This window comes from Calypte anna, chromosome 5, assembly GCF_003957555.1.
Source record: "Calypte anna isolate BGI_N300 chromosome 5, bCalAnn1_v1.p, whole genome shotgun sequence".
Classification (NCBI taxonomy): domain Eukaryota; kingdom Metazoa; phylum Chordata; class Aves; order Apodiformes; family Trochilidae; genus Calypte; species Calypte anna.
In genome coordinates this window covers 15,345,805-15,407,041 of record NC_044250.1, presented here as the reverse complement: position 1 = coordinate 15,407,041, position 61,237 = coordinate 15,345,805, and the positions used below count along the sequence as shown (strand labels likewise).

The following is a 61,237-nucleotide window of genomic DNA, read 5'->3' as shown; positions in this document are numbered from 1 at the left end:
CATTCCAGCTTTCCATCCTTATCCTCATCTGAACTCTCTGTCAGTGTCTGGGGTTTTCTTCCCTAATTGCTCTTTCTCCTGAGCTTCACAGCCCTTCCCCATTCCTGTCAGTGACACTGTTCTGTGGCCTGCACTGGGATGCCATTTGAGAGTTCCTGGGGAATCTGTTAGGTTTGGCTGTTACTCTTGCACTATATTTGATTTTAGATCCTCTTCATAGCTCCAGTGTCATCTTCTCCTGATTCAGTTTGTCTGGCAGACATTCTGCCAGTCTACTTTGAAACAAAGCTGAATGGAATTCATCAGGGAAAATGTGCTGTGGGGAAAAGGACCATCAGCAGGAATCTCAATTCCCAGATCTGGTGCCATGAGGTCTGTCAGCTCTGAATTCCAGCCAAAATGGCAGTGCTGCAAGAACAGACTTTACCTTCCAGTAGTGCCCTGCAGCTGACAATGGAATTAATGGGGCACGGACAGTGGGAAAGGGGTAACGTGAACTCATGTTTCATGTCCTGCACAATGCCCTTGCCTGCCAGTGCAGCATTTTCCTAAAAGCAAGGGCAGCAGCAAATCTTCACCTGGCAGACTCCTGCACCTGCAGTGCTGTAAGCCACTGCCATCTGCATTTCATGGCTGCAGAGGGAGCAGCTGAAAGCAGCAGCAGGCCAGCCTCAGGGCATTTGAATGTCTGAATGCTGGAAACTGGGGAAGCAGTGAGCAGGGCATTTGTCCAGGACCACCTCCCAAATAAAAGGGCTCTCACCCCTTGTAGTGAATGCATGGGCAGATCTGACCCCAGCGTTTGTAAAGGACTCAAACCCAAGCTCACTTCAAACTCTGTCTGTGTCCACTGGCTGCTGGCAATCCCTCTGCCATTAGTGTATTCCCAAAGGGTCATGGAGAAGCTGGAATGGGGGGAACATTTGTTCCCTGTGTTTGGTTTTCTGGGATTGGGTGAGGGCCTTCCTCTGTGTCAGAGGCAGTTCTCCCACAGCAGAGATCAGGTGAAGAGTTGCTAGGTCATCTTGTGCCAACAAAAATAAGTAAACCTCTTAAAGATACCCCAAAATTACTGCCATCAAACATCTGTGACAGGATATCTTAAGAGCTGTCATGTAGTGGAGTGTAGATCAGTTCGTGACTGAGCCTGCTGGATTTTTTATGGGTATGTGATAGGGTAATAAAGAACTCTGAGAGAAGCAAGAGACCTTTTTGCAGCAGTATAGTTTGGGAGGTGAAGGAATATATTAGTCTACATTTTGGTGGGACTTGGGCACTCCTTTATGCTTTTTGAGAAACTACAATCTCTGTGTGGATAAAGAATAAATTAAATTCCCTTATATGAGTGGTACAATTAAATCCCATTTGTGCAGCAGAGGTGAGAATTTTGCACTTTGTGGATGAAAGTCATTCCTGGTTTGTTGAAGCAGTTGATCTCTTGCCTTTTTTTGTAAGACACTTTGCATAAACTTCTTATAGGACAGTGCTCTCCTGCCAAATTTTGTTTTCTAAATAAACCAGAGATCTTAGAGTATTTTTTACTCTAACATTTAGAAGGCTTCATCAAGCTGGAAGAGATGACAAACACTTTTTTCATGAGCTAGGGGACTGTGCTGATGTGCAAGACAGAAAAAGTTCTGAAAGGCAGCAGTGATTGCTTTACTAATCAGATCTTTTGAAAAGAAGAAGGCTGTTGTTACCAAAAGAAAAAAAGCAACACTGAAGGGGTGTGGGGACCTCTGTTAAAGAAAGGAAATAAGGAAAGGCCATCTTTCTGTCTCCACATAAATCAAGGAAGAACTGGGTACCTCTTGTTTGAAGACAGGAGGTTTGCTGGGTGCTAATGAACCACTGAAAGAAAACTGAATGAAGCTCCACCTTTCAGGGACTCAGCCATCAATATTTTGTTCCCATGCCAAATTCCTGGACTATAAAACTCTGCCTATAAGCCAAGAAAAAACCACTTCCCTGGAAGGATTTTCAAGTTACCGTTTCATGGCAAGATGGACATAAAACAGGGGAGGTCATTTTGGATCTTCTGCTTAATTTGGAGTTGTTGCAAAGGCAAAGAACCAGTTCAGATCGGTAAGAAAAAAACTATCTAATTCTCAGATTATTTGCTCACATATTGCTCTGCATATAGGTGAAAAATAGGGTTGCCAAATGGAAACATGTACATATTGATGTAAGAGCTGTAGGCATGCCGGATACTGTTTAGCATTGTACATTTTCATCCTTAGTGTTCACCATTTAAGTATGTTAATTTTTTTTCCTTCCAATGCTAAGTGGTTTATTCAATGTTTTCTGTCTTAAGTGACTGATCTTAAAAAGGAGACTCTCTGGATGCAGTTTGCATCGTAAAAAAAAAGGTGGCACCATTTTCAACACATTTCACATGTATTCTTTATAGAAGAAATATGTTACCATAATGCTTTCTAGGCTTGGTTGATCAGTATGAAATAGTGCATTAGGACTAAGCAAGTTTTTTGTGGTTTGCTGCATCCTTGCCTCCTGATTTGGTTTTGGATGTCTCAGGCTTCCCCCAGCTGCTCAGTACACAAACAGCTGATGTGACAGCTATTGCTGCCATAGTAATCTCACAGCTCCCCTTCCAAGAGCAGCCAGACTTTCTCATTTCCCCTCATTGTGATGTAGAAAAGTGCTTCATTACCTACTGCACTTTAGTGCTGCAAACACCCACAGTCCTTTTAAAAAGCTGTTTCTTTCAGGACTTCCTGGCACTTGTGTCTGTTGCTCATTTCTAACATTAAGATCTGAATTTTTCAGTGTCCCCCTGCTGATTGCTTGGTAGGAATATTTAATAATATTTTAGAGTACACTGAGTACATTGGTGTCTCAGTGATTTGAAATGTGTTGCTATGTTAATTCTCCTGAATGTGCTTGTCAGGGCTTAACACTGGCCTGGCAATTAAACCGAGTACCAGACGCTCTTTATGAATCTCTCTCTCCTCCTTGATAAAGAAAGGAGAGAGAATAAGGGAGAGAGACTTATGGGTTGGAAACTAAACTACACAGCTTTAATGAAACAGGAATGATAAATAGGAAAAATGACTAAATCTATACAAATATACAGGAAAACTGATCCCAGGTTCCTCTCCCTGTCCCCCAATAACTCTCCCATCCCCACTGAGGCTGCAGGGCAGCCCTGGGACAGTCCAGGCTGGAATCCTGGGGTCAGCAGCAGTTGGGAGCTGGAGGCAGGAACACACAGATATGGGCTGGCACGGATCAGGAGCACAGGCAGAGGAAGGGATGGAATCCTCCCAGGATGCCGGGTGAAGGAAGGGAAGCAGGAAATCTGGCTCAGCCCTCGTGATGCCTCAAATTTATACTGAGTGTGACGTATAGGGGATGGACTCTGTTTGGTCAGTTCTGGCATCTATCTTGTCTGTTCCTCCCCAAAGGAGGGCTCAGGTGGGACCTCTTTATCCTCCTGGAGGGTAAAAGTTTTCCTCAGAGCTGAGCAGTGTCCTTGGCTCTGCACACCAGGCTCTAGCAGTAACTATAAACATCAAGTGTTATCAGTTCTAGAAGCAGACACTGTCTGAGAAACTTGCTGTTAATTTCAGCAAGTGCAACTACTTAAAGAGACTCAGCTAAAAGCAAAAGTACAAGACAGAAAATCACCTTTATCCTGGCCCAAACCAGGACAGTGCTACATGAAAAACACAAAAATTTGCCTGTTTTAATTTGTCATATTTTCAGATGGGCCCAGGAGAAATATAAAAATAATTCTGCAGCAAGCATAAAGTTAAATTCCAGTTGATTTAGATTGGCTTTGTGCAGCTCAGTGGTATGGAAACTGCTTTCTGAAGTGATGTCTTAGATGCAGTTAATGGATCAGGGTCTTTGGTAGAGGTCCAGCTCAGAGGTCCACAGCATAAATTTTTGGTTGAGATGAAAACCCAGTAGTTGTGAGCTGAGTCCTGAGGCTGATGGCAGCTGCTGAGAGCAGTGGCTGCCTTTTTGCTGTGATATCTACTGGAAATGGCCCAATTCAGGACTTTGGACCAAAGTCTGGGTTACAAAGCAGGATTTTAAAGTAGAAATGAGATTTAGGCAGCCAGGATGGAATTCCCTTCCCTTCACTTCAGATACCTACAGTGTAAATGCTGGGGGGTTGCAGCTACATTTGCACACCTCAGTCACCTTTATAGGCAGTGGGGAGAAACATGCAGTCTTGGACCATTTTCTTCTGAGGTAGCCATGTAAGGCAGGGAAGCCATCTCACAGCGCTTCTCATGGTTAACTGTAAAGGAGTTTGGACTCATCTGCTCACACTGAAGGTATCTCTGGCATGGACTTCAAAATTTCAGTGAGATGAAACTCCTTCTGACAAGTTAGTGTCTTCCCAGGGGTAAAATTTTTGGCTTTGAAAAATCTCTTATATTTTGGGGGGAAAAAAAAAAAAGAAAAAAGAAAAAAGAAAAAGGAAGGGAAAAATAAAATTCAGTGTGGTGTGAATGTCTAAGCTCCCATCCTCTGACTCTTTTTAGTCCGGGTCTCTACTGTCAGTAGGAGTGAATGTGCCACCTGGGGCAATTTCCACTTCCATACCTTTGACCATGTGAAGTTCACTTTTCCTGGCACCTGCACATACAACTTTGCTTCACACTGCAATGACAGCTACCAGGACTTCAGCATCCAGATCAGGCGCAGTGACAGGAACAGCTCCCTCATCTACTTCACTGTCACCATAGATGGAGTCACCTTGGAGGTGAAGGAGACAGGCATCACAGTCAATGGGAACAAGTGAGTATAAACCATGGGATTGTTTCCCTATGGTGCAGTAGTTTCACTGCTGTGTGCTCTCTCTAGGAAGTGGTGCTGTTCTGCAGAAGTGCAAATGTCTGTGCATGATATTCACAGTACTTGGAACAGGGTATCCTCTTCAAAGAGTCCAGCCCAGAGTGGTGGATGAGCCCAGAAGTCTGTGAGCATCTCCCATCCATCAACACCAACATGTTAAGCAAAAGGCAGTGTGTATGTTACAAAACCAGAAGGTTTTGTATCCAAGCCAACATCCTTGATGTTGGTTTGATTTGGAGGGATGGATGGAAGGAGAAAGGCAACTCATTTTAATTTTGTATAAAATACATATTTGTGTTTTTTTCTCAAGACATTATTCTGTGGTATTAACCCTGCTTTTTTATGTAGTTGCTCAGGACCAGATGGTCCTTTAGGAAAAAGTTTCCTGCTTTCAGACAGTTCAGTCTAGAAAATCATACAGCTTTGTTTGGGATCTTCTTACAAAAATGCCAGAGGCTTGAAAAGGCAGAATCCACACCTTTAGTTCCAGTCTGAAATGAACCAGAAAACAAACTGCTTCCAAAAGGATAAAAATAATGCATAGGTTAAAAGTTATATGCAACAGTAGCTGAAAGTTGGGCAGAGTTTAAAGGGCAGTCTTCATGAGAAGTGCTCCCAGCTCCCAGGTATGAAGGGCCAAGGCAAGCTTTAGTTCTGGGAAGGACCTTCACAATCTTGTTGGAGAGAAAACTGGAAGCATTTGGGCTGTCTTCTCTTGACAGCCTTCCAGAAACAACCAAATCTAGAGTAACATCACTCAGTATCTTTGAAATCAAAAGGGTAACAAAACTCCTATCTTTTAGCCCTTTCCTGATTTTCTGAGTTTTACAGGCTCTGGAAAATGAGTGGTAGTTGCCTTAGAAAAACTGAAAATGAGGCTGAGCCACACCAGTACTTAAGTAGCAGAAAAGACTTTTTTTCCAAACCTCTGTGAATCCCAGATGTTAAGAAAAACTTGGAGGGATGATGAGAACCTGCAGTATCCTCATTTGGAGAGTAATTTTCCCAGTGTTGTGATCTTGCTCATTGTAACCTTTTGGTTATATGTAAACAATCAGAGCTGCATTAATATAAGTGAAGTGGTTAATGTAGTGTTGGCACACCCATGACCAAAAAGCATTGTGTTGGGGATTAAGGTTGGTAGAAGGTCACAGTGAGCAAGGTGAGCACACCTTAATTGTAATGCATTGTGTGGGTGAAGGATGACCTTGAAAAATGTGTCCCTGTGGCTGATCTGCTTCTTTCAGCTCTAGTTTTTATTTACTGTATGTCTGAGAGGATTTCATCAGCGTTTTTTCAATGCAGTCTGTTTTGTTTGCTCCAATCTCCAGGATCCCCATGCCCTTCAGCTTGAAGAGCATCCTGATTGAGGACACCTGTGCTTACTTCCAAGTCTCTTCCAAGCTGGGCCTGACTCTCAAGTGGAACTGGGCTGACACTCTGCTAGTATGAACAGCCAGTTAGTTGTTTTTCTCTTGGTGAACTTCATCAGTGACAGAAAGCAGAGCTGGGTGCAGCACCATGTTGATATAAAAGCTCCTGAGGGGAGGTGTCCCTGTATCCAGTATCCCTGTATCCATGAGCTGTTTCCATGTGGCAGGGGCATGGAGTCACAACCCCCAGGCATTCCCAGCTGATTTTATGTGACAAAAGGTGCCACTGTTAACTCTGGAGATCACACCTCTGTAGCTATCTGCTGCCTCCATGGGGCACCAGCAGCAGCACAGTGAATTCCTTGAGCTCTGAATTAGTAATTGCCCTCTGTCTTGATGCACATCTTGAGTGACACCTTGGCCTCTCATTCCAAAGCCTTGCTCTGTGAGAGTTCCCATCTGTACATCCACACCAAAAAGTTCTCTTCTGCAACAGTGTATTTACACAGCTGGGTTAGAACATTACCCTCCACAATCACCACAGATTAAATTGATGAAAGTTGTATGTCAGGCTTTGCAGTTCTGAGAGAGGGCAAAAGATGAACAGAGAGATAAAAAAATCAGGAAGCAGTCCAGTGGTATTCAAATTTACTTCTCCTGTACTAATTAATACCTGGACTATGGCAAACACCAGCAACAGGGGGGACAAAATTTCAGGGTGACACACTGGTAGGAAAAGAACTGCCTTGTTTGGTGGACCTGAGTGACTCTGGTACTACCTCCAAGCATCTAGGAGCAATTAGATGCAATAATTCTATCTAGCATGAATTAATGTGCTAACCTGGCTCTGTATTGCTCCCAAATAGGGGCAGAATAAGTTCTGGACAGACCCACCCCTAGGAGGGATATGAAATCTTCCATTTAGCCTGCAGAGTAGAAAAAGCCTTAGATAGGGCTGAGAGCTGGGCAGAATCTGCTTGAGAGCACCCAACACCTGAGCACAGTTATATGGACTGACCAGAATGGAGCTGTGGTACCTTGCAAGAGGCACCACATATCTGTGTCCCAGTGTCTCTATAACTGGAGACACTGGTCCAGGTATTAACCCAGTATTCAGCAGTTTTCATTTAGCTCTCTAGTGGTTGAAATCATGGAATGGTTGGGTTGGAAGGGACCTTAAAGTTCATCCAGTTCCAACCCTCCTACATGGGCAGGGACACCTCCCACTGGATCAGGTTGCTCAAAGCCCCATCCAACTTTCCTTGGACACTTCCAGGGATGTGTTAGGAATGACAGTTGCTAGGGGATTATCTTCCTGTTCCTATTCAGCCTGTCTGCAGGTAAGTTTTACAGCAGGTTTGTAATGTAAAAGGAGAGCAGCAAAAATGCTCAGGACTGGTTTGCAGCACTGTGCTTTTTTATTGTCAACATTTTGCAACATTATGCTGCTGTGGGCAAAAGCCTTTAAACTCTGGATCTCCTCTTTTCTTTTGTAGCTGGACCTGGAAGAAACATATAAAGAGAAAATATGTGGTCTGTGTGGGAACTATGATGGCAATGAGAAGAATGATTTGATTATGGATGGTAGGCCATGAACACAGAATTTTCCACTTAGAACTGTTAACCTGTGACACAAAACTTGATACCTGTTCCCACCTAGCAGTGTTTCAGATTTCCTAACAGACACTCTTAAAAACACATGAACATTTTCACATCCAGGAGATGTATTTTAGGAGGTTCTGGGATTATTTGTGTTCCTCTGCCTTTTGCAAATATGCAAGAGTTCTAAACATCTTTGACCCAAATTAATTGCCTGGCTATCATGCAGCAGAATTGTTAGATTTCTCATTAAAAGTAGCAAACTTAAAGAAACTTTTAGTCTCAAACAAGGCATGAGTGCATATTCTGTCTTCCATTTTCATCATTTTACAGTTAGGTATCCAGGGTTACTGTTTTGTGCCTCTGTAATGAAATGAAAGCATCATCACTGAGCAGAGAGATTTCCCTGAGGATCTTTGCCAAACTGAGCACTACACCTTGGTGTCATCCACTGACACCTTCAGGTATTGCACTGAACTGGAAAGAGGAGAGCAGAGCAAACAACTGAGGCTTCAGTCCTGCACCAAGTTGTATAAGCAGAAAGAAATCTGCACCCTGAGGCATGAGCTGTAGGACTGGAGCCAAAATTACCCACCTAAACTTCTTAAGTCACCAGGGAAGTATTGTCATTTACCTCACCCCTTGAGAAAGAATCCTGATCTTTTATTAAAAATATCACTTTAGTGGTAGATGTGTAGCTCATTTTCATATTCCTTATTAAACTTTTGGAATGCATCTTAGCCATAGTGCTGCATTTACTTCACCATTGCAGTAGAGAAAAACTAAAGCTGGCTCCAACTTTCTGAAGAAATGCTTTCCAGGTGAGAAGCATTGCTATAAAGACCTCAGACTCTTATGCATCTGGTTCCACAGATAACAGGCTCCCAGGGACCAGGTGGGATGCCTTCAAGTCCCTTCTTTCTGCTCTGAATACATCCCTCTACCTGGGCTAACAGGCAGCAGTCAGTCTGCCTGCCCAGGCTAACATCTACTAAAGGTCCAAAATATCTTTTCACTTTCAGACTCTTTTTCCCTTGAGAAAAAGTTATCAGGAAAATAAATAAAAAAAAATCCCATTTCTGCACGGAGCAACTCTTCTTGGAACTTTTTTATACTTAATGTCAGTTGAGATCCTTGGCAAATCACCTGGCTCCCAGAGCTCAAGGCTTTAGAGTGGTTTCTGTTTCCAGAAAAGTTAATAGCAAAGAAACTGAAAAGAACTCTTTTGTGGGAGTGATTCTCTCAGGGCTGCACTTAGTTAAGGTCCTGTTCCAGAACAGAAGAACAGGTATGATCAGAAATTTGTCTACTGAGTCTTAAAGAAATAATCAGAGAGCAGCAATTTATACAATAATTTGCTAGTAGTAGCAAGTTATTAGACTCTCCCTCAAAATATATAAATTTCACATTTTTCCAGAAAAATTTCCCACATCCAGGATCAGGTTTCTAAGCAGCACTGTGGGAAAATGCACTCCTGTAGCTCCTGTGATGGTTACATACATGTGTTGCATGCCTGACATTGTCCTGCTCCCTCTTCCCATCTTCTCTAGCCTGTGGAAAGCAAGGGATTTCCAGATGATTCCAAACAATCCCCCGAGGCTCTAGTTTAAGTTCTGATGTTTGGTCATGGCACATCAGATACAGAACTCTGTCAGCTTAAATGCAACCATAGCAAACATCTTTGGAAGTGATAAAGTGCAAAAGCAACATCAGGAGTCTCATGTAATTATAATGCAAGTGTGCCAAATTCCTGGATCTAGCTCAACAGGAATTATATTAGGCTGTCATCTATAATATGATAACATTTATTCTAGTAAAATTTGGGCAATTGGTGAAGATCATACCAACCCAAGAGCCTAAAGATGAAGTTAATCTTTATAGCCCACCTAAATAGCCCACCTTTCTAGCCCATCTAAATAATTGCAGGCTATTACTCAGATTTGTGTGGGGATTTTTCAGGATATAAAATGCATCCGAGGCAGTTTGGGAACTTCCACAAAGTAGAGGATCCATCAGGGAAGTGTGCTGATGTGACTCCAGGTGGCCAGACAGGAAGACATCCTAGGAGGGAAGATGATAGATGCAGTAAATATGTAAGTATGTGTGGCCAAGAAGTGGCTGTGTTGAAACAAGTGTTAATTGCACATGTTAATTACAGAGCATCCACTGAGCTTAATTTTTCAGGTGTTTAGCCATGAATCTGAGCCACATGTTGATCTTACAGCTGAAAGAATATCCTATTATAGTGTTACAGGTAGTGGGAAGATGCACAGCTGGATGACAGCTTCTGTTCCAAGGAAAAGTGTCTCATGACAGAAAATGAAGAGTGGATGGTTTCCTGGTGTCCCTTCCAACCTGAATTATCCTGACTGTAATCAAAAATGGGATGCACATCCCTAAACCTGAAAGCTGATAAAGTATCAAATATTGCTTTTCTTTTCCTTCCTTTCTTTTCTACAGAAAAAAAAATGCAAAAAACTGATGTCCCGTTTTGGAAACTGCCCCAAAGTTGTTGCATTTGATGACTACGTGGAGACCTGCACTGAGGATATGTGCCACTGTGCACTTAATTCCTCTCACTCTGACCTGAGCTCCAGCTGCATATGCAGCACTTTAAACCAGTACTCCAGAGACTGTGTCCTCAGGAAGGGAGACCCTGGGGAGTGGAGAACCAAAGAACTTTGCTGTGAGTAACTGCTGCTCTGGACATGTTTTTCAGGTTAGATATTTATGCATGTGTTCTGATCCCAGCAGAGCAAAACTAGGAGCTCTGGTAATTACTGTGGGTCAGTCTGTGAAAGCACTTTGACAGAAGCATTGTTAATGGAAAAGCTTCTAAAAATTTAACTTACACTTCTAATTTCAGGAGGAAAATTATTTTAATATTGTCCCCCTTCTCCTTATGGCTAAAATATCTCTGGATCTTCTTGAACTTTACCATGCAGGGTGAACTCATGAACAGCCTTGCTTTAAATGTTGGCATCTAGTCAGAAGAAGGCCCTGTGAAATCTGATGTGTTTATCCTTAGAATATCCTTAGAATATCCTGTGTTGCCACTCTCAGCAGTGGAAGCTACTGAGCAGGAAATCACTCTAAATCCAGGAGGAAGGCTACAAGTAGTTCTCCCAGACTGCTGATGTGGATTGAGATAGAAAATAAATGCCAGAATGAGAGATGCTTTAGACAAAGATAAACTATTATGACTCCATAAATGGTTTGGGTATCCTTTGCTTGGATCATGACTTCAGCCAGCCTGGACCAAGTAAAATAATGTGCTATAACTCTTATTTTTCATCAGTTGTCTCCCAAAGATGAAGTAAAAGGCCATAAAAAGTTCCTTTAGAAGTTAAGGAAACCCGTGACACATCTGGATAGAAAGCTATGAGGGAAAGGTGGCAGAAGGAGTTGGGTAGTGATAGAATGGTTTGAGAGCTCCTACAAATCCATCAGTAGCACATCCTCTTTTCATTTGGTCCTGCAGATCAGGAATGCCCAAACAACATGGAGTACATGGAATGTGGAAACTCCTGTGCTGACACGTGTGCTGACCCAGAGAGGAGCAAGATTTGTAAAGCCCCATGCACAGATGGCTGTTTCTGCCCTCCAGGTAAGGCAGTTCACTTCTGTGGGCTCACACACATCAAGGGACAAAGATGGAGGTTGTTCCTTTTCACTTAGTGTCTTTTTCTTAAACATTTTGCCCTCACCTGAATTAATAAATTGTTTCTTCTAGGATAATTTAACAGATTTCTTCTTGGAAGAACCAGAAATCTAAATATTAGATCCTGTCACAAGAAGAGAGAATGGAGAAATTTCTAAGGATTAGACAGAAAACAGAAAAAAAAAATGGTACAGATTTGGAAAGATGAGAGGTGTTCTCTAGACAGTAAGAATGCCAGTGAAGGTGTTGTGGTGAGATGCCTCTGTTATGTGGCTGGATCTTGCTGTAGCTTAAATGATGTGATATAAATGCACATGAAGTAGAGGCTAAGATGAGGGTCTGATTTCAGTCAGAGTTACTATTAGAAAAGGATGAAAACTGGCTGACATCCTTGCAATCTGGGACTTGATAATTCTGCTCACAGTGACAAATTGCAGTTACATTTTCTTTAGGTTTTGCATTGCATTCATTTGAGCTCTGGTAAAAATGATTTCCATCCATTAACACCTGAAAGTGCCTGGTGTGGTGTTTTCCTTAAAACACATCCTATTTGCTTACAGAAATGCAATAATTCAAAGTTTTTTCCTTACTCTAATCTTCCCTGATGGTGTTTCCCAGACTCATCAAAGGAATATTAATCAGCCAATGTGTCTGAACAGGAACTATCCTTGATGACCTCGGTGGCAAAAAATGCATCCCCAGAGACAGCTGCCCCTGTATGTTTCAAGGCAAAGTCTACTCATCTGGAGGGACTTACTCCACCCCTTGCCAAAACTGGTACTGTTGTGAACCTGATTGCACAAACAAGGCAAAGACATTCATTCCAGAGTGTTGCTGAGTTGCATTCTGCTCTTTCCTCCTTTTCTTTTTTTTTTTTTTTCCTCTTCTTAACATTTATCTTTATATTATAATGCAAAACCTGGGTCTAAATTTCAACGGTGCAGGAAAACTGAGAGGTAGTCCTCACCCTCACACAGTCACCACCCTGTCTTGGAATTTTTAGAGGAAACTCAAGGTTTCAGAATGCAGAAAAATGAGAAACTTCACTGGTGATTTCAGAGGCATTGGCTATACCGTGGTAGTGAGTTACTTTTCCAACCACCTCCAGATCTAAAAAATGCTGCTTCAGGACCTGGATCTCAAAAATCCTGATCCTTGAGAATGATTTTATTTAGAAAAAACCCTATTGCTTGAACCCATCTCCACTCTGCACTCATGAAGGGTGGTAAGACTGTAGGTACATTATTCCCTAAACAGTTTTATTTCTTACTCTGATATCCATTTAGTGAGCAAACAGTTGTTTATTGTTATTTGAGCTTCTGTGACACAGCATCATTTCTTAACTCTAGGCACAACCTTTGCTTTAAGGTGTAATTAACATGCTGTGGTGCATGCTGGAGTAGGTCAGATGTTCTGAAAACCCCTTTGGATTGGATATTTTCTGCATTTTGAGGAAACACTCCTCAAAAGCTGCAATTTTGACAAACTGGAATTTGGTGGTTCCCAAATAGCCACATCCTCACTTACTCCTCACAGAACCTGAGCTAACATGGTTGGGCTGTTCTCTTGTGTGCACAGTTCTAAGAATTACAACTGTTCAGGATCTCAGGTTCTCCACAATAAGCTGCTCAAGTGTTGCATCAGCAATTTGCTGAGCCATGGTATGAAATGTTCACACAAAAAAGCACACACAGGATTGTCACAGTTGGAAAAGACCTCTTAAGATCACCAGCCATCAACCCAGAAAAAAAAATATTAAAAAAATCACTATGCTGCTAGAGCATGTTCTGAAGTGCCTCATCTACACAGTTTTTTGATGCCTCCAGGAATGGGGATTCCACCACCTCCCTGGGCAGCCTGTTCCAGCTCCTGACTTCTTTTTCAGTAAAGAATTTCTTCCTAATACCTAGTCTAAGCCTCCCCTGGTCCAAGTGGTATTGCAAGATCCTTCTTGAAGAGGTTCTTCCTTTATAAAGTCAAGTAAACAACTTAGACCCTGAAAAACATTTCTGGCTTGACCAACTGACTAGTTCAAAGCCCAGTGCAGTTAACTCTCACTGAGAGGCATTTAACCTTCATATTTTAAGAGCCTAATATAAAATCTTCCTCCCGTGGCAATTTAATAACCAGCTGACTTACAAGCTAAAAAGAGGCTACCATCTGTGCAGACTCAGAGATGTTATGTCACTTTTGCTCTTTTAAAGCTCTCTTTATTCTAACTGTTTCATTTTTTGTTTGTTTGTTTTGCACAGCACTTGCAAGGGAGGCCACTGGAACTGTGTCTCTCTACCCTGTTCTGGAAGTTGCAATATAGATGGAGGATTCCATATAACAACATTTGATAACAAGAGGTTCAATTTTCATGGCAACTGCCATTATGTCTTAGCTAAGGTATGAACAACCTCCCATCTCACTCCAATCTCCTGAGCATCAGGAGACACTAAGCTGTGCTGGAGCTTTGGGTGACTTGACTAAATGTAATTAAATGGCACCAGATCACCAAAGCACTTCAACACATTCTCAGACATAAATTTTCCCCCTAGATTTTCACATTCTCAATGGATTGTGAGTCAACTGCTTGGTCCTTAGCATCAAAGTTTTGCAGCTTAAAACATAGTTAAGCATACAGAGTTTTTTACTGAATAATTTACTGAATACTTTATTCTTACTGAATAAAAGTAGTGCATCCAGCATTTCTCCTGAAGCTGTCTTCATGTATGACTGTCAAAAAGAATGTGATAAGCAAAACTTCTGGCAAAAAGACTGAATTCCATGTGACTGTCTGCAAAGAAGAATTCCACAGTCTGACAGCAAGGCAGCAGAGTACAGAGCAAGGGCAGTGACCATGATGGATTTTGGCAATGAACAGCAGCAGCTTGCAGCTAGGAACTGAATGCTCCCTTGCTTTCATTATTCCATTTTGTCCTTCCAGAGACACTTTTTTTCCCTTCATGTAACATGTGAACAATGTCTGTACACCCATTTTTCATGTTTTCCCAGAATACTGATGACACATTTGTGGTGATTGGAGAGATGATCCAGTGTGGGACATCAAGGACAATGACTTGCTTAAAGAATGTATTGGTCACACTAGGAAGAACTGTAAGTAACTTGCTTTAATTAGTAATACAAAATATCTCATTGTTATGTAGGTTCAAAGTTAGGATTTCTCTAACACTGTGGACTTAATTTGGTGTGTGGCAGTCCTAAGGCTGCAAGATGAATACCAGCAGATGATGTGGTGCCTGTGTTTATTGATTTTGTGCTACAAGAGTTTCATTTCCTTTCCTGTTCTTTCGGATTTTGGTTTTTCCATTTTCTTTAGCTAGCTAAAAATTATCTTACAAGATATAGCAGGAGTCTTTCCCTCTCTTGTTCACAACTTTAGACTTTTCTCTTGTTTCTTTTTGAAAGATGGAGATTTCTACAAAGCAAGATCCCCTTCTTTTTACAGCAGTTCTGAGTCCTGAGGTTTTTTCCTACTGCAATGAGTGAAGCAGTAGAATTTTTCAAGTGAAGGCCTGGGTCTTCTCCTGCTGAAGACTATGCCATGACTGAATCTGAATCCAGTGGAAGCTGAGTTAGGGCTGGTATTTATGCACTCCTGAAGTTATACAGATTCACTCTGACTACTTGGTGTTTAACTGGTGCAGTCCCAGTCTGGTTAGGAAATCCAACATCCTGACCTCCTTCTATAGTCACTGAAGGAATACTGACTGTTCCTTCTATAGTCACTGAAGGAAGATGGGGATCTCCAAAGGACAGGTCAGCCCATCTAAGGTGAGAGGGGTGTTTCCTGAGGGACCTTCTCTGTCCATTGATACTGAGGGACTTTGAGTCAGCTCTCATTTTGCATGTTGCATTTCCCATGATCCAAATCTATATGTCACATCTCACATGCAGTTCTCACAAAGGTAACTGACCTCTTGGATACGTGAAAGCACTCAGTTACTAGGTTGTTGCTTATACAAAGAGTTTTTCATTTTTTCTTATGGTCTAGAGATCTTATCCATGCTCTGAGCATCCAGACACTGAGTTATGTGACCCCAGAGGGGGGTGTGTTTGAAGACACTACTTCTTAGTGCTTAATGAAGCTTCTCAGATGGTTGTTGTCTGTCTCACATCATATGCATTCACTACTGTGAGCTTTTTCTGTTTTTCCTTTCCCCTGCAGACTATAAAAATATGTTCCTGTGGTAATGTCTATATGAACAATTTCATTGTGAAGCTGCCTGTAAACAAAGGTAAATGTCTTCCTTCACATCTTCTCTAGACTAGGTGGGGGTTGGTCTCTTTTCCCAGGCAGCTCTCAGTAAGACAGGAGGGCATGAGCTTAAGAATTTTTTCCTAATATCCAACCTAAACCTCCCCTGGCAGAGCTCCAGGGGAGGTTTAGGTTGGATATTAGGAAAAAATTCTTGCAGAGAGGGTGATGAGGCATTGGAATGGGCTGCCCAGGGAGGGGGTGGATTCTCCATCCCTGAAGGTTTTTAAAATGAGGCTGAATTTTAAAATGGGCTGGGAACCATGGTGGTAGAGGTCCTTTCCAACCTGGATGATTCTGTGATTCTGTGACTACCCCACATCTATTGACAGATAATTTTCTGCTTTCTCTGAAAGGAAGAATCCTTCTCATTGTTAGGTCATTTGGGTCTGGGACTCTCTTGGATTTCCTGTGTTACCCTGGACGCACTGATAAATGGTAATTCCTTTTTATTCAGCTTCGTAAGGATCTGAAGCTACTTTTTTTTTTTTCCTTTTAGATGGCATCACCATTTTCAGACCCTCTACATTTTTCATCAAAATTCTGAGTTCAACTGGAGTAAGGATTCAAGCACAACTGAAGCCTGTGATGCAGCTCTCCATCACAGTTGATCACTCTTACCAGAATCGTACATCTGGTAGGATACATCCTGTCTGTTGAGTTTTCTCTGAAACTGAGTGATATCTGTTTGTCTGTTACTTCAACTGAACAAGTTATATGACTTTATATTGAGTTTGTTATATTAGCAGCCTTGGTTAAGTCTGTACCTTTCCTGAAACAAGATGTTGGCTAAACTCTTCAGTTTGCTGAAGAAAATGAGATAACCTCTGTGATGCTCAGTGTGGGCAGATCTTTTGGAGTAATTGTAAAATCAGACCTTCATCCAAAACTTGTCAGAGACAGACTGTGTTCTTGGTTCTGTCACCAGTCTCCTGTTCTTGGTTTTGTCTCCTGTTCTTGGTTTTGTCACCAATCTCCTGTTTACATCATTTAATCTTTTTGTTCTCCTGTTCCCTATCTGTGTAATGGGATTACACCCTGTCTCTCTGACCCCTTTTGGTTTGCTTTTTACAACTCATTTTGCTTATAAAACTTTGGGGAAGGCCCTTCTTTGTCTGCCAGTGTTCAGTGAAACACATTTTAAAAGCTTCCAATCCCTGCACTATCACTAAAAGCTACTGTAATGCAGAAAAATAGTAATTAGATGCTAAAGACAGGGTCCTAGCTGACTTGTCTGAACATCAGGAAATCTCTGAAAGAATATGTGCTTCTCTGAGGTGAGGACCATTGTAGAGCAGAGAGCCCTTCCTTTTCCCTCTTAATACAGCGATTTTTTTTTTTATTTTATTTTTTTTAAATGAGGTCTTTGTGGCAATTTCAATAACATCCAGACTGATGACTTCAGAACAGTCACTGGAGCTGTGGAAGATTCAGCTTCTGCTTTTGGTAACTCATGGAAAACCAGAGCCAGCTGTTTTGATGTTGATGACAGCTTTGAAGATCCTTGTTCAAACAGTGTGGATAAAGGTACCAGGCTTTTCATCCTTGGATTATCAGTGCTAAGTAATTCTCAGGACAGATAACAAAAAAAAAATCTTTAGAAATATTATAAGCACCAAAAGGAGCCATTGAGACTCCTGCTAGAGAGAAGGATTTTGGAGGTCTTTAGAGTGATAGCTTTGCTTTTAAAACAGAAAGACTGCACTGCTGGAGAAAGAGCCAACATCTTTGCTGATGACCTGGGAAGCACACAGGGTACCAATGAGATCAGTTCAGGTTTAAGGCTTGGTTGTCAATATTTGGGCAAGATCTGAATCCAGTCTAGGTTGTTAGAGCTGTGCTGAAGTTAAAAGCAGTAAGGTATCACCAGCATTGACTTCAGGGAGCATGGTACTGTACCAGATGTCCTGTCTGCTTTCTCACTATAACTGGGTTAGGATGTGTAGGATTCAGGCTGTACTCTCCTGGGTGCTGCCACATGTAAGCTTCAGCTTATAACCACACTGATTATTATTATTATTATTATTATTATTATTAACCACACAACATCCTGGATGTTATTGCTTGGCTAAGAAGAATTGCCTGACTATAAAATATTAGGAAAGTTTGAAAATACAAAGAAAATGGAGAGTTCTTACAGATGTTCTGCAAATCCAGCAGCAGTAATATTAATATTTGGAAGGTGGAACCTTTCTTTTAGGAGCTTTGCTTGTCACCCATCCAGTTATACATGTTATCTTGATACCTTGATGCCCCATATTTCCTTCTGGCATTATCTGAACACTTCAGGACAGTCAGGTTCTGTGTGGTACCTGATAAGAATACTGATATAAGTTGTAATGTGCTGTATGTGATTATGGACAATATTTTTCCCCACTTCAGAAAAATTTGCCCAGCACTGGTGTGCTCTTCTGTCCAATACAAGTGGTGTGTTTTCTGCCTGCCATTCTGTTGTAGACCCTTCTGTCTACACTAAGGTAAGGCACTGGTTTAAGTGAGTGGTTTCATCTAGTTCAGAGACTTATCTGCCATTTAGAAAAAAAAAAAAAAAAAAAGCAAGAAAAGATGGGCCTCTGTGTCTGCAGCCCTGAAAATATTCAGTGGCTGCCATCACTGACAGCTCTGTTCCATGATCCAGAAGCAAAATAAGAAAAAATAGGTTTGCTCTTTTTGAAAACTGTTCACTCTTTGAAAAGCCAAGTCAGTGCTTCTCTATTTAATGGAACTGAGAGTTTTTCAGCCCCATGAATCTCCTCTGAACTGTTCCAAAAATATGTGTATAAGGGGAGAATATATATTTACAACATTTTAATCCCATTTATTACTGTGGAATCTTATTCATCTCCTCATACTTAGAATTCAAGAAAGTGCCCATAAGTACTCTTGGTGTACAACTCCACAGTGCTGCTGTGTAAGCTAGGTGAGCTAAAGACTTGCCATATTCCTTGCAAAGGAATTTCTGCAGAAATTGAGAAGAGTCACAGGGAGGGTGTATGTGATACCAATTACTGAAAATACCTGAGCTTGGAATTTTGCCAAAAATTTGGTGTGTCTTCAGGTCCCAGTAAAACTATGGCTTCTGCTTTAGCTGTCCCAAGTTTCCCTTAGAAAATTCATCTTGTGTTAAATCATGTTAACTATAAGTAAAATAGGAATTTGCAATTTCAATTAAGGAAAAGTAATAACCTGTTTCTTGTGCAAATATCTGGTATTCCTGCTAGTCTCACCAGATCTTAAAACAGGATGGAATGCTTCATGGAAGCATTTTCCATAAGCAGGATAAGTCAGTACCTATGCAGGCTGACCCTGCTGCTCTTGAGTGACTGGCTGACCACACAACTAAAAAAACTTGTGCTTTAAATCCCCTTTATCCTCACCTAATGGGTTATTTAGATGTAATTACAGATGAATCCCTACTAAACAGCCTGCTCTTATGCACCTGTCATTTCATTGGGTGTAGCTTATCTACACACCAGGTAGGATCAGAAGTACCAGTCATAGCTCTGCAGTACTTTAAGTAAGTTCTGCATAATTTTAGGTGACACATTTTGACATGCCCTAGATTGTGCATCTTCTTGGGAGGCTGGTAGAGATGTTTCTTTGTGCTTTCATTAGCTATAGGTGCCCTTGGCATTCTTATTATTCATCTACTCATGAGTGGTAGACATAATGTCACTGCATTTACATGACTGGAACTGATTTCCTATTCCTGAGGCTTGCATCGTGTTTAGCAAACATTTTCTCTTAGAAATATTACAAATGAAGCTTCATTGGTAATAATACTTCTCAAATATTTAAACAATATATTGGTTGGCTGCTATTCAAATTGCTCAATGTTTGTTTCTGTGTTTCTTCTGTGGGTTGTCTGTAATACCCATGTCCTTTTCTGTCCTCTAGAGATGTCTGTATGACACCTGTAATGCTGAGAAGAGTGAAGTTGCTCTGTGTAGTGTGCTCTCTACTTACTCCAGAGACTGTGCTGCAGCAGGCATGTCCCTGAAGGGCTGGAGGCAGGGCATCTGTGGTAAGCATTATAAAATACCTCCAGCAGGGATGTGGGCAACAGTCTGTGGCAATCAGTGCCTTTGGGGATTAGTCACCGAGGTAATGAGGCTTTGAGAAAGAGAATAAGCATATATTCCATAAAAAACATCTGCCTGGCAAAATAGCTTCATGCCCACTTCATGCTCCAAGGAAGCATTTTCCTTGCAGAAAATGTGAGGTGAATTTAGTGCTCAGAGAAGCAAAAGGGAGTTTCAGTTGGGTTAGGTTTGAACACGGGGGCCTCCCCAGGTATTTTCATTCCTGTACGTTTTTTGCAGTTCATCTCAGCCACCTTGTCTCAGACATTGTCCATAGCATCCCTCTCTTTTACTGCATTTATCCACCTTACAGTGAAATAGTAAGAATTATGAATAAATATATTTATATTAATAAACATATATAAAAATATATTGGTGATGTCTGAGAATATGGAAGTATTTACAGAATCACAGAACTATCAGAGTTGGAAAGCATCTCTGGAGATGATCTGGTCCAACTCTCCCACTCAGCAGGATCCCCTGGCACTAATTAGTCAGGGCTGCATCCAGCTGGGTTTTGGATCTCTCCAGGGAAGGGGACTCCACACCCTCACTCAGCAGCTGTGCCAGTGCCTTGGCACCCTCAGAGTAAAGAGGTTTTTTCTTATGTTTAAGTGGAGCTTCCCACTCTGCCCATTGCCCCAGGCACGTTCAGCTCAGAACTATCTAAAAATGAATGAAAATTTCCTGGACAACCCCCTCCCTGCTGCTACATTCTGGGTTTGGAGTCCCTCTATGTACGTATTTTAATCTGGCACTGCCAGAATTTAGTAGGACCTATGAGGTCCTGTTTCTCATGAGCTCTGATTGCACAGAAAAGACCATACATCCATTTTATTTCTCTTGCAAAGATCCCTCTGCAGAGTGTCCTGAGACTATGGTTTATAACTACAGTGTGAGACACTGCAACCAGTCCTGCCGCTCGCTGGACGAGCCTGATCCGCTCTGCAGAGTGCAGATGGCTCCTCTGGAGGGCTGTGCCTGCCCTGAAGGGACCTACCTCAATGATGAGGAGAAATGTGTCACCCCAGAGGACTGTCCCTGCTACTACAAAGGCAAAATTGTTCAGCCTGGCAACTCTTTCCAAGAGGACAAGCTGATGTGGTAAGCTGCTCTGATGGCTGCAAAGGCTGCAGCCTGGGGGACATCAGAGCTCAGTGGGGAATTCATATGATAGAAACAGAGAATGGGTTGGAAGGGACCTTAAAGCTCCTCCAGTCCCAACACCCTGCATGGACAGGGACACCTCCCACAGCCCAGGGTGCTCCAAGCCCCATCCAACCTGAGCTGAGACACTGCCAGGGATGGGGCAGCCACATCTTCCCTGGGCAACCTGGGACAGGGGCTCAGCACCCTCAAATTCAAGAATTTCTTCCCATGTCCAACCTCCATCTCCCCTCTTCCAATTTTAACCCATTTCCCTTCTCCTCTCCCTACCCTCCATGTCCAAAGCCCTCCCCCAGCTTTCTTGGAGCCCCTTCAGATATTGGGAGGTTGCTCTGAGCTCCTCTGGGAGCCTCCTCTTCTCCAGGCTGAACAACCCCAATCCCTCAGCCTGGCTTCCCAGGGAGGTGCTCAGCCCTCTGAGCATTTCAGTGGCTCCTCTGGACACCTTCCAGGAGCTCTGTGTCCTTCTGATACTGGGGACTCCAGAGTCCTTCTAGGTGCCTGCTCTAATCTTTGAAAAATGTCATTTTACCATAAGGAATAATAACAAATTTCTGCTAGATTGCACCAAAGCAAATATTCCCCTGGTAGGAAGTGCAGCCACAGGTCCTACATTCCTGCTAGAAAACAAGAACCTGAAAACACTTTGAGCAGAATATTGTTTGCAATCTATCTGTATGTGAAGTTCATTGTTGTATAGGAAGTGTGGGAGCAAGCTTTCTAAAAGACAGGGCCCTTGGGGGAACTTCTGGCTTGGAAATGAAAAAGCCAAGTAAAAACCACCCTCCAACACACCATCCTGCAGACTCTGTGAAGACTGTGTAAAACTGAAAATGGAAGAAACCCCCAAAATCTCAGTTCTCAAACTGAGTTGGGGAAAATGCTAAAAATAACATAATTTGTATCTGCAGTGTCATTTTCTCATTTTCAACCAGTTCAAGGCAATCATACAAAAAAAAACACAGGGGAAGGCTGATTTATTTGAACAATTTATTTGTATCTTTAGATGTCTATCATAATCTCTCTCTCCCCCCATATTTTTAATGAGGATTCTAAACTAATAAATGCAGATTCATTTAATAATTTAAGAAGTCTCTTATTTAAGAAAATATTATTCATATCTCACAGGGTGAAAAATAAATGCTTAGGAAAAACTTGGTTTGGGAAAGCACACGGGAAACCAGTGGAGATGAAGAAAGGGTATTTAAAAGCTGGGTGTCTTAATCTTCCTTTTGGGCAGGTCTGTGAACCTGAGAGCTGTACCAAATATTCCTTTTGGTACCAGTTTTTTATTTCTATGACTAGTGAAGTTTGCAGTGCCTTTCCCCTCCAGTAAGAGAGAAATGTGCAGAGTGCTGATGTGTTTCATTTTATTCAATCTTTTTAGCAAATGCATTCAAGGAAGATTAGACTGCATTGGAGAAACTGTCCTGGTAAAAGGTGAGATTTTTTTAAATAATGGCCTTATGGAGTCAACTGGTATTTATAATAATTTTCTTTGCTGTCTCTCACTTTCTATAACATTTTAGTATTTTGTACATTTTTGCCTTTTCCCTCAAATGTTCTGGTTATTTATTATAGTTGTCTTTGTAAAAATGCTACTTGCTCAGTTCTTTAAAATATGGAGATATTTCCCAAAGCTTAGAAGTTACCTGCCTCCTTCTAACCCAGTGTTGGTGGGCAGACCCAAAAGCTAACAGAAATTGTAAATGTGACCCACATGCTCTGAAATGCTCCACTTTGTTTTACAATTTATGACAGCATCCTTATTGTCATCACTAAATTATCTTCATCAAATGTGTTCTTCCCCCTGTAGATTGCCCAGCTCCTATGTATTACTTCAACTGCAGCTCTGCAGGTCCTGGAGCAATTGGATCAGAGTGTCAGAAAAGCTGTAAGACACAGGACATGCACTGTGTAAGGACTTCACCCCCTAGCAGGAGTGTGGGACATGGTTCTGCCTTTGTGCTTCTCCTTAACACATGCTGGTGATAACAGATTAGGCTGTTCACAGACCAACTGCTTTACTGGTAACATAACTGTGATGCTTTTAGTTACAGCACTGCTACTTACAGCATTTTAAAGAAATTCCAAAAGCTTGACATCCATCCCCCTGCTTGTTCCCTCTACTTTTTGTGCATCAACAAGTTCCCTTATGTTGTCTCTTTACATATGCAGTATGTCACAGAGTGTGTTTCTGGCTGCATGTGTCCAGATGGGCTGGTGCTGGATGGCAGTGGGGGATGTATCCCCAAAGATCAGTGCCCATGTGTCCATGGGGGACGTTTCTATAAACCTGGAGAAACCATCAGTGTGGACTGCAACACCTGGTAAGTGTTTCCAGGAGTGTTTCCTTGGTTTGTGCCAGAGGTTATTCAGACTCTCAGTGCATGGTGTGGCCGTGGAGCAGGAGGTATTGTGATGCCCTCCTCTTCATTACTGCATCTGTGTCAGGGTTTAACACTGGCCCAGCAATTAAACTAAATAACAGCTGCTCTGTCTCTATTAATCTCTCTCTCCTCCCTGATAAAGAAAGGAGAGAGTATAAGAGAGAGAGACTGATGGGTTGGAAACTAAACTGCACAACTTTAATGAAACAGGAATGATAAATAGGAAAAATGACTAAATCTATACAAATATACAGGAAAATGGATCCCAGGTTCCTCCCCCTCTCCCCCAATAACTCTCCCATCCCCACTGAGGCTGCAGGGCAGCCCTGGGACAGTCCAGGCTGGAATCCTGGGGTCAGCAGCAGTTGGGAGCTGGAGGCAGGAACACAGAGATTCAGGCTGGGATGGATCAGGAGCACAGGCAGAGGAAGGGATGGAATCCTCCCAGGATGCTGAAGGAAACAGGGAAGGGGTGAAGGAAGGGAAGCAGGAAAGGCAGGAAGGGCAGGAAGCTGGAAGCTGGCTTGAGCCTGGTGATCCCTGAGATTTCTCCTGAGTCTGAGGTGTATGGGATGGAATCCTCTGTTTGGTCAGTTCTGGCATCTCTCTTGTCCCTTCCTCCCCAAAGGAGGCTGCAGGTGGGACCTCTTTATTCCTCCTGGAGGGTAAAATGTTCCTCAGAGCTGAGCAGTGTCCTTGGCTCTGCACACCAGGCTCTGGCTGGAACTCTAAGCATGGAGTGGGATCAGTCCTAGAAGCAGACACTGTCTGAGAAACTTGCTGTGAATTTCAGCAAGTGCAGCTGCTTACAAGAGACTGAGCTGAAAGCAAAAGGACAAGACAGAAAATCCCCTTTATCCTGGCCCAAACCAGGACAATCTGTCACGCTTCTAGTAAATACAAAAGGGAGAGCATTTCCTCTCTGCAACATGATGTACAAGCTTTGGGGAGAACAAGAATCTTCTGTCAAATAATTTCCATTCTTTTCTGCAAACTTACTTCACACCAGCTTTAGAAGTACCAGCCTCAGCCCAGCTGCTCTGTAGCTGCAGTGAGGAATGCATTCTGTGTTTCTTGGGCTCAGCCAAACCCTAGAAAAGGGCTGAGCTTAGAGGAGACACCACAATCACCTTGCAGTGACGTGCAGGCACTTCTGGGGACATAGTTCTCAAGTAAAGGCATGCTCTAGTTGCTCCAGTTGCTGGTGTAACTCTGCCATAACCAGTGTTATCACTGGTATGGTGAGTAAAATGCTTTGAGTCCTTACCCATTATTTAGTGAGGATTAACTGGATAGTCCTGAATGATGATGCAGAGAAAATAAGACCCAGAAGCACTTGGTCTGATCACCACTGGTACAAGCAATCAAATCTACCATGTGAAGCAAACCCTGACACGCAGCTCTTGGTATCACAGAGACAATTAAGAGGTTTTATTTTAGGGAGGGCTTTGTTTTCTTATGAGAACTTTGCACACATGGGAAAAAAGTCCCAGTGTCTGTGCCAAGGGTGTAACAACTAAAATTTTCTGCCTATGGCCCTGCTGATCTGGAGGTAAAGTTTGTCAGGGGGAGACTGGGATAGTAGTGGTTCCATACCACTGTAGTCAGGAACAGAACTGACCTCCTGGTGCCTCACAGGCTAATATACAGAACAAGAAATACTCAGTTCTTCACCTTTAATTTACCTGCCAAATCCCCACCTCCTGCCAATATTTAAGGATTTTAAATATATCTGAAGGAAAAAAGAGTAAAAATGGACTAAGTTCAAATCTGCCTTGGTGCTAAACATGACCTTTCTGATTTTCTGTGATTAGTAAAGCATCTCATGCTGTGGTCTCAGAACAGCCTGGGGGTAAGAGGGTAAGGCTGGAAGGGGGAGAGATTATTGCTTCCTCTGAAGTATTGCAAAAGGCAAACTTTGAATTACTCTACCCCTGTTTGGGACTAAGGAGAAACCATGATTCATACACAGATTGTGATTCTTTGCATTTCCCCTCCCAGCACCTGTAACAAAAGGCAGTGGAACTGCACAGACAATCCCTGCAAGGGGACCTGCACTGTGTATGGAAATGGGCACTACATGAGCTTTGATGGGGAGAAGTTTGATTTCCTGGGAGACTGTGACTATATCCTAGCTCAGGTATAATTTGTTTTTTTCACTTTCATTTGCTTTTCACAGCTTACATTGTAGTGCATAGTCTGAGTAATTAAAGAGATAACCCCAGCAAAACAGTTGACCCTGATGAGCAGAGCCTATGCCCCCATTGTACCTACAAGTAGAGTGAGATGTTCCACATAATAACAAAGCAACTGGCTCTCAGAAGTGGCACTTGAGGGCACTGTGTGATCCCACACGATTAACTCTTTTCCTCGTGTAATTAAGCATCTGCAAGGGAAAGTAACTGGTGCTGTGTTGAGAAGCTCAGTGTTTCAGCCATCCAAGACTGACAGTATTTTTGTTGTGTCAGAAACCAGCAGAGTTGTGCAATAATTGCATGTAATGAGACAGTGCTCAGTGAGACATTTTGTCATCCCCAAATTACAGTTGGTTTTGCTAATTTAAAGGAAAAAAAAAGATCTTTTTGGCACTTTGTGACTGGTGTTACTAAAAGCTCAATATTTTCCTTTTTCCTTTTTTCTTCAAAACTCCTGTCCAAGTATGAACCTGCACCAGGACAGCTGCCATCAGAATCTTCTAAAATGCCCAGAGTTTTGGTGAATAAAAAAGTGACAATAGAGCAGAAGTCAGATTTAGAGCTCCCAGAAATGTTAAAAGACTGGTCTGCTTGCCTGAAAAGATCTAATACAATGTCATTTCTTTTTCTAAGGATTTTTGCCCCAATAACATGGACGCTGGAACTTTCCGCATTGTAATTCAGAACAATGCCTGTGGGAAGTCACTTTCCATCTGCTCCCTAAAGATCACACTGATTTTTGAGGTTTGTCTCAAATTGATTATGACTGAGGAGCTATAGTCAGGATTTTGCAGCAGCTGGTGTTGTATTCCCTGATATTCCAACTCCGTTGTTTCTAGAGAAACTGCCAGAAAGCAGTGGCAGACAAGTGGTAGAAGTTTAAATATTTGGTGTTAGCAGGGCTGGAGACTTCTGCAGCTGAGGCAATGAGTGCAAAGAGCCCACAGCACTCAGGTGGAAGTGTGTCCCTGTGTATCTGCATCTCTGACATGAGTGGGGTAGGAGTTTTAGGAAAGTTTTTAGAGAAGTGTTTTCTGTCCTATGGTTTGAGCACAGGGCAGCTGGAACCACAGGGAGAAGCGTTTCTTCCCTCCAGTCAGGATTAGCATTTCCCCAAACTGTACACAAAGAAATTTAATCCACAGTGGGTGGTGAGGGGGTGGTGGAATAAAGCAGAGTGACAGTGGGAGGTCCTGCATGCCCAATGGGCTGTGCACCCAGCAAAACAGATTTCATCTAGAATGAGGACAATTCCTCTGGCTGTGATGTAAGTCTCAGGGAGGGTCTGGCAATAGACCAAGATGTAATGTAAACACCAGGAAAAAATGAGATAAAGGACAAGAGGCAGAATAGCAATGCTGTTGCATTAAGTGTTCTATTCTGTTTCCTTCCATGCAATGCATCTGCTCCTTGCAGAGCAGTGAAATCAGGCTCTTGGAAGGAAGGATTCAGGAGATAGCCACTGATCCAGGAGCTAAGAAGAATTACAAAGTGGATCTCAGAGGAGGTTATATTGTGATTGAAACAAACCAAGGGATGAACTTCATGTGGGACCAGAAGACCACTGTTGTTGTGCATGTGGCACCAGCTTTCCAGGTAGGTATGGGATGGACTGAGAGACCTCAAAGTTACATATACAAAGTTCTATAAGTGGAGCACCCAGTTTGAAAACCAGGGCTTGGAAAAGACTTCAGTTCAGTGGACAAGAAGAAGGAAGCAGTCCCTTATCTTGTGTTTTATTTCACTGTTCAGTCAGTGTGAAATGCTCCCAAATACCTGGAAGTAAAGTCAGACACTTGGCAGTACTGGAGACCTAACAGAGTGACCCTGTCACTTGAACTCCAGCTTTTTAAAGCTGTATTTTGATAACTGTTAAGAACCCTGCAGCTATTTTACCTTGGCCTCTTCTATAGCTTCATTGTGTAAAAGTGGCCTCAGAATAACCAACCCTTTGTCTGTGCTTACCCAAATCACCCAGGGAAAAGTCTGTGGCCTGTGTGGAGACTTTGACGGGCGCTCAAGGAATGACTTCACTACCAGAGGGCAGTCTGTGGAGATGAGCATCCAGGAGTTTGGGAACAGCTGGAAGATAACAAGCACCTGCTCAAATATAAACATGACAGACCTCTGTGCTGATCAGCCTTTCAAGTCTGTGCTGGGACAGAAGCACTGTAGCATCATTAAGAGCAGTATCTTTGAAGCTTGTCACAGTAAGGTAATCCTATCCTCTCACCCTCAGGAGTTTCACACTGGGTGTTTGTTTCTGGCACACAGAACACTTGTGCACAGTTTTTTATTATTAAAGGCTACTGCAAAGCATCCTTGAGTGCAAGGGCTGCCTCTCTCAAAACCTCACTTCACAGCTATGTCTGAGGAATTCTCTTGCACAGGATTGAGGAAACAGCATTGCCTGTTTTGAGCAACTGAAGACAAAGAGGATAATAGCTGGGCCCCAGGAGTAAAAAGTTAGGTATTGGTTTGTAAAAGCTAGAGGTAAGTTAGGGTTAGAACTGTTTGTATTGGGATCTTTGGGAAAGTTTATTGAAGTTACCTAAAGAGATTCATAGTTTGGTTTCTTTTAGACACAATTTGAATTAATCTAAACAGAAAGAAGAGCACTAATTCTTAAAGAGAATGTTTATAAAAAACTTAAGGGCAACTTAATAAGCCATTTAAAAAGCAAATTTGGCCTCATTTCCTTTGTGGGCACAGTTTGAAACACAATAGACATGAAATTCACTGGAAATAGGATTTCCTTCTATACCTGCTTAAACATTATGGTTCAGCTAGAAAGTGCACATACTATGTACTTGTGCTAACCCAAAACAAGGTAATTCAGTTCTGCAGAAATCACAAAGATATTTTGACTGCAAATGCACACAGGACAATCAGAAAATGTAGAGTGCAGTTTTAACCAGGCAGGTGTAAATAGAAAACTACCTGCTGCAAAATATCATAACTCTTTCACGACAACCCCAATGTGTCCCTGGTTCTGCCAAAGCAACTGCCAGTGGATGGCAGAAATTCAGAGCCCTTTCTCTCATTACAGCCCAGTGCAGCAGGTAGAGATGTGGTAACAGCTGTTGGTATTTTCTCAGGTGAACCCAATACCCTATTACGAATCCTGTATTTCTGACTTCTGTGGCTGTGACAGTGTGGGGGACTGTGAGTGCTTTTGTACCTCAGTTGCTGCGTATTCCAGGAGCTGCAGCAGAGCTGGTGTCTGCATTGACTGGAGAACTCCTGCCATTTGTCGTGAGTATTGCACTGAAAATGCACTCAGCAAGCCAGTGCTCCATCCCCTCCCTGCCCTCTGGCACATGGGAGGTGAAGAAGAGCAGAATTCTGTCCTTGCTGGACATGCTTAACTTCGTGAGCTTTTCTTTACAAGAGGTCTGAGACTTGGAGGATATTTTATTCTTCTCTTTCAGCTGTGTTCTGTGATTATTACAATCCACCTGACAAACATGAGTGGTTCTATAAACCCTGTGGAGTCCCTTGTCTGAAGACCTGCAGGAACCCACAAGGGAAATGTGGGAACCTGCTGTACAGTTTAGAAGGTAATTCTTGCTTTCTTTTGATGCAGTTTGTGGGAGTTGAAGCTCTTAGTGTGGTTTTAAATGTCTTGAGCACCAAGGTTGCTAAAAGTTTATCCCATTTGCCCCAGAAACTCATTGACCATGCCTTGCCTGGGCTGGTTCTCCATGCCATTCATAGCATAATTTGCCTGTTGGCTTTAAATCTGGGGAGAGATAAGAAGTCATTCAGTCTAAATAGCTACCTGTTGAGAAATACATTTGATTAAGAATTAGGGAGAGAAGGAGAAACAGAACCTGGAAAAATAATTGGTTGAATAAAGAATATTCATACAGGGATCACATTCATTTCGAGACCAAATCTGCATCTAATAGAGGTATTTATGTGTTTTTTCTGGCTCTCTGCAAAGCAGACTAAGAATGCTGTGTTTACTTTAACTTTCCAGGCTGTTACCTGGAGTGCAGTCCTGACAAGCCATATTTTGATGAGGACAGCAGGGAGTGTGTCTCCCTCCCCAACTGCACTTCCTGGTAGGTCAGTTGATAGTGGGAGAGGTAGAACAGGACTGTGAGGGACAAGGCAGTCAATATTTGGTTTATGTTAGTAGCCAGCATCATTAAATCCTCCTGTGTAAAAGCAGAAACCATAACAGACATTGTTATTCCACATGCTGGTTCAATATAAACCAAATCTCCTTTTCTCTTTATCTTCAGTGATCCTGAAGAGAAACTGTGTACTGAAGACTCCAGAGGTAACTTTCCATCACTTCCACTGTTCACTGAGTGATGTCAGGACAGAAACAACCCAACATCACAGGTTGCTGCAGGTGTATTGATCACAGGACTCCAGCTAGCTAGCTCAGTGGGGGGATGCAGAGCAGTACAGATAAGCAGAACTTTGATAAGCAAAACACATCCTTTGGCCTGAAGAACCATCTAAGGAATAACCATAGGGAGGAAGGAGAAAGGCATGAAATGTGGTATTCATCTCATCCAGGTAAATACCTCTTCTCCACCTTTACACCTACTTGGTAGTCAGAGCAAACAGGCAGAAAGGAGCCTGAAACAGACAACCCATGGGACCTCTTTTAACAAGCACTTTTAGAGCAGAGAATATCTTGTGGAGGGCCTACTGGCTGTCCACTTCCACAGCTAGCTTAGGAGAGACCCAGCTGTGTGCCTAAAAGACACACTTTCTTAAGGTTTGGTATCAGTTCACTCCCATATCTGGGAGAAAACACATCCAAAATTGCAGAGTGACCCAGTAGACAGGACTTTCCTTCAGTTTTGCAGATTTTCTTACTCTGATAGATATGTTCCCTTGGGTTCCTGAATGTACATTGTCCAGAAACTGGAGAGCCTCTTGTATATTGAAATGAAATTGTTTGCCACTGGATGTTCCTCATTAGTGGATGGAAATGGCTGTGAACACCTTCTGAGCCTTCAGTTTTGTGTCATTCAGCAAGGCAGTCATCTCAGTCGTTTGCCCTGCAAGTGGGAGTGCACTTGTGCTCCATGTTGGGTGAGTAGAGTGCCAGTTCTGATGCTTCCACCAGCCAGGAATTCCTCTGTGCAAGATGACTTCAGGAAACACCTGCAGCAAAAAAAAAAATAAAAATCCAACCCACTTTAAATAATGAGGTAGACTTGCAGTGCAACTTCTCAAGTAGAAATTGAGAAAGTTTTTCAGCCAGGTAATTCATGTTTGATGATATGAGGTACAGAAGGGTAAATCCAGGGTTTGGCTTTCTTTTCATTTGTGTTTCTATTGAGAAGTGTTCCCTTTTCACAAGGCATTTGCTCTTTTGGTGCCTTAGATTGCCTTTGCTGCTACAATGGCAAGACCTATGCCTTAAATGAAACTGTATACAGCCAAGTGGATGGGACTGAGTGTGGTGATGCAGTCTGTGGCCCTAATGGAGAGATCATTAAAACATTCTTCCCTTGCACAACGCCATCCACACCAGCACAAGGTACTCAATTTGTGAGAGGTTTGGTTATGAAAGTCTTTACTGGTAATAAAATTCCTCCAGACTGGAAAAAGACTCCTACTGCATGTCTAGGATAATACAGAATTCAAAGCAGTGAAAGGCTTAGGGATGAAGGGTTAGAGCTTACCATTTTCATGATGGGGATCAAAAGTGTAATTTTTATATATTTTTACTATTGATGGGGTAGAGACAATAGAGAGATTCAACCATTTTTTCAGTGTGGCTTTTACAATAACTTTGGGCATAACACAGTTGGCACTCTAGTGTTGTTAGTCTCAATATTTCATACTTCTAAACCTTGTTTTCCTCCTTCTCCTCACCTGTATCACACTGTGGTTCTTGCTGTACTGTTTCCTGCATTAGAATAAGTCAGTCTCAAATGGGTCACTGGAGCAAGCAAAGGCCACCTGGCTCATTTGAGAAGTTCCAGTGTGAAGGGGATGTGAATGAAAAGAAAACAGGATGTAAAAATAAAAATAAATTAAAAATCTACTTCTAATGAGAAGTATAATGGAGTAAAGGCTAGGAAAGGAAGGGCTGGTGAAAGCAGAGTGTAGGTGACATAGTAAAATGTTTAAATGATCTGTATTTAAACCAACAGATGCTTTGGAACAAGGCATTGAAAGGCATAATGGAGTGCCACTGGAAATCACCTCCCCAAAGTCAGGTGAAGTCCTGCAGGATTAGAAAGTTAAACCTTAAACTGCAATGAATAAATGACAGCAGAAGGGTGATCTATTACATTCTGTATATATATAAAAAAAAAAGCTAGCTACAAGGAGGAATTTGTGTGTATTATTCTAGTAGCATCCAATGTAAGAGGGTGGGTTTAGTGTGTACCTGTACAGAATGGGGTGGGAGTATTAAAGTGAGTATTTTGCCTTTTTCTGTGTGTTTGTAGGGAATGTAATAGATCTCATAGGGCTTGAAAGTAGAGTAACAAAGGATTTGAATGTTGATTTCATTTCCTGCAGAACCACATACAGAACCTGTAACATCTGGAACTCTGTTGCCCATGGTGTTCACTCCCTGCTTTTGCAATAACAATGGAAAACAGATGCAAATGGGTGAGAAACCAAGCAATTGTTTTTTTCTAAACCATCAATGCTGGTTAGATGGTTAGGTAAAATGCTTCAGCAAGTGCTCATTCAGTCTTCTGCAGCTCCACATTACCACAAGTTGTTACATCTTAGGACTGTAAGTAACACCTTGAGAACTGCAGCTCTCTAGTACCATACAACTTTGTCCTGGTTGGGATGGCCTTTGTGTAAGGAAGCTTCTATCAGATGCCAACTTCAGTGAGCTCCAGCACAAACCCTGAATTCCAGAGTGCTGGATATGGAGTTGTAATCCACAATCATGTCTTCAAAACAGAGGAAGACTTCTTCATCTTTTAGTTGCTCCTGATCCACCTGTCTTCTGATCTTTGTGAAGACCAGGTGCACTCACAGATGAATTTATTTTTCTTCTCCTTTTGTGCTCATTTTGAATTCCCTCTGATGTACTAAAGAGCAGAATTTCAGATGAGCCATCTGTGGCCCTCCCTCAGCTTTTGCCATTTGGTGGAACTGAGCTCCAGTTCAAGAATTCAAGGAATTCAGTTCAACTCAATTCAGTTGAATTCAAGGAGCTGCAGACAGACAGTGGCACCTGAACCATTGGGTACAGGCAGAAACAGGGGGTTAAATGCAGGAGAAATGTCAGCACGTGGCAGATCTCTGATGCCCAGGTCATGAGCCTGTACCAGTTCCATGCCCTGTGCTGCTCTAACAGCTTGGTTTTGGCCTTGCAGGAGAAAATGTTTCTGTGCCAGTGAATATTCCAGGTCATTGTGCCTACTCCATCTGCAATGCATCCTGTCAGATGGAATTCATTTTGCTGGAGTGTAAAATTGGTCATACTGAGCCCCATGAGATGTGTGATCCAGACTCTGAAGCCTGCCCCCCAACAGCTGCTCCCAGTGCTACAAGTGAAGTTCCTGCTTCCACGGGGACTCCTGTCAGTGACTGTCTTGGGCTTACTCCTCCCAGAAAGGTGAGAAAATAAAGGTGTTTCCTCATTGCCTGCAGCCAAGATCTGGTGTTCTCCTCTGATGCTGGTAACCAGGAACCACTACTACAGCTGGACTGTAGGTGTGGCTGAATCAGATGATTTAGAAGTGTAACTGAAGCCCCCTAATAATTTAGGGAATAAATAGGAGATTATTCTGTTCACATGAAACATCTAAATGATGAGAGCTACCCAAGCCAAACAGAGGCAAGGAAACCATATGTGGCACTGTCCTACGACCAGAAGCAGGACAGTCCTATGCAAAGTGTTGTAGAACAGAGATAGATATCAAGACTATTGATTGATTGCCATATGTTTCATATTGCCTGATTCTTAGAGAAAGAACAGATGACAAATAATGCCATGTTAGACTGAATGGAGGATACTTGCTGTATGTGATTTAAAAATATTTATTACACTGCTTCTTATGTGCCTCTCCTTTTTTTTTTTTTTTTTTTTTTTTTTCCAATCTGACAATAGTTTAATGAAACATGGAACTTTGGAAACTGCCAGCTTGCCACCTGCCTGGGAGAAGGAGACAACATTAAACTTTCAGCCATGACTTGCCCTCCTCAGCAGCTCCATCTCTGTGTCAATGGTTTCCCATTCACAAAGCACCACGATGAAAATGGGTGTTGTGAAGTCTTTGAGTGTCAGTGTGAGTGCTGCAGGCAGGAGAATTCCTGAAATTCATGTTTTGCTCAGCTAGGCCACAAGAAGGAGGTCTGTGTGGTCAGCCTCTCCACTGTGTTCATGTTAATTCAGTAGCTTGTAATGAAAGAGAAGAGCAGACAAGGGTGTCCTTACTAGGCTGATTTTTTTTATTTTTTTCTTTATCAGACTGGTTATTTCAGCTCTCACTGAAAGCAAGTAAAAGAGTCAAAACCAACTTGTGTTTACAGAATGATCAGAAACCAAACTTGAAGCCTGTCACTCTGTCTTCCAGGTATTTGCAGTGGATGGGGAAATGAGCATTATGTGACTTTTGATGGAACATATTACCATTTTAAGGAAAATTGCACCTATGTGCTTGTGAAGTCAACTCATCCTGACTCTCACAACTTCTGGATTCACATAGACAACTACTACTGTGCTGCCATTGATGGAGCAGTTTGTTCCATGTCCCTTCTCATCTTCCACTCCAACTCTGTTGTTATCCTGACACAAGCAGTGAAACATGGAAAAAAAACAAACTTGGTTAAGTATCGTGTTCAAAAAGAGTTCTGAGTATTATTTTGCTGCAGTTGTATTGCTGTATTGCCAAGTGTCCTGTCAAGGCAAAGGATGAAGCTTGTAAAAAATGAAATAGGGAGGAAATGCAATCACATTCCTTTCTCTCTCTTTTTTTTACTTCATGTCAACAAAACTTTGTGTGTTCTAAAAACTTGGGAAATAATCACATAGTTAAAAGCAGTGTTTTGCTTCCTGACCTAACTATTCAAAGATAAATATTAATATAAATATTACATAGATCAATATAAATTGTATTATGGATATTAATACTATTAATACATTATTGATATATAATATATTAAATAACATGGTTATCTTATTACAATATATAATAATATAGTGTATTAATATATATTGTGTATTGTTAAGAATAATAAATACCTTTAGAGAAATATTAAAAAGGAACCATAAAGAATTGCTTAAATAGCTGCCTTTTATGGACTTCATTTGTTGCACCTGAGCTCTGAACTTGTTCTGCTTCCAGCTACACAAACTTTACACCTTACTCAGCAGAAGGATGTGCATAGAGACCTTTTGTTTCTCTTCTTTTTAGATTTTGTTTAATGATAAGAAGGTTGTTGCAGACATTTCCAAGGATGGCATCAGGATAACCAGTTCTGGTATATATGTCATAGTGGAAATACCTGAATTAGAAGTTTATATCTCCTACAGTCACCTTGCATTTTACATAAAACTTCCTTTTGGGAAGTTTTATAACAACACCATGGGACTGTGTGGTAAGTGTCCTTCTCAGCAGCTCACAGTAATGAATGCAATAAATCTTCCCCCTTCTTTCACCACTTGCTAACATCTCCAAATGTTTGCATCACCATTCATTTCTGTTTCTTATAAATTTTAATAAATTTATCTCTGTTTGGTAGAAAGACAGTCAGGTGACAGTTTAAGTCACTTTCTTCCATTCTGTTCCCAGTCTGTTGGTGGATGGAAATAGACTCTTTCTAAGCCCTCTCTCTTTATCATTATGGGAATGTATGAAATCCAGGGAGTCCTGAGCTAGACAGAGCAATCTCAGTGGCTTCAGCCACCAGGAGAAGTGTGTCAACCAACATTTCAGCTCTGGTTTTTATGAGTAGCTGACAAACTATTTCTTCTAGCCTGCTCTTCCTACTAACAGTTCTTGTGAACTCATCCAGAACCTCACAAACTGTTTCCTCCCTGCAATGAGAACTTCCCTCCAGGTTTTCTCCAAAAGCAGCTTCATCAGCATCAACTTTCCTTACCTTGTAATTTTGCTTTTCTATTTCTGTCAGGTACCTGCACTGAACAGAAGTCTGATGATGCTATGAAGAGAAATGGTGAGGTTATTGAGTCCTTTGAAGAGATGGCATTAGACTGGAAAGTCCCAGATCCTACCAACAATTACTGTAATCCAGGTGTCTCAGAACCAGCTGAGATGGAATATCATCAGCACTGTGAACCTTCTGATCTGTGTAAAATCATCTGGTAAGATAACTCCCCAAAGTGCCAGAAAAATAAGTCCACAAGACAATTTTGTGCTTCCTTGCATGACTTGGGTGAACTGCTTATAGGACATATGAAAATATGAGGTCTAACATGCCTTGGAAAGCTGAGCAGTGAAGTGATGTGTGAATATTCCTGAGTTTGTCAGATCCTTTTCAGCAGCAGCATCAAATTCAGTCATTCCTTAATAATCCTCCTTGGCTCTGCCTCTGCTGTCAGCTCTGGATAAGCCAACCAGGAACTTGCTATAATGAAGTATCTGAAAGCTCTGGGTGGAAAGGAACAGGGTCAGAATATAGTAAGCAAATGTGTGTGATTGCTTTAAAAAATAATTTTGTTGTTTAAAACCACGTTGACAAAAATGACAACACACAGAAATACAGCTGTGAGCTGTGCAGGAGAATTTTCTTTGCAGGTATCAGTCCAACATGACACTGCTTCCTCTCAAAGCACTGTTCAGATCAGGAGGTAAAGCCCATCCTTAATTAATTAATTAGTGTGGGCACACTGTGTGTGAGAGCAATCTGCAGCTGTACCTTTATCCTGGGGCTTTCTCTGTGTCACGGGGGGATTTGGTTCTGCGTTGAATTCTTCCTTGGAAGTCTCCCCAGGCTGTGAAATGCTCTCTGTTTCCTTGCTTTGAGAAGGAACCTGACCCAGTGCCACGACATGGTCCCCCCCCAGCCCTACTACGAGGCGTGTGTGTCCAGTGGGTGCTCAGAGCAGCACCCTAGCACCCAGTGCCAGAGCCTCCAGACCTACGGGGCTTTGTGTGGGCTCCATGGGGTCTGCGTGGAGTGGAGGAGGCAGGCGGATGGGCAGTGTGGTGAGTGGGAGCTCCTCAGGGCAAAGAAAGGATGGCTGGTCTTTTATGGAGTGGGGTGGGTTGGAAGGGACCTTCAAACTCATCCTGTTCTACCCCTTCTGAATGGGCAGGGACACCTCCCACAGCCCAGGGTGCTCCAAGCCCCATCCAACCTGGGCTGAGACACTGCCAGGGATGGGGCAGCCACAGCTTCCCTGGGCAGCCTGGGACAGGGGCTCAGCACCCTCACAGGAAAGAATTTTTCCCAGTGTCTTTTGTTACCTCCACCCCTGTGTTCCTCCACATCTCAGCTGCTTTGGATGTGAGAAAAAGCAGGAACAAATCAAAGAGGTGGTTGCAGTGCAGAACTGGTTCAAAGCAAGTGGGACACAAGCCCATAAATCCCTGCCAAGCCCCTCAGCCCCATCTGTTTCCTGGAGCTTGGTCACCAGATGGCAACACAGGGCTGCTCCCTGCCTGCCCTGCAAGCACCCTGCTGCATCCATTGTTCCCTGCTTCCTGAAGGGACCTGAGGAGAGGCTGTGAAGGGACTGGGAAAAAGTCTGAGGGGGAGAGGCTGGGGGAGCTGGGGGTGCTGAGCCTAAAGAAGAGGAGACTCAGGGGGGACCTGATCACTCCTCACTACTCCTGCAGGGAGGTTGTACTCAGGGGGAGTCTGGGCTCTTCTCCCAGGCAATGAGTGACAGGAGGAGAGGACATGGCCTGAAGCTGCCCCAGGGGAGGTTTAGGTTGGGTATCAGACAGCACTTCCTCAGGGAGAGGGGGATCAGGGATTGGGATGGAGTGCCCAGGGCAGTGGTGGAGTCCCCATCCCTGGAGGTGTTTATGGAAAAGCTGATGTGGCACTGAGTGCCATGGGGTGGGGTTGGGTCATGGATGGATGATCCCAGAGGGCTTTTCCAGCCTCAGTAATTCTGTGATTTTGTGACCTCCTGGCTGGGTTGGAGCTGGGGCTCTGTGGTGCCATGGGGCAGCTGTGTTAGTGTGTGTGTTGTGTCCCTGGTGCAGGGAAGGGCAGGAATGGGTCTGAGCTTTCTAACCTGTGCCTTGCTCTGCTCCACAGAGGTCAGCTGTGCTCAGGATCAAGTCTACAAGCCATGTGGGGAAGCTAAAAGAAACACTTGCTTCAGCAGGTGGGTCATTTCCTCTGGCACTTTTTGAGTTCATTACTTGAAAACTGGAAGGGCAGAAGCTCACATCCTCCTGGGATTTAGGTGACTGACTGCCCTGAGGCACATTCCCACCTCTCATTTGTTCCTCTTTGTATTCCAATCGTGCAGAGAGGTGGTTATTGACACCCTCCCCTCCCCAAAAGGCACATCTGTGTTTGTTGAGGGGTGCTACTGTCCTGATGGAAAAACTCTGCTGAGTGATGATGATGGCACTTGTGTTTCTGCCTGTGGTAAGAAATAATGTAAATTGTGTGATCAAAAGTGGGGATAAGACCCTAGAAGTGCACATTAAGAAGGATATTCTGGGTACAGAGGAAATTGGGGAAACCTTGATACTGACCCTTTCTAGTTAGGCTGGAGATGCTTCAGCTTGGCAGTTTCTGCAGTTTCTTTCAAAAGAACAAAGAGGAGTATCACTAAGATGTTTTGGGTGCACAATCTGTGACAGCATTCTGGGTCCATCTTTCCTCTTTGTGTCTGTTTCTCAGTTTCCAACACCTTTTTTCTATTCTTCTCTTGTTTTTTCTCTGGTTCAGTTCTGTTTAAAGGAATCTGTAATTCATTTTATAGGTTGCACTGCACAAGATGGGTCAGTAAAACAGGTAAGACAAAGAAAAATACTCTCTTTATAGCTCTCTCTATATATATATTTTTAATACTCTCTATATAGTCATTTTCATCTATAAAAATGACTGCATGAGTTTGGATTCTAAGCTTAAACACCAGTGAACTGCAATGACAGTGAGGTGTAAAACAGCAAATTGCATCAACTCCAGAACTTCATTAATCACTTGAGCAGTTTGTGGGAATCACTGTATCCCGGCAGCACTACCAGAATTCCCTTCTGGATATGCATCACCCCACAAAAGAAGTTGGCAGATGATGACATTTTTTCTCACTGATCCCTTCTCCTGCCTTTGGGATTTGAATTCTGATTTTCTTGCGTAATGAATTAGGGCAACCCAGCCCTGCCTTGCAGCAGGCATTCATTAGTATAATGTTTCTTCATTTTGCTCTCTAAACTACTGTCCTTGTTTTGACAGCCCAGAGAGGCTTGGGAGCATGACTGTCAATACTGCACCTGTGATGAAGAGACTTTGAGTATTTCCTGCTTGCCCCGTCCTTGTGCTGTGTCTCCACCTGCCAACTGCACTAAAGTGGGCTTTGTACCCAAAATAAAACCTCGTGTGGATGACCCATGCTGCACAGAGACAGTCTGTGGTGAGTAGGTTATGGCATCATTCAGATGTCAGAATGTGGCAGCACTGCCAGTGTTTCCACTAAACACACTGGAGTGGGCATTTCTTCTACCCACGTGTCAGAAGCTCTCACAAGTGACCTCCTCTGGTTCAGTTTGTATCCTAAACTTGTGCCATGACCCACCAGAAACCCCCCCCTGGATCATCAGGACCAGCAGGTGTTTCACAGAATCCTCTGGCTCTTGTCTCTTCTGAGGTCAGAGGGTGATCCCTGCACAGAGATCCCTCCAGTGAGGGATGTGTTCACCTCCCAAGCTCCTCCAAGGCCTCCTGTGGAGGTTCTTGTTATATATTTGCATCCTCCCAGTCCCAATTACCCCAGCACAGCACAGGATCTCCTCAGCAGCCTGCTCATAACCCTGGCCGTTCCCAGCACCTCCAGGATGAATCACAACAGAGGATCCTGGCAATGGCAGAGGGATGCTTTTCTCTTTCTCATCCCTTTATTCTGCCAGGCAGAGGTCCATGGGCCTCCCTGGATGCCTTGAAGGCGTGAACACTCTCAGGGTATTTTGTCTTTCATGTCACAGCCTTTACATCTTTGGCTCTCATCCACTGCCTCTTCATTTTTTTCACTCTCTGACTCAGTTTGAGTCTCTGTCACTTCTTTGAGGGGTTTTAGTTTTTTGAGAGATGACAATCAGTGAGGGAAGAGAATCAGTAACAAGTGAAGAGCTTCACAGTAGAGCAAGCTTAGAGATCCTTCCCCTGTCCCAAGCTCCAAAAATGTGTGGGTCAAGAATCATCTCTTTGTACTCAATTTCTTGAATGTTCAAGCTTTGTCTGTAACACTGTGGACAGGATGCTTTGGCTTACTTTATCTCTTTTGTCCATTACAGAATGTGATATTAAAACCTGCATTATCAACAAAACAGCATGTGACTTGGGCTTCCAACCAGTAGTTGCTATATCTGAGGATGGTTGTTGTCCTATCTTCTCCTGCAGTAAGTACTGTGTTTCCTTAAGGTCTTTTATTTATTCCTTTAAATACTTCATTTTTTAAATAAATGAGTCAAAAGCATAAGCAGCAGCCTTTCCCCTTCCATCTCAGCCTTTACAATTGGTGAATTTTTAAATTATTTTATTTTTGGAGGTGGGATAACTGGTGCATGCTGTCTGTAGCTGGTATTCAGGGAGTTATTGATCAGATATGGAATGTCAGTTACCTTGAACCCCTCCTGAAGCTCTCCTGCCAAGTTATATTTCCATTTTCACATCCCAGTCCAGCTTCTCATGGGCTTTGTGGCAAGCTTAACTGATTTCAAGTATTGATAAAAACACCCAGGAGTTATATATATCTTTCCACACTGAAAATAGCAGGATATAGAATTATACCCCACTTCATGCATAGCATCTGAGCAGATGTTACATATGGGCTTCTGAGTAGCAATCAGCACAATGCAGTAGTTACTTTTTCCCTCCCTTTTGTGCCAGCTACAAGGATTTAAGGATTAAACTCAGTTCTGTTGTCTCCTCTATATCACAGTTCAGAGGTGAGTACAATAACTGTTTGCATAATTCTTAGCACATCCTTTTTCTTTTCTTTTTTTTTTCTTACAGTACCAAAGGGTGTATGTGTTTCTGAAGGAGTTGAATTTAGGGTGAGTCTTCTTCAAGACATTTTTCTCCATGCATTGATGCTTCCCAAGTCATAATTTTCTCAAGTTGTTGTTTCCAACACTCGCATAAGATCAGGTTTAGAATGGCCAGTAATTTTTCCCTTCCAGTAGCCTCATGTGCTATTGGAACTGTTACTAAGGAGGTGGCATGGGGAGCTTGATTACCAAATGAGATATTACCTATGTTTTAGAGTCAAGCAGTCAGAATTGTGATGAAATAAAAAATTCAAACTCTTTGGATGTTGAAAGATTAATTACCAGGTTAAACTTGGCAAAAATTGATGCATGAAATGTGGGGAATTCATGAGGTAACTTAATAACTCATTTAACATGACTGATGCACTGGGAAGTCAGCCTTGTGGTCATGTTGTGATTCTGACTGTGAGATTTTAGAGATCTGGAGGCATTAATTTCAGGAAGTTCTTCCAAAAATCAATCCCAGGCATTCCTTTTTTGCTAGTCCAGGGGATGTATATTTATTCTACCACCCACTGAATTATTCCTATGGCCTGTCTTCTGTCTGCTCTCTATTTCCAGCCTGGGTCAGTGGTGCCTAAAAGCTCCTGTGAGGACTGTGTGTGTACAGATGAGCAGGATGCTGTGACACAGACCAACATCATCCAGTGTGTCCCAGTGAAATGCCAAACCACCTGCCAGCAGGTCAGCACTGCACACAGCCTCCTTCAGCACAGAGAATGGCTGTTGAGGGGGGATATACTGAAAAGCTGGAGCAGAATAACTGCTTCCTCACTGGAAGATAGCAGGATATAATTTCCTATTAGATTTTTTTGTAAAGTTCTTTTTAGGGCATTGGTATTTTTTGGTCTAGAAAGATCAGCCTGGGAAATATTCCCTGAGGGAGATCAACTGCAAACCTGTTAAACAGAAATTGTTGATCTTCTGAAGGATGATGTGAGTGCAGGTCTGCTTGTGTTGCCCTTTTTCAGCTCAAAAATTAAGACTGTAAAAGAGCTGCACAGTGGTTTATATGTTTCCAGACACTTCAGTACTCCTGAGCTCAGAATCTGCATAAATACTGTTCAGTCTATTACTAAATGTAAGCAGAGAGTGGTTTCTTCTCTATTCTTGCCCAGAAAAGGCAAAATGCACCACCAATCCTAAAACTGAACTATTATTATATTATGTTATGTATTATTATTATACTTTATTCTAAAGCCAGCCTTACCCACACCCTCCAAGAGACCAATGAATACCTAAAACACAGGGGAGGAAATAACTGATGCATGATTTTCACATGTCTCACAGCAGCAATTCTTGTGGTTAATCCTATCAGACCAAGCATTGGTGGTAGACTGCACAAATAATCACACACTGAATCAGTTTATTTGGCCTGACTTGTGGTTAACCCAAAGCAGAACACTTACTGACAGGACCTTCACAGTAACTCAAGTGCCCAGAAGTCACTGTTTAAGGGAAAGAAGTTCTCAGCTTTGCTTGGGCTTAAAGTGTTTCCAACAGGTTTCTAAAGACAACAGAAATGAAAAGCTCTGAGGAAATCTCACAGCAGCATTTCAGGACTTAAAGGAGGCCTCTAAGAAAGATGGGAACAAACTTTTTAGCAGGGTTTGTAGTGGCAGGACAAGGGGTGATGGTTTTAAACCAAAAGAGGGTGGGTTTAGACTAGGGAAGTCTAAATATCTAACATAAGAAGAAATGTACAATGAGGATGGTGAAACATGAGAAGAGGTTGCCCAGAGAGGTGGTTGCCCCATCCCTGGAAACATTCAAGGTCAGGTTGTAGGGGCTCTGAGCAACCTGAGCTGATTGAAGATGTTCCTGCTCATTGATGACCTCTAAAGGTCCCTTCTACCCCAAACTGTTCTGTGACTCTGTGGAACCATAAGATGACTCAGTTCCTCTGCCCTCTGCAGTGCTTCATGAACAAGACATGAAACAGCATGGCTAAAGGAAAATCTGTTCCCACAGGGTTTCCACAGTGTGGAGCAGGAGGGTCAGTGCTGCAGCCAGTGCCAGCAAGTGGCATGTGTGGCAAATTTTCCATTTGGCAATGTCACCATTGAGGTAAGCACTGCCTGGCTCTGCACACAAGGCTGAATTATCAAAAAGACCTCAGCATTTTTTTGAACCAATGTCAGACATCTGGAGGCTGGGAACACCTCCAGAAGATTGAAAAATGCCTCTGTTTCCAAAGTACATGTAGGTGTTTACACAACTGCTCCCTCTGCTGTGTGCATCCCACAGGCACCACTGCAGTGAAAATTATACAGGAATGGGACTCACCCCAATCCTCCTGACACACAGAGAATTAGGAGGGGATGGTGGCACTGTATAATACTGATCTTATAAAGATGTGGCTTCACATCAGTCTGCTCTGAGCTGGAAACAGTGTCACAACCTTTCCCTGGAGATCCAGGCTTGGTGTGAGCTGGGTGATACACCTGTACTTGCACTGGTTCTGAAACTGCTGAGGCAGAAATAAAAAGTGGCAGTGCTCTTGTGCAGTGTGACTTGGTAACACACCCAGGTCATACATCATGTCTTGTGAGCCTGACATTGTGTAGGCATGGGCTGAGCCTCTTTGTTTTTATTAGAGGCTGCTACTCCTGGGAATGGTTCATGGTGCTGTCTCCACCAGTGGCATTAGCAGCAAATAGCAGCTATTGCTTCACTCTGGCTCTTGTGTTCTGCATCTTTCCTATTTCATCTTTTTACTCTGTGACAGCTTCTCTTGCAAACCAGCTTCCTCTGTGCCAACACAGGGTTTTAATGTTTCCATGCGGAGGCTTTGCCTTTATCCATTAATCTCTGTCATGAAGACTTTTCTTTCACAACTTTTGCTTTTTTTCTACCTGTTAAACAAGAAAACTGTTGAGATATCCTCTAAAATAATTTATGTTTTATTATATTTTAACAAACCTACATTAACACACCTACATTCTAACATTTCTGTTCATACCTCTGTGCTCATTCTGCCACCAGCTTTTGATTCTTTCCACCTAGGTGGCCACAGAGGGGTTTTTGCATAGGCTGGAAGTGGCTGATTTTAGTACACAATTTGCAGATATGAGTCCCAGACTCTTACTTTACACTGTAAGAATGACATAAACAACCCAGCACCTCCAACAGTTCATTGACTGTATTAATTTTGCATGATTCCATCTTTTTTGCTGTGCTATATTGAGTTGCTTTTCCTGTTTTTATTCAGGTTGGAAAGAGTTATAAAGCTCCATATGATAACTGCACTGAGTACATGTGCACTGAATCAGCAGGACAGTTTTCCTTAACTAGTACAGTAAAAGTCTGCCTACCATTTGAAGAATCAAACTGTGTCCCAGTAAGTATTTTAGAGGCAGAAAAAAGCCTTCTGGAATGAGCCTTGCTGCTGATCTTGGAGTTTTCTTTACTGCTCTGAATGAGCCTCCTCAGTATTTCTTGACCTTTATGAACTGCTCATCCTTGTCTGAGGTTGATGTGGGTTTTTAGCCCTGAATGGAGCGTCCCATGGAGGTAAAACATATATTTGCATACAACCCACACATTTTACTGGTGGGATAAGCAGTAGAACTTGAAGAGAATTGGGATTTTCCATCACTTGGGAAACACCAGTGTTAGGAAATGCAGTTACTTATTCCTAAGTACTTAGAAATATGTGCATCTGAACTGTGCTGTGCTTGCTTTCAATCCAGGGGACAGTTGATGTGACTTCAGATGGCTGTTGTAAGACATGTGAGTACATTAAATCACTGATTGTCTATTCCAGTACTGGTAGGTTATTCCCTCCTTGTAGTTCTGTTTCTGTGTGTACTGAGACTCTGAAGTTTCCACAGGCTGCAAAACTGTTTTGACAGCAGTAGAGCTGTTTTGTAACTCATAGCTGAGGCTGAAAATCTGCATTTAGTCTCCTTTTCTGTGTTTCAAAATAACTGAAATAATATTAGTTTAAACTATTTACTCCTGATATGAAAATTTGCAGAAAATTTGGAGAAAATACCCTGTATTCTTCCTTCTGGAAACTGCATGGGAAAAGGGCCCTTTTTCTGTAGTATCCAGCAAGAAATCATAGGTTTTTAGAGTTGCAAATGGAATTTATAGCCATTTCAAAAAACCTAAACCCTTCATGTCTCCTTTAGCATGTTCAAGAGTTTCTTTACATGGACTTATACATAAGTCTTCATTTAAGCTGGTCCAGAAATAGAAAAGAAAGCTTTGATCAGAAGGAAGTTTGTTTGCTGAGAGGGTCTCTTAATTTGTTTTGGGTTATTCTTGCTTATGCATTTTCAACAGCAAAAAAATTCCAGCAGGATGATGTGCCCTCAGTTTCCTAGCAGATACTTTCCCAAAGATTTTCTCCCCTGTCTGAAGAGGTCTGACAGAAGTGTTTTCCCCCACAGGTGTTGACCTGCCACATAAATGCAAACGCAGTGTGAAGGAGCAGTACCTCAGCCACAAAGGCTGCCAGTCAGCTGCTCCAGTCCCTGTGCCCTTCTGTGAAGGGACATGCAGTACTTACTCTGTGTGAGTAGGAAACCTTGCTCTGTCCTCCTCCAGGGTTGGTCTTTCTGGGTTCTCAGTGGGCTGGAGCTGCTTCTCCCCTCCCTGCTATTCCCTGGTTGGGAAACTGAGTGTGCAGAACAGAAATCATCAGCCACATGGCTCCTGTTATCTTTATTGCAAAACCAGAGACCTTTCCAAAGGCTAAATTCATTAACTGCCTGGGTTTAAATGTGTCCTGATGGGGTTTTTAAGCAGCTCTGGTGTGTAGTGGAGGGTTTTTCCTGCTCTTTGGTCTCTGCGTGAATTCTTCCTTTCTATCTTGCCAATATGGGCCTAATCCAAAATCTGATGAAGCTGCTGGGCTTTTCCTTCTTGGTTTCACAGAATCTGGCCCTGCATGGATCTAGTAGCATCCTGAGGAAAGGATGATAGGAATAAGGAGAAAAAGAAACAAGAAATTTTGCTTCTCTGCTTGGAATTACCTCCATGTGGAGCAGTAAATACTGATCAGTTTGGGAAGGGCACAGACTGATGTGCAAATGTCATTTCCATAGGTACTCCTTTGAGGCCAGTGAAATGGAACACAAATGTATTTGCTGCCATGAAAAAAGGAGTCACGAAGTGCAGGTGGACCTGGTTTGCCCTGAGCATAAGACAGTCCAGTTCACATATGTGCATGTAGATGAATGTGGATGTGTGGAAACAAAATGCCCAAAGAGGAAATCATGAGCATAAACCAAAGGAAACATTTCAGCTCCCATTTAATGCTTCCCTAGCAAGTGAGTTGTTTAGCAAACAGCTGTGAGTAGCCTTCAAATGACTACACTTCTCTCTTCTGCTTTTTCCTTCTGGTATTATGTGCAGCTATGGAAATAAGCTACAGATTTTACTCTAAATGTCTGTAGAATAAAGTGCTTCTCAAAGAGGACTTGTTCTGTTTCGGTGATGCTGTTAATGGGCCAAGGGGTTGATACCTTTCATCCTACAGTAGTGTAAACCAAGGTTATTACCAGGCATGCTAGAGGCAGATGGTGCCTTTCAAAACTCCTACCTGGGGAAACCAAACCATAACCACAGACATCACTCCACAGGTAGCCTGCAGGGCTGTGATGGTTTTGGTATCATGGAGATGATACACATGGTATCATGATGGAATGGTCAATGGATGTGTGGTCAATGGCTCCATCTTCAGCTGGAGATCAGGGAAAAGTGACATTCCTCAGGGGTCAGTACTGGAGGAGGTGCTATTTAACACCTTTGTAGGTGACATGGATGGTGGCACTGAGTGCACCCTCACCAGTTTTGCTGCTGACACCAAGGTGTGTGGTGTAGCTGACACACTGGAGGAAGGGATGGCATCCACAGTGACCTTGACATTCCATGCCAACCTCGGCAAGTTCAGCAAGGCCAAATGCAAGGTTCTAGACATGGGTCAGGGTGATCCCAAGCAAAGTCACAGGCTGGGCAGAGCAGAGGGAGGGCAGTCCTGAGGAAAGGGACTTGGGGTCCTGGTTGGTGAGAAGTTCAACATGAGATGATAAGGTTTTCTTGCAGCCCAGAAATCCATCTCTGCCCTGGGCTGCATCCCAAGAAGCATGGCCAGCAGGGAAGGGAGGGGATTTTCCCCCTCTGCTCCACTCCTGTGAGACCCCAGCTGAGAGACCAAAGTTTTTGGGTCATGGTTGTTTTGCAGGAGGGCAGTCCAGGTTATACTGCTGCAGGATGCAGCTCACATTGCTTTATCTGACCCCTTCCCCAGCCTCTTTCTGGAATGATTTGTATCATACTTAGAATAGTGTAAGAGCCCCTGGGAAGTTCTCAGTTTCTCAGCACAGGGTAATTTGAGAGCCAAGGTAGCCAGCTTAGGCAGCTGAAGTCAGGGGAGATCAATTTCATCTTTTTTTTGTTTATTTCCTTAAAAAAATAGCAGTTGGGTGCACCTAACCATCCCGGTGAGAACATTCACACTGTAGGTACCTTTGGTAAACAAGGACAGCAAAATCCAACAAGGTGTTTGTTCTTAAATAATGAGTTATAGAATGACAGAGCCATTAGCAGTCTCTGCACTAGTCAGTGGAAGAGTTTTCTTGATTATAAATGATGGCAATCTCCAAACAATTTGGTGAACCATCAGTGCAGTGTAACCCCCTTGGAAAAGGTGTTGCAATTGCTTGACAGGGAGAGTCACAAGTAGATTTCATATTTGACCAGAAAATGTTCCTATATAAATCCAGAGCACACATTTTTTTGCAGTGCAAAGAAGAGCATAAAAGAAGAGAATGCTCCTTTTTTTTTCTTCCTTGCCTTTCCCTGAGGGGAAAGAAAACATTCTTGAGTGCTTTTGTCATCAGATGACTACACAGCCTCTGTATGTGGGCAAATGCACACTCATGTAAACCCTGAAAATGAATCATTCTCAGCAGGATGGCTTACCAAGAACCCAAGCAGAAACCTTCACATCTCTGCATTAACCTCAGGGAGGGAGAAGGGCATAAACCACAGTCTAATCTTCTGTCTTGTGTCTTCTGTCTTGATGTTGTGATTGTATACAGAGAGTGAGGATGACCTTGATGTACAGGTATGCTCTCTACATTTTGGTTTTGAGGCAAGCACAGTGCTGGAACCAAAGGCATCTTCCCATCTCCAGAGGGCTTTGGGGCAGAGGATATTGTGGAACCTCACGGGCTCGTTCTCCATTCCCAGTTACACCCAGCAGTACTTCAGTGGCTCTCCCAGTCCAGCATCTCACTGGCCCCTGCCGCAGACAGCTGTGTGTAGCTCCTCTGTTCCAAAACACTCTGGAGATGGGAATGTGCCACCTACACCTCTGATGGTTGGGCATGAAAGTGAAGTCATTGCTCCTCTGTTTGCAGGTGCAGAGTCCTTTTTAGCTGAGATAGCATCTTCAGTGAGAACTGTCAGCTTCCTAGACTGAACTGATGGGTCAGACATCTCCCCCAAACACACACACAAATATGCACAGAAACAAAAAACCTGCTTATCTTAGGAAGTGCCACACTGGCAGCACACAGATCCCACACCCCACTTGGTGCTTTCTGAATGTCCCTGCATGCAGCAGGAAGAAAAGCAGCAGGACTGCAGCTGCCCTGTGTGTCCCTCCTTAGGCTGGTGTCACACTAGAACTGGCAAAGTTCCACAGAAATGGCTCTTCCAGGAAAAGCTTCCAAGTAAATGGAAGTAAACACTTGCCTTGCCCATGGTCCTGCTGTCACTGTAGCCCCAGGCCATCTCTTCCAGCTAGTGACTGGTATCAGAAATCAAACATTTCCCTGGCACAGCTCAGGACAACTCAGTGGCTTTGCTCCAAGTACTGTTTCTTCCTCGTGTGTGAATTCTTTCCCCAGGCTCCCACTTCAATAGGGTAACCCCAGGGGAAGCAGCATTCAGCTCAGCCAGTCGAGCCAGGGCTCAGCTGGTTCCAGCCTGCAGCCATTCTTTCCTTATCATGCAGGGATGGGACTCTGAGGCCACACAGCAGGAAGTGCTGCCTCATCATGCTAAAATAAATATTTGCTGGAGATGCTGCCCCGTGGCAGCTGAACAAGTCCCAAGACACTTGGTGGTGTCACTGCTGTGCTCTGTGCTTGTCATTCCCAGCTGAACTCTGACTTCCCACTTGTTTTGGGGTGTTCCCAACACTGCCTTGAAGTAGTGCAGCTAAACTTTTATTTGTTGTCTATTTGTTGGTGTTTGTAAGAAGTAAAATGAAATTAAAACTGTGCTCTGGATTTTTATTCTGGGAGAGGCTCTTCTGCAAACCTTTCCTCTGGACGGATCCCCTGGCTGTGGAACCAGACCTCTGGTGTGTCCTGTGCTGTGCTCTCTTGATACCAATCTGCTCTGGTATCTAGAATCTCGAGCTGAAAACAAAGCCTGTGAACTGTAAATGCCCTCGAATACAGAAGGGATTGTTTGAAAGAATGCTGCACCTATTTTCTTTCAGCATACCCAGCTCAACAATTGGCAAGTTGAAATGTAAACATGAAAAAAAAAATTGTCTAAATATCAGTCAGGAAAGTTATCTGATTAGTTATGAACCAGAACAGAAAAGAGTGTGGCAAATTTGATGGATTGTCTTTCAGGTAAGGGGGAGACCAAACATTGGGTGGTCTGAGAGCTGATCTCCTACAGGTTTGTGTGCTCTGGTTCATCTCCTGGCACTTGCTTCTGTTTCCTTTCTGGTTTCAGATCAGATTAGGGCTACAAGGATGATCAGGGGACTGCAACATCTGTCTCATGAGGACAGGCTGAGAGACCTGGGCCTCTTTGGTCTGGAGAAGAGAAGACTGAGAGGAGATCTTATGGATGTTTATAAATATCTGAAGGGCGGGTGGCAAGGAGAAGGGCCCAGGCTGTTGGCAGGGGTTTCCTGGGATAGGACGCGGGGCAATGGACACAGCCTTGAACACAGGCAGTTCCACCTCAATATAAGGAAAAACTTTTTTACTATCATAGAATCATAGAAATGGAGGCGTTGGGAGGCACCTCAAGAGATCATCAAGTGCAAGCCCCCTGCCTGAGCAGGTCACACAGAACACATCCAGGTGGGGTTTGAATGACTCCAGAACCTCCCTGGGCAGCCTGGGCCAGGGCTCCCTCACCCTCACAGTGAAAAAATTCCTCCTTGTATTTATACAGAACCACCCATGCAGTTGTAACCACTGCCCCTTGTCCTGTTGTTGGTCACCCCTGGGAAAGGCTTTGCTCCATCCTCCTGACACTCACCCCTTACACATTTATAAACATTACAAACACTCAGTCTCCTCTTCAAGCTCAGAGCTCCTCAGCCTTTCCTCACCAGGAGATGTTCCACTCCCTTCAGCACCTTCCTGGCTCTGTGCTGGACTCTTCCAAGCAGTTCCCAGTCCTAAAGGATCCTAAAGGTGATGGAGTACTGGAACAGGCTGCCCAGAGAGGATATGGATGTGGAGTTTCCTTCTCCAGAGACCCTCAGGAACCATCTCCACACATCGCTGTGTGAGCTGCCCCAGGTTACCCTGTGCTGGCAGGGAGGGAGCTGATGATCTCCAGAGGTCCCTTCCAACCCTGACTGTTCCACAGCTCTGTGGTTCTGGGATTTTATGATTCTGATTCTATGATTTCATAAAGGTAGCCCTTTGTTTTCTTTTAGGTGACTGTAACATTTAAATTCATAAAGCCTTTTTGGAGCAGTACATCACATACTATTTGCAAACCTGAAGTAGCTACATTTGTTTTTGTCAGGCACACCAAACACTGACAATTTTTCAAAGACCCCAAGACAAACGTATCAGTTGTGAAAATCTTTCTGGTTTTTACACTTCAAAGGATCTGATTATTCAGTATCTTTAGGGCAACAATGGAGTCTCAGTTTACCTTGGAAAGGCCATTCTCACACCCTTTAATTCTTTGACAACAGCAATCCCTTTCTCAGGTAAGCAACCTCAGGCACCCTGGCTTTGGGTCAAAAGCAGCTCAGAGTCTGATCACAAAGCTGCAGGGTTGGTGATCTCTTGCATTTTACTCTTCTCTGGGTGTGAAGACCCAGTTTCCATCAGTGGTCCCTAGGGCAGTTTAATGAATGCTCTCAGGGTTTCATGTAAGGATTTTTTTGAAAGCCAAGGAGGTCTCCCCAGTGTCTTGCTGTAACTGTGGATTGGTGCCTCTGTTTGTAGCTTGGTTTGTGTAACTTGTCTGTGTAACTTGGTGCCTCTGTTTGTAGATATCCCCCTTTCACTCAAGCCTGCTTCCTGGGAAGGCCTGTTTTAGAAATTGCCTTATTGTTGGAAAGAAAAATTATTTACTTACTCTTCCTCCAGGGGGTCCAGTCCAGTGATAAGATTGATGAAGAGTAAAAAACAAAAAAACAAAAAAACAAAAACAAAACAAAACAAAACAAAACAAAAAAAAAAAAAAAAAAAAAAAAAAAAAAAAAAAAAAGAAGAAGAAAAAAAAATAAATTAGGATTTGAGGAACTGTTAATCTTGCTGTACTGGAAATTGCTATGCATCTTACCTGAGCGCTCCCCTGCCTTTTGGAAATGCCCCCACTTCTACTTCATGGTGTGATCTAGACCTCATAGGCAGCCTAAGGTAAATAAAACCTTCTCTCATCCAAAACCTTTAAAACACTGTAAGAAGTTAATCCCAAATGCCAGCTTTATATATTTGCAGCAGGAAGCACCAGATATTTACCATAAATTCTGCCAAGACTGTGTCCTTCCTTCAATATCTCACCCATCCTCAGGATTTCAATGAAAGACCCTTTCACCCTGGTTTCCAAGGAGAACCTGAGGACAGGTTCATTGGTTTTGCTGGACTATTCAGCGATGGTTTCATCTTGTTTTTAACATTTGCAGTGGTCTTGTGAATTTTCCCTATACCCCTTTTCCTTGCTCACTGATCTCAGCCCCAGAGCCACTCGTGTTTTGTCCCTTAGCGGGACCACAGCCAAACAAAGCTCTTCAAGGAAGGAGAGGTGGTGGGGTTGTCCTGTGTTTATGGGGTTAAATCCACCACCAACCAGTCACCAGTGGTGTTCCCCAGAGCTCAGGGCTGGTCCCAGTTCCCTTTAATCTCCTCATCACCACTGGCTTATACACTTCTGCAGTGGTCTCCTGAAATTCAAGCTGAATCTGACATATTTTTATATGATAAGATATATTGGTGAATAAGATATATTCATATCTTTTGATAGAGGAAGGCAAACTCCCTGACTGTTGTTCTGGGGCCCCCCAATACAAGAAAGACATTGAGGTCCTGGAGTGTGTCCAGGGAAGTGGAGACTCTGGAGAAAAAGTCTGATGGGGAGCATCTGAGGGATCTGGGGTTGTTCAGTCTGGAGAAAAGGAAACTGAAAGCCCTGATCCCTCCCTACAACTACAACAGGAGGGTGTTGGCAAGGGGGGCTCTTCTTCTTAATTACCAGGGATAGGATGAGAGGAAATGGTCTCAAGGTGCCCCAGGAGAGGGTTAGGTTGGTTACTAGAAGAAATTTCATCAGTAAAAGGGTTATAACCTCAGGGCCAGGCTGCCCAGGGAGGAGGCTGAATCACCATTCCTGCAGGGGTTGGAAGGTTGTGTGGATGTGGTGCTTAGCACTGGACTTGATAGAGTTAGGATAAAAGTTGGACCTGATGATTTTACAGGTCTTTTTCAACCAGAACAGCTCTATGAGTCTATGTTTCTATGGAAAGAAGCTAAAAACTGGGCTATCTACAACAGCCAGGCAGTTTGCTGCCATTCCTTTATGTTTTATATGCCAGATTCAGCTTGAATTTCTGGACACCACTGATGAAGTATATAAATCCTTCTGTGTTCCACCTTTGAAATGGTTTTGATTTTGTTTTGGGTTGTTTTTTGGGTTTTTTTTCCCTCTCCTTATGCTGCCATTCAAAGGTAGCTCTGAAGGGTTGGGCTCCATGGCTTTTCAGGGGCCCTTCCTACCCCTCACACTGTGATTCTGTGAGGGGACAAACCCACTGCCACTCCTTTATGCCATCTTCCTGCCACCTCTTTACAGACCCAGACATTTTTCTATATTGACTGATCCATTTTCTGTAATTCATAAGGACCTGGCTTGGAACCAGGATGTAACCTGACCCCCAGTGGGAATTGTTCTGTTAAACAGGAGGCTGCTGAGGTGCAATGTGCCCATACCTGATGTCACTTTATGGTCTGGAATTGACTTTTCTCCAGGGCTATTTCTCTCAAGGACCACAGCAGGTAACCTTGACATCCCCAAGCACCTCAATTTACTTCTGTCTTCCCAATTACACTTTGTTTGCTTTTGCTGATGGTGTTCTCTGGCTTTTTCAGATGCAGCCATTTCAGATTAGGCATGGAAAAGATTTCCTGGGTAGGTGATATATGCTATAAATCCACCTTTCTCTACTCTTACCCCAAGAAATTCCTGCAATTTGTGACACTCTTCCTAAGGAACTCGTTTGGGAAATCCTTCAAAGAATTGTCACAGCCTGCAGTGCTTGTTCTGGATGATGGAGTGACCTGGGGGGTGTTCACTGAGAACCAGGGGAGCCCCTGTGCCACCAGGGTTGTTCCTTGGTCTTTTCCATCACTAACTCAGTTGGGCTGAACATTTTCCTGCAGACATCTGTGCCTTTCCAGCAGCAAGCAGCTGCCTGGGTGATGGGTTTGTGTCTGCTCAGAGGAGATCACAGCAATGAGCCTTGGAGTCTGTGTAAAAGGAAAAGCAGTTTCATGGTCAGGTTCAGATAAATTCTCACCCTGTATCCACACTTCCATAACTGGATAATTATTTATTTGATCACTGGCCATGCAAAAATTTCTGGCAGAAGGAGAAGCTGTGTCTGTTAATTCATCTTTCCCTCATGTTCAGTTTCTTGAAAAACATCTGAAAACACCCCCACCCCAATTTGAAAAAAACCAACAAACCAAGTTTACTCAGAGGTCTCATCATTTACTGTCAGAGTGATGCTTCAGATTGTTCCTCACTTCCCTGACGTTTTTTAGTTAATAACTGGTTAATTCAGCTGCTTGGTTTGGGTGGTGATGTTTCACTGCAGCACCAGGCTCAGTGAGAGGAGTTTCTGTGCAACCTGGACATGACCCCACTTGGGTGTCTTGGGTTCCCCTGACTGACACTTGTCCCGGGACAGCATGATAACACCTGGTAAAAAATTGTCTGTTCTATAAAGAAATCCTAAAGAGCTAAGATATTATTTTATTGGATGTGTTATTGTCACTGCAGATCCTGGGGACAACATAGCACAGTCACAGTTCACTTGGGCTACTCCAGTTCCTAACAGCTTTGGGGCTAATTCTCTTCTTGTTTTTAGTTTCTAAAAACTGGGATAATTCCAGAATTGTTAGTTTTTCTTTCCCTGCCTTGCCTGAGAAAGGTTCTTCTAACTAAGCAACAAATAACAAAGCTTTTCATTATCAGCAGCAAAGATGAATACTCTGGAGGTGGAGCAGGTAACCCAGAGTCAGCTCCAGCTGTTGGCACCAAGTTCCTATTGCATGCCAGGGATTATGCTTATTAGCAGTAATTAAGAACTGTTTCTCCTTGTTCCCACAGTCAAAACAGTGGAGCAAACATTGAAATCTGTAATCTTTGTTGCTAATGGGTTCTGACCAGACTGGCAGGTCCTGCTTTGTCTGCACAGCTTTCTTAGAAGGAAACAGAAATGACTCCTGTGCTCAGCCAGCACTGGGTTGGTCCTGTCCTCTGCACCAGCAGAGTCTGAAAGTGAGAAAATCCCGTGTGAGAAACCCATCCTGCCACTTGGTACCCGGTGACACTGGAGGCAGGGTTGTCACGGGGTGACAGGTCCCCCAGGCAGCCAGTTTACTGAACTGGGATGGTTTCAAAGTAAAAAAAAAAATCAAAGTAAAAAAAAATCCCTTGTCAAAAAATCCCCAAACAAGCAAACAAAAAACAAACCAACAAAAAACCACCTAAACCAACAAAAACAAACCAAACCAACAAAAACCCCCAAACAAACAAAACAAAACAAAAAAGCCAACCCCAAACCAGATGCTTCCAGTCTCTCCAGCTGGATTTTACTGGAGTCCCACACAATAATCTGCAGCAGGATGGCTCAGCAGAGGAGCTGTTGGGCAAATGGGATTTCAAAAGGTTTGATGAAATCAGTGCCCTGTCAGGTGTGGTGATGAGGAGGGTCCCTTTCCCCCAGCCCCCAGGGCTCCAGAGGGGCTGGGAAGCCTCATCCCTCAGCTCAGGAGTTTGGGTCTGTCTCAGGAATCCCCTTGGCTTCACCTCCCCTGCCTGCATTCCTCTCATGCTCATCCCGTGGTTGGCATCACCTGGATGAGCCAGCTGCCTTCCCAAGGCTTCTCCTGAGGATGTGGGGTTACCCTAAGGAAGGAAGCCACATCTATCCTCCTCCTGCAGCCTGTGGGATCTGACACTGGGCAACCCCACACCCCCCACAGGGTGATGGATACAGAGATTTTCTTGGTTTAATGGAAGCTTTTCATGGATTTAAAGGACACATCAATTTTTAAACCAGCTCTGAACATAAATTACTCGATGTCCTTCTGTTTTATGAAGTGTCAGGATATTTAGCATGATGAGAGCTGTTCTTAAATGGCCTTCCTTTCTTGTAGATAATTTTTTTTATTTCTTAATATTATTATTTATTTCCTAATATAATTTTTGATAGCCAGTTTTTTTTAATTCTTCTTGTACCAGGGAGCAGACATTTAAGCAACAGCAGTCTCATCAGTTGTGGAACATCTTATTATGGATTCTGTTACATCAGTTTGAGCATCACATCCACATGTGGAGAGAAAGGATTGGGCACTGCTGTGGTGTTACCAGCTGAGCCCATTTAAACAAACCTCAGTTGCTGTTGCAGATGCTTTATTCAGGCCAGGCTGAGGCAGAACCAATGCCACTGAAGTCAATGGAACTTTAGTGAGTGATGGGGTGAGTACAGAGTTATTCTTCTGTTTACAGTGAAGCTTTAGCTCTATCAGTACCACATCCCTGGGTTTACCTACCCTGTTGTTTCATGTGTCCTGGATTATAGTCCTCTTAATTCCTGTTAACAACTGTAGGCCCTCTGTCTGCAAATATCAATGTTTGGTGAGAATCAAACAGATCTGGCACTGGCAGAGCTATTTCAGGTGCAGTATAAAAAGCCAGTTTGCATATTTTGGTGCACACACCACCTGCACCCAGAAAGTCAATACAAGAAGGGTGGAATCACGGACCCATTTTACAGAGGTGGAGTTTGCTTTTTCTTCCTTCATCTGAAACCAGGCAAAGTTTGCAAGCCACCAATGTGAAAGGCTCTGTAACAATTCTTCTTGAGAAATGGCAAAGGCAAAACCTTGGGTTTGCAATGTTGGTTTAAGGTAGAGATCAATCCATGTATGAGACATCACCTCATGTGATTCCTTCTGGATACAAGGAGGGAATCTGGTGACCTGATAACTCTCTCCCACTTTGAGGTACTTAATAAACTTCATGGGTTGACCAGGGACATGGATTTCAGTGGCCCAAGTCAGGAGGGCTGTGCTGATGCTCTTAGACCCCACTGAGGTCCATATTACCTCTTTGAACAATGTGTTCTGAACTGTTGGTGTATTTCTGTCCAGAGGGCCACATTAAACTTCATCCCCTTGCTTTCAGTACATGGCCAGACATAAATCATGGCTGCAATGGCACGTCCAGGCCCTCTGCCAGGCTGAGCATTTAACAGAGTTGACATCCTGAGCCACAATTCTTTACCCAGCTCCCACACTGGGTTTTAGCTCTGCCTTTATCATTTCTATTATAATTGCAGCAATGTTACTGAATGTCACCAGTGACTTTCTTCATCAGGAATGTGCTGATAGTGGATCAAGGGTTGGACTTGATGATCTCTGAGGTCCCTTCCAACCCAGCCAATTCTATGATTCTATGATCTCAAAGCCTGAAGTTAAATTAAGTGACCTGACTGGTTGGTTGTTTGGGGGTTTTTTGTTTGCCTGACAGATCTGGAGGCTTCTGAGACCTTCTCTGTTTCATGACTTACACGTTGTTTGAAAGCCAGAGGACCATGGAAAGGGTTGGGTTGGAAGGGACCTTAAAGCTCATCCATTCCCAACCCCCTGCATGGGCAGGGACACCTCCCCCAGCCCAGGGTGCTCCAAGCCCCATCCAACCTGGGCTGAGACACTGCCAGGGATGGGGCAGCCACAGCTCCCCTGGGCAACCTGTTCCAAAGATTCTGTCACCAATGCAGACTTTGAGTGTTCACAGTGCAGGAGAAGGTGAGTGTGTGTCCCGCATGCCAGCTCAGCCACATTTTCTTTTCAGGAGGCACATCCTGTGGGACCAGTGTTGCTGCATCATCTCTTGCCCCTCTCTCAGAGGTCCCAAAGGGCAGCAAACTGCTGCCTGTCCCCGGTGCTGCTCTGCCTCTGGACAATGTTTGCTGTTTAAAACTTGTGTTCAGTAGAGGCCATAAATCATTGAATTGCTTTCCATATGTCTGCTGAAGCACAGCCAGCCTCCTGCCCAACTGGCTGGGCAGACTTCACACAGGCGAGGTGAAAAGGGACCCAAACATAATGGCAGGAGAAAATATGGTTCTGTGTTGGCAAAAACAACTGTTTCTCCCTAAATCAAATGTCAGCACAATGGAAGCACCCCAAAACCCAGCATATTGTGTTGCTCTTGGATTTTAGCAGAGGACTCAGTGCCCTCATTGTTCTCTCCCATATACCAGCAGTGTTTACTGTGCAATTTCCATGGGTTCAGCTTTTGTGCTTGGTTAATTACAAGGAAGCAGATCTGGTTTAAAGCCATTGCATTTCTGGAAGCAGGACAGTGCTACCAGACAAAACTTCTGTGTTCTGTAACTGAACAAGCACTTCTGAATGGCCTTTAAGGCACTGCAGGTATCATTCTTCCTCTCCAGCCCCAGCCTCTGGTGTTTTTTCACCATGTGGCTCTACTGGTACTCAATCTGCCTCCTGCCAAAAAGGGCAACAAAAAGTTTTTTACAGGTGCATTAACAACAAAAAGAGAACCAGGGGGGATTTCCCTCCCCTCACCCCTCACCCTTGTTGGATGCAGGGGGAAATATTGTAACCAAGGCTGAGGAAAAGGCTGAGATACTCAATGCCTTGTGTGCCTCCTCCTCCATCACTCAGGTCAGGCTCTTCAGCCCTGAGCTGGAAGATGAGGACAGGGAGCAGCACAACCCCCCCCAGAACCCAGGAGGAAGCAGGTGAGGATCTGATGTGGCACCTGAACACCCACAAGTCCAGGGACTCAGATGGGATTTACCCAAAAGCATTGAAGGAGCTGGCAGAGGTTCTCACCAAGCCTCTCTCCATCATTTCTCAGTAGCCTTGGTTACCAGGGGAGGTCCCAGGGGACTGGAGGCTTTGACACTCTGGTGCCCAACTCCTGGCAGGACCATCTGGGGAACCACAGACCTGGAGACCCAGGAAAGTTTTTGGGGTGGTTCCTATTGAGTGCAATCCCCTGGCAGGTGCAGGGGCTCAGGCCCAGCCAGGATGGGGTCAGGAAAGGTCCTGTCTGACCAGGTCTGGGAACACAACCCACCCAGGGGGTGACAACACTGGCTTGGGGAAAGCTTCCAGTGAGCTTCCTTGCTTTTTTTTTTTTTTTTTCCCCTTTCCTTTCTATTCAGCCTTTCCTTTCCAGTGGTCATTTCTAACAGTGCAACCTTTTTATGTCTTGGGTCTCAGTTGGGTTTTTTTCAGCTGAGCTTACGTGCAAATGCTGATTTGTTGCTGATGGAAGCTGATAGGGCAGCACTTCTCTCACTTTACAGTCGACTTAAATGTAGAATGTAAAGCCTGGAAAAGAAATTAAATAGTGAAACCACACCTCCTGTTCTGTTTCTCCATTTGTGCTGCCTGATTAGTGACCTTACTGCAGATTATCTCCTTACGGAAGCAAATTTAGATTAAGAGTGTGTGGATGAATTTCAACTGGGAACAAAAATAATTCAAAATAAGACTTTCCAACTTCAGAATGCCTTTTTTTTTTATTTATTTTTTTAATTTTCTTTTCTTCCCCCCATTCCCCCCCTGGATTACCTTTACCCACAGAATGCTGGGACAAGACGTCCACACAGGGAGTGAGTCCCAGCCTGAGATGCTCAGAGCAGACAGGAAGGGTTGGAAGGCAGGGGCTGTGCTCTTGGAGCATCAGACCTGAACCCAGCACCTTGTGAGAGATGGAGATGGATTTGCTGCTGTGAAGTCTCCATGTGCCTTCTGTGAATAATTTGGAATCTTGGGCAACATTTACAATCCTTCAGTATTAGTGGGCAAGACAGAATTTGTAGTATTTTTTATAGAAGAATTGTTCAAAACCTCTCATCCTGGCCAGACTCCAGCATCCAGAATTCCCTTGTGCTTTCCTGCAGCTTCAGCTCCTGCAGCCAGAGCATTTCCATCTTCTTGTTCTAACCTGGCACCCCACTGCCCCATTGCCAGGCTGCTGACTCACAGGGCAGCACCATCTTTCCCTCATTCTTTTTAACTATTCAAACATTGACCTAAGGAACAGACATTTTCCATGCTTGACCAACAAGAGATTTGGGTTTGGTTTGGTTTTACTGGAAAAACAGTTTGCAGATTTTCTTTTTTCTTTTTTTCTTTTTCCTATTTCCTTTTTCTTTTCTCTTCTTCTTTTCTCTTTTTTCTTTTCTCTTTTTTTCTTTTTTCTTTTTTCTTCTCCTATTTCCTTTTTTCTTTTCTTTTTCTTTTTCTTTTTCTTTTTCTTTCCTCTTTTTATTCTTTCTTTTTTCTTCTTCTTTTTTTTCTTTTTCCTATTCCCTTTCTTCTCTTTCTTTTTTCTTTTTCTTTTCTTTTTCTTTTCCCTTTCTTCTTTTTTCTTTCTTTTTCCTATTCCCCTTTTTCTTTTTATTTTTCTTTTCTTTTTCTTTTCTCTTTTTTCTTTTTTCTTTTTCCTATTTCCTTTTTTCTTTTTTCCTTTTCTTTCCTCTTTTTTCTTTTTTCTCTTTCCTTTTTCCTTTTCTTTCCTCTTTCTTCTTTTTCTTTTTTCTTTTCTCTTTTTTCTTTCTTTCTTTTTCTTTTTTCCTTTTCTCTTTTTTCTTTTTTTTTTTTTTTTTCTTTCCAGAAATGTAGCTTGACCTCTTCCCCTGACTTTTTTTCATCAGAAGTGATTTCTCTCTTCTATATTTCCTGATCTTTCTCTGTGGTAGATACCTAGATACGCCAGATATTTTAGATATGAGAGATATTTAGCCATTTAAAGAGCCAACATGTTCACACAGCCAACTAATTCTGAGACCATAAATAAGAATCTACAACAAGAAGAGCAGAGATTGATTCCCCTTTGACACTGGGCTTGTGAGAAGTGCCAGTACTAACTACTTGTACTGCCTAGCTGGCTAATTACAGTTATAATATATTCCCAGCTCCTAAGAGAGGAAAAACCATTTTAACCCTTTCTCAGCATTCCCAGAGCTCAGGGTTTGGAATGCTGCTGCCCAAGGCTCTGTGCCATGCATGGTGGGAAGCATTTCACCCTCCAGTTCCTAACAAATCCTCCCAAACCTGTTTAACCCTTGCCCAAGCAGGAGAAAGAGGAATCTTTCTCATTAAGTTGGGATCAAAAGGTTTTCCTTTTGGATTTAAGGGAACACCCAACAACTCCCCTAAAGACTTCTCCATGTGTTTGATGGTTTCTGATGCAGCCACCCCCAAACAAAACCCCAGAAGCACCTGAGTTTACTGAACCAGAAATTAAGAAGACTTTGGTTAGTTCTTCTCCATAAGGTTTTGGGCATTCTATGTTGATTTTTAATGGAGGTACCCAGCCTGAGCTGCCCTATGGGTGTCTGGGGGTAGAGTCTAAGGACATTTAGCACCAGGAGCAACTTTTCAGAGAGTTTTGCTCAGGGCTGACCTCACAGACACCTCTCCTGAGTGAAAACCCCATGGGCCTTCCTGCTTTACTCAAGCCTGGGCAAGGAGGGTTTGTTTCATGTTTGCTGCACACCCTGATTGTCAACAGTGAGGGCTGAATGGAACCATTGCAAGGCTATTAAACTGATACTCATTAAGGAGGCTTTTCTTTCTGCCTTTTTTTTTAAAAATTGAAAAAAATCAAACTTAACCAGAATGGCTGCAGCCCTGAGAAGAAACAAAGCATCCCCCCAGGAGGATTTCTTAATGCTGCAGATTTCTTACCCCTTGATTCTGATGGAAAGCATTTTATAAGCTCGACAGAAGAACCAGCAAAGGTAAATTGAACAATAAAAAAGTCACTGAAAAAGCAATGGGTTGGTAGGAAAGTTAATCTGCTGGGGTTTGAAAGCATGATTTGCAGGCAGAACTGTGATGTTGGGTATATTTTCAGTTAAAATAGCATTTCAGTTAAAATAGCATACAAATTGTGTTTTTTTCAGTTAAAATAGCACGCAAGAACTTTATTTCATAAGAGCATTTGGGTTCTTGGTGAAGAAAGGTGCTGTTATAAATACAACGTTATTAGAATTGTTAATATGTTAACAACTGTAAGAACTCCTACA

General features: G+C 43.1%; 1 protein-coding gene across 1 annotated transcript; it reads left to right on the top strand.

The window, feature by feature from the left end:
- Nucleotides 1-2,003: 2,003 nt before the first annotated feature.
- On the top strand, nucleotides 2,004-45,933 carry LOC103530470 (mucin-5B). The gene is made up of 47 exons (XM_008496035.2): nucleotides 2,004-2,085; nucleotides 4,518-4,773; nucleotides 6,162-6,276; nucleotides 7,700-7,787; nucleotides 9,762-9,895; nucleotides 10,263-10,488; nucleotides 11,284-11,409; nucleotides 12,123-12,240; nucleotides 13,716-13,854; nucleotides 14,464-14,565; nucleotides 15,638-15,707; nucleotides 16,227-16,364; nucleotides 17,090-17,254; nucleotides 18,110-18,204; nucleotides 19,625-19,751; nucleotides 20,661-20,913; nucleotides 22,364-22,416; nucleotides 22,793-22,893; nucleotides 23,155-23,306; nucleotides 25,368-25,506; nucleotides 26,195-26,305; nucleotides 26,978-27,157; nucleotides 27,540-27,776; nucleotides 28,660-28,816; nucleotides 28,993-29,121; nucleotides 29,544-29,628; nucleotides 29,812-29,849; nucleotides 30,915-31,070; nucleotides 32,063-32,155; nucleotides 32,881-33,122; nucleotides 33,618-33,795; nucleotides 34,084-34,334; nucleotides 34,924-35,107; nucleotides 35,642-35,834; nucleotides 36,500-36,678; nucleotides 37,742-37,811; nucleotides 37,959-38,080; nucleotides 38,421-38,452; nucleotides 38,894-39,071; nucleotides 39,949-40,053; nucleotides 40,670-40,710; nucleotides 41,266-41,388; nucleotides 42,676-42,771; nucleotides 43,916-44,044; nucleotides 44,397-44,436; nucleotides 45,102-45,225; nucleotides 45,759-45,933. Exons 1-47 carry the CDS (start codon nucleotides 2,004-2,006, stop codon nucleotides 45,931-45,933), a joined length of 6,327 nt encoding a protein of 2,108 aa, XP_008494257.2.
- The last annotated feature ends 15,304 nt before the right edge of the window (nucleotides 45,934-61,237 follow it).

What these genes read in the sequence shown, in the direction of transcription:
- LOC103530470 (XM_008496035.2), top strand. Translation starts at nt 2,004, where the DNA reads ATGGACATAAAACAGGGGAGGTCATTTTGGATCTTCTGCTTAATTTGG. An exon ending in AAGATGGGTCAGTAAAACAG is followed by an intron (nt 38,453 to 38,893) that starts GTAAGACAAAGA and finishes TTGTTTTGACAG; the next exon opens with CCCAGAGAGGCTTGGGAGCA. An exon ending in TTGGCAATGTCACCATTGAG is followed by an intron (nt 42,772 to 43,915) that starts GTAAGCACTGCC and finishes GTTTTTATTCAG; the next exon opens with GTTGGAAAGAGTTATAAAGC.